Source organism: Canis lupus, chromosome 17 (assembly GCF_048164855.1).
Source record: "Canis lupus baileyi chromosome 17, mCanLup2.hap1, whole genome shotgun sequence".
NCBI classification, from domain to species: Eukaryota; Metazoa; Chordata; class Mammalia; order Carnivora; family Canidae; genus Canis; species Canis lupus.
The window spans coordinates 28,924,759-28,996,847 of NC_132854.1; the positions used below are offsets into that span (position 1 = coordinate 28,924,759).

The 72,089-nt window shown below is 36.7% G+C and overlaps 2 long non-coding RNA genes across 2 annotated transcripts; one reads left to right on the forward strand and one right to left on the reverse strand.

The window, feature by feature from the left end:
* Positions 1 to 2,135: 2,135 nt before the first annotated feature.
* On the forward strand, positions 2,136 to 4,040 carry LOC140607981 (uncharacterized). Its single transcript, XR_012009923.1, has 2 exons — positions 2,136 to 3,576; positions 3,885 to 4,040. It is a non-coding gene; the product is annotated as an uncharacterized lncRNA (long non-coding RNA).
* On the reverse strand, positions 3,892 to 27,033 carry LOC140607980 (uncharacterized). The gene is made up of 3 exons (XR_012009922.1): positions 26,908 to 27,033; positions 23,938 to 24,127; positions 3,892 to 4,038 (listed from the first exon to the last, which is right to left on the reverse strand). It is a non-coding gene; the product is annotated as an uncharacterized lncRNA (long non-coding RNA).
* Positions 27,034 to 72,089: the final 45,056 nt, after the last annotated feature.

Genomic DNA, 72,089 nt, shown 5'->3' on the forward strand with positions numbered 1-72,089 from the left:
TACTTTGGTTTGCTGGTGTTGAGAAAGGGGCTCAATAGGCTTTGTTGCAAGTTGAATTATGAGGTGACAAACTACTTCCAGTGATGTCTAGATACAAAGATATGCACTTGGTTTTCCAGAAAATGCGAAGAAGCCAGCAGTTAGGCAAGACCTGAAAAAGTCAGTTAATCAGCAGCTTCTAGCAAGGGCAGTTATTGAAAATCTAGCTGAACCAAGATGAAGAGATGTTTAGTTTATTAGAGAGGAATGAAAAATTCTTAGGTGTTGAACTATGTCAGAGGAGGTCAGATTATATGAGTTAATGTGAAACTAACCTACTCTGCAATGGCTATTTCATGCTGTGTCTACAATTTAAGGCTATTTCTTCCAGGTGGTATATGCTATATGTATAGCCACATACAATTTTAATTTTCTGGATAATATTCTAATTTTGGTTCTTTTCCTGCTTTTTTTTTTCATTGCCTAATCTATATAGTTGGTGGTAGCCCTTTGATTCCTGCTCCTTTACATTTTAGTTATTAACCTAGATGATATGAAACTACCTACACATGTGTGTACACACACACACACACACAGAGCAAACCTCTTGATTATTCTTCCTTTAAGGAGGGTTGATAATTCTGGAGGCATGGAATGTTAAGGGCTGGTTGGGCACTAAACTTTACTACTGACGTTACCTATTAAGTATCTCTAAAGGAAATAATAAAATGGCAGCTTTTAAGAGCTCATTTGTGACTCATAAAATATGGGTTAAAACCTCCCATTTTATTACACTTTTACTTCTGTAATTATTACTGTGATAGAACAGTGCAGGGTAATCAAGAAATCAACCCTCTCCACTCCTACAAAATTTCACAGGCTCCCTTAAAATGATACAGATCCTATATTTGAAGACAATCTATATAAGTCTAAAGAACACCCCAATGAAATAAAAAATAAACAAATCATGAAAGGAGACCAAAGAAAGGCTAAACTCCAAATAAAGTAAAGCAATCAAAATGATGCTAAAATCATAGATCTGTAGAACCCTTGAGCCCATACAAATCTGCTCATTCCCTTCTTTAACTCTTAGGATGACCCTAGGAAATTTGCTCAATGTCTCCATAGCTTAATTTGCTCATTCAGTAAATGAAGGATAATAGTTCTACATAATGACTTGTGGAGACTGAGGTGTGAAGTACATAAAAACATTAGTGCCAGTTCTGACATATAGCAAATGCCAATACTAATTAATATCATTATTATACATTATTATGTTTTCTTATCCATGACCAATTAGACTGTCCTGTGGCATGTTTGATGTGATCTTTATGAAGCTGTATGACTGGTAGCTTGTCTGTTTTCTCCCTACCCTGATATGTGCTTGACCTAGTAATTACAATTGACTTGTAGTAAAAGCCTACTCTCACTCACTTTAGTTAGGAGAGGGTGGAAAGACAGTAAATCTAACTATTAGTTTTTAATAATATTGTGTGAATGCCCACTGTCTTCAGAGCATTGCTCTTTTAGTTGTAAGAATAAGCTATGATGGGGGGATCCCTGGGTGGCTCAGTGGTTTAGTGCCTGCCTCTGGCCCAGGGCGCGATCCTGGAGTCCCGGGATAGAGTCCCACGTCAGGCTCCCAGCATGGATCCTGCTTCTCCCTCTCCCTGTGTCTCTGCCTCTCTCTCTCTCTCTCTCTCTCTCTACGTCTATCATAAATAAATCTTTAAAAAAAAAAGAATAAGCTATGATGCCTGATTTGAAGAATTTATGCTATAACATAGTACCCAGACACAGATACAAATTCTATCAGACAACAGAGCTAGAAAAAGGTTGCATAGGGGAGGGGAACTGTTGTGCATGGACAAGGTTCAGATTTAGATTAAACCAATATTTAACCAATAAGCTACTGGATTTCACACACTTGTTTCAGTATTGAACTGATCACCCATGGCTCTAAATTAGAACATTAGTTATTGTGATGTGTAATAATCTATTTCAAATCCTATTATAATTGCAATAGCATTACTTAAGGTTGTGCTTTTTGTGTTTGAAGCCAAGTGAAAAGATAAAAGTTTCTTTAAAAAGTTTGCATTGCGGGATCCCTGGGTGGCGCAGCGGTTTAGCGCCTGCCTTTGGCCCAGATCCCTGGGTGGCTCAGCTGCTTAAGCGTCTGGGACTGAGCCCCTTGTCAGGCTCTCAGCTCAGCGGAGAAGCCTGCTTCTCCATCTCCATGTCTCTCTGCCACTCCCCCTGCTTGTTCTGTCTCTCTCTCTCAAAAACATAAGTAAAATATTAAAAAACAAATCTGTAGGAAGGGAAATCCAGGGAAAGGGAACAGCCAGTTCCAAGATTGGTGTGTCTTACAATAAACAAAGACATCAGCTCTGCTGGAGAGGAATGACCTGGGGGTGTGACTCAGAGGGGAAGCAAGCAAGAAGCAGTAGGATATGAAGGCAGAGAAGGTGAGATGGTATATATCATTTGGGCCCTTATTGGTTATGACAAGGGTTTGGCTTTTCCTTTGAAGGAGACAGGAAGCTATTGGAGGTTTTTATGGGGGAAAAACAATATAATCTGAGTTACATTTTAAAAGAACCTTTCAAGAGGGATAGACAACACAGTAAAGCAAGTATAATCATGGTAGAACCAAAGCTGTGGATATATGGGTTCACTGTAAAAAAATTTCTCTTTGCTGTTTGAAAATGTTCATAATGAAATGTTGGGGGGAAAAGATTCATTCTGAGTGATGGTCTGAGAAGTTGTTGAAGGAGTCAAAGATAGAGCAGGGAGCCCAGGTAGAGTCCAGGACCATAAAGTAGGGCACAGGTAGTGGCTTGGAGAGGAGGGGTAGTTCCAGAGTTGAGAATAGGGTTTTGAGTCTGGATATAATTTGGTGGGAGAGACATGAGAATTTAGTAACAGATTGGCTGCAGAGGGTGAGAAAGAGAGAAATGAAGGATGACACCAAGTTCTCTGTCCTGAGCAACTGAACTGATGTGGTTACCTATACTGAACACCTGCTGGGCTGCTAAATTCCAATGCCTTAGTTTCAGAAGGGCCTTTCCCACTGTGACACAGGTGAACTTATCTTCGTGTCATCCTTTCCCAAGGACCTTCCTTCCCAGGCCCAATCACCCTATATGGCCTCTTCCAGCCTGACCCACTCCTGCTGCTCACTGCCTGCTGCCATCCCAAGTTCAGTGTTGGTACTGAACAGAAGAAATAGCACTGATTGAAGTCAGAAGACCATAATTCTCTCCTTAGCACATCACTTAACTTTTCTGAACTTCAGTTACCTTATGAGAATAAAAATGCACACATCAAGAATGTTGGGGAATTAAGAAAATGAGTAAGAAAACATTGAGCATGGAAGTCTCATACAGTGCAGGTTTGCTCGCTCTTGCTTTATTTTCGTCACATTGTATCCCCCACTGAAATGTGTCCATGTTGTTGCTCGCTACCCTGAAGGTCTTTGATTTATTGGAAAGTCCCATGGAATTTCTGGAGTTCTGTGGTGACGTTCTCAAGTGTGGAGCACTGGCCTAGGAGGCTACCTGAGTTCTAACCCTGCTGCTTTTCGTCGTGAGCCAGGTGACTTTCACAAGCTGCTTCAGTGTTTTTTTTTTTTTTTTTTTTTTCTATTCTATTTTATTGTCTTGATATTCTCTAAGGTTCTTGCCTCTAGATATTGCCTATTAGAGGTGCATACCTGCAGCAGTTTCATTTAATGCTTACAGTGACCCTGTGAAGTAGATATGCTCTGATGTAGGAGACAATATTTTCACCTGTTTGGTCCAAACCATTTTGGATTCTAAATATAAGATTTTCAGCATAGTTTGTTTACATCTGAGATGTACTTATTTATACATTGGTTTAATAGAAGTTTATTGAACACTTAGGCTCTGGGGTAAGCAGTGACGTGGACCTTTAGGAATGCCCTCAAAATCATACTCATCCAATTGGGACTTCCAATGAAGAATCATCCATGCAGCCAGACTGTGAAGACTGGGACAGTGCTCACGGGCAGGACTTGGAAAATCCTGACAATGGACTCTGAAACAAGAGAAAACTGTGAGGAAGGACTGAAAGTAATGAGCTCATTGATTCTTTTTTTTTCTTCAAGTTTTTATTTAAATTCCACCTTGTTAACATACAATGTAATATTAGTTTCAGATATAGAATTTAGTGATTCATCACTTACATACAATATTCAATGCTCATCACAAGTGCCCTCCTTAATATCCATCACCCATGTGGCCTATCCCCCCCACCTCCCCTTCAGCAATCCTCAGTTTGTTCTCTATGGTTAAGAGTCTGTTTTCTATTATATGGTCTCATTCATTTGGGGATTATGAAAATTAGTGAAAGGGAATAAAGGGAAAGGAGAGAAACTGAGTGAAAATATCAGTGAGGGTGACAAAACATGAGAGGCCCCTAACTCTGGGAAATGAACAGGGGTAGTGGAAGGAGAAATGGGCAGGGGGTTGGGGTGATTGGGTGAGGGGCAATGAGGGGGGCACTTGGTGGGATGAGCACTGGGTGTTATGCTATATGTTGGCAAATTGAATTCCAATAAAAAATTTTTTTTTAAAAAGAGTGTTTTCTGGTTTGCCTCTCTCTTTTTTCTGCCACATTCATTGTTTTGTTTCTTAAATTGTACATATGAGTGAAATAATATTGTATTGTCTTTTTTGACTGACATACTTTGTTTAGCATAATACTCTCTAGCTCGATCCATGTCATTGCAAATGGAAGATTTTATTCTTCTTTATGGCTGAGTAATATTCCATCATATATATATTCCATTTTGCATGCATACAGGTACACCACATCTTCTTTACCCATTCATCAGTTGATGGACATTTAGGCTCTTCCATCACTTGGGTATTTTTGATAAGGCTGCTATAAATAGAATGGCTAAATTTAACAGCACAGGAAACAACAGATGTTAGCAAGGACGTAGAGAAAGGGGAACCCTCTTGCACTGTTGTTGGGAATGAAAACTGGTATAGCAACTCTGGAAAATGAGTTCATTGACTCTTAAAGAGTGTCCCTCAGAGTTAGTTGAAACTTCAGCCACGGGACCCTCAGCTGAAAGGAAGTTTATGAAAGAACTTAAGGATATTTCTTCTGAAGATTTGAAGACTCTTGTAAATGATTACAATCTTTTGGGACTGTTTAAAGCATTCTTGTTGGTATAAAGGGAAATGGACCAAATGAGCTCTGTCTTATTAGGCATTTAACTAGCTATAATGCTATTTGCACTGTTGTTCTAGACCACTTTTAAACTCTTTAGCTGCAAGAGAGGAAACTTCTCTCTTCACCTCTCATGTCTACATGACTAAAGGAAAAATGCCTTACCGTCACTAACTTCATTGTCAATGAAGTGAAGCAAGAAATGCTAATAGAAAGGAAGCAAACTGGAGGAAGATTTGAAAGCTTTTCTTTGACTCTGTTAACATGGCTAATTCTAGGTAAAGGGAAAGTGGCTTTATTTTTACACTAACTTAATTGGCAATCATTTGAGGTTGAGCTGCAGTTTTGTGGTTGGTTGTATTTTAATGTACACAATCAGCTTGATCATTCAGAAGCATGGGAGATGCTGAATGTTACATTTTCACATCTATCAGCATAGATGGGTTTAATAATTGAATGGTCAAACTCAATTGTGGAGATAATCTGTGAACTCTTAATTAGTTTATAGAAATTATAGGTACAGCCATGTGATAAATTTTTTTGGGGGGGGAGTGGTGAGTCCAGCTTGTAGATGCAATCGCATTATTCTGTACCTCTGCCCTGTGCACAAGTACCAGAGTAAGAGGCCTATTATATTAATATTGTGCCAATACGTCACTGGCAATTAAAACACCAGAAACACTAAAACAAAAGTATATTTGTCAAAGTAAAGAATAAAACATTTAAAAAATATTATTTTATTTATTAGCTTTTTGCCACAATTGAGTTACATTATTTTTTTTTTAATTTTTTATTTATTTATGATAGTCACAGAGAGAGAGAGAGAGAGAGGCAGAGACACAGGCAGAGAGAGAAGCAGGCTCCATGCACCAGGAGCCTGACGTGGGATTCGATCCTGGGTCTCCAGGATCACGCCCTGGGCCAAAGGCAGGCACTAAACCGCTGCGCCACCCAGGGATCCCGAGTTACGTTATTTTTAAAGCTTTATTAAAGTATACTTGACATAAACATCATATATTTAAATGTAGACTTTGATACGTTTTGGCATATGTATACACTAGTAAAACCATCACCACAGTCAAGATCAATGAATATATATTCCTAAAAGTTTCTTTGTGCCTCTTTGTAATCTCTCCTTTATTTTCATCCCACCCTCCTTCTAGTCCTGGGAAACTACTGATCTGTTTTGGGTCACTAAAATTTATTTTCCATTTTATAGAATGTTACATAAATGGAATAAGATGCATACTTTTGTTTGTTTGGCTTCTTTCAGTTTAATTATTTTGAGTTAATCTGTGTTGTTGCATGTATATAGCAGGAGTGTGCTCTTTTTTATTTATGAGTAAATTAATTTCTTTTTATTGCTGAGTAATAATCCACTGTATGGATATAACTATTCATTTATCCATTCATTGGTTGATGGGCATTTGGGTTGTTTCCAGTTTTGGCTAATACAGATGAAGCTACTGTGAATGTTCCTTTACCAATATTTGTAAAGACATATGCTTTTATTTCTCTCTTTATTAAAAAAGAAAAGATTTATTTACTTGAGAGAGAAAGAAAGGGAAAGAGAGAGAGAACATGAGCAGGAGGGCCAGAGGAAGAAAGAGGGAATATCACAAATAGACTTTGTGCTGAGTGCAGAACCCCATGCAGGGCTGTCTCTTGTGACCCTGAGTTTACAACTGAAGCCAAAACCAAAGGTCAGATGCTCAACCACTGCACCACCCAGGCCCCCCTGCTTTTATTTCTCTTAGCTAAATGCCTAGGAATGGAATCACTGAGTTTTTTTTGGTAGATGTATGTTTAACTTAAAACTGTCATGCTGTTTTCAAAAGTGATTGTACAATTTATTATTCCTTCCATCAGTATATGAAAATCCTTGGAGCTCCACATCCTCACCAACATTTGCTATAAGAAGTCTTTTTAATTTTAGCCAGTGTACTGGCAATGTACTGAGATCTCATCATAGTTTTAATTTGCACTTCCCTAAGGACTAATATTGGGCATCTTTTGATGTGCTTGTCATCTATATATCTCCTTTGATCATATACCTATTCAAATCTTTTACCCATTTAAAAAAGTGATTTGTCTTCTAATTGAACTGTAAGAATTCTTCAAACATTCTAGACACGTTTTTTTTTCATACATGTGCTTTGCAAATGGCTTCCCCTAGTCTGAGGTTTACCCTTCATTTTTGTAGTGGTGTCTTTAAAAGAGCAAAATTTTAATTTTGATGGCATCGTTTATCTTATATTTTGTGATTTTTACTATTAAATCTTTGCTAAATATAAGGTGATTAGGAAATTTTCTGGTTTCTTCTAAAATTTCTATAATTTTAACCATTAAATGTAGGTATGTGATTAAATTTGAATTAACTTTATACTACAAATCATTGCTTAGCAAAATTTTTAAAAGACCTAAATAATGCAAAGATATATTCATGGAGCATATTGTTAGTTCTCAATTTGATCTATAAGTTCAACCCAATCCTAATGAGAATCTAAGCAGCTTTTTTTTTGTAAAAATTGATAGGCTGGTGGTAAAGTTTATATTGAAAGGACCTAAAGTAGCCAAAATAACCTTAAAAAAGAACAAATTTGGGGGCAGCCCTGGTGGCTTAGTGTTTTAGCGCCACCTTCAGCCCGAGGTGTGATCCTGGAGACCTGGGGTCGAGTCCCACATCAGGTTCCCTGCATGGAGCCTGCTTCTCCCTCTGCCTCTCTCTCTCTCTCTCTCTATCTCTCGTGAATAAATAAAATCTTTTTTTTTTTTTTAAAGAACAAATTTGGATGACTTATATTACCTGATATTAAGACATACTATAAAACTATGGTAACTAAGGGAATATGGAATTGGTGTATAAATGAACAGAGATTAATGAAACAGCATATAGAATCCAGAAATAAACCCGCATATGTATGGTCAGTTGATTTTCAACATGTGTGCCAAGACATTTTAATGGAAGAAAGGATAATTTTCACAAATGGTGCTGGAACAATTGTATATTTGTAGGCAATGAAATGAACCTTCACTTTGTAGACATTTTACCAAGTCATTATCAAGAACCTAATAAAACACCGGCTTGAATGTTTTAAAATAACAAATAAATGATTTGAATGTTTTGTTACGAAAAAAGTTTAAAAGTTTGACTTATCACTAGCTAACACAATTATATAATTGGTAATCTATATTGGCAAATACAATTCATCAGTCTCTGGCTTGCCTTCTGTAAAATTGTGCAAAAAAAAATCCAATGTAACTCCAATATACAGAAAATGGAAACAGCCAAGAGAGTCACATGCTCTGTCGTTCTGTCTACATAGGCAAACAAATTTATGAATACATATTTTAAATGGTTGAAAAAATATTAGGTTGTTTTGAAACAGTTTGCTAAGTCAATCAAACAGAACTTTTTCATGTCATTTATATATGTGTATATATATGTGTATATATATATATATATACCATTTTTTTTGTGTGTCCAGAGGAGCCTGTAGTAGTAAGTACAAAATTGAGATATGAAGGCAGGAGAAAGAATTTCTTAAATTCTAAGGAAGAATTTATTTATTTGTGATCAGTCCTCTTAATACTATTTATATGTGACTGTCCATTCTCTGGCGATCGCCATTTCATAACAAAATAATAAAAAACCTGTTTTCCTTCTTTATAAGACTTTTTCCCATTTAAACTAAATGCAGATTTGCCAGAGTCCTTGCTGCTTTCCATGCCAGTAGATGGCATTCTTATTCTTGTTTTTAATCGTCTTACATCTGTGATAAATGTAAAGCTGTGGGCTGGACTTCAATTTAGTTGTGGTACCCACAGTCCAAATTCAGGATGAACAACTTATGATGAACATAGAAAGGAGAGGCACACACTTAAGATAAAGGTAAAAATGCAGTCCTTGGAAAACTGAGATGTGTCCAGAAAATTGCCACTTCTTATTTTTTACTTAACTGGTTAGTGTCAGGTCTAGTGAGGATAGGAGTTTTTGGAAGAGGAAGGGTCTTGTGTTTGGATGTTTTGGATGTTCCCTGTTCATCTGGTTGCTTGGTCCTGATGACTCTCCTTTGATCTAGCCCCTGTGCACAGTTGGAGTTCCTTTTCCAATTCTTCAGATGCTGTTGACCACCCACCCCATAGCACAGACCCTCCTTCAGGGATATCTTATCCGCAGGAGGGCAACCTGTGCTAACCTTCTTGCTTGCTACTCTCACTGCCATCTGACTTCCTCACTGAGAGCACCTGTGAATGACAGGATTCCTTCCACATCCTCCACATGGAGCCACTGCAATCTCAGGGCCACCATTTCAGGCCTGCTGGCTATATGTGCTCCACTGCCCTTTTATTCTGCTGTAATTACCATATTCTGGGTGGGAGTATGGTGCAAAGTGGCATCTTCTCAGGGTTCCAAGTGGGAATTAGGCCTAGAAGGGCCCTGTCTTTAGCTTACCTTCTGTCTTTCTAGGATGGCTGCATAGTCACTACGTCTTCTGGGTCCAGTCATACATTTCCTTCTACTTTTTACCTTCAAATTTAGGTAGAAATTGTTTTAGGCAATACCTTCCGATAAAATTAGTTTATGATCTTTCTTAGGTCTGCAACTCACAGATTCAGCAATACTCTGCACAATGAGCCCTTTGTTCATTTACTTTTCAAATCATCCTGTCTACACTGTGGAACATCTTGATACAAGTGTCTCCATTATTGATTTATCTGGGGACTCCTAGGTAGCCCACATTTTGTTTGATAACCACATCACCATACTATACTACTGCCCTTTTATTCCTGTCTTTTGTTCATTTGTCTATTGAACTATTTTCTCATGGATTTGAATTAACTATTAATACGTCTCAGTTATGATTAGGAAAATTGAGAACCAGAGAGGCCATGTCTCATGAAGGATCTCAGAGGTGGAACTACATAGATAGATCTAAGACCAGAGCCCGAATCTTCTGACCAGAACTTTACTATTATGTTATATTATTATTACCTCATAAATTACCCCATTGTTTTTTTAACTGGAAGTCTGTGTACAGATAATCTTTTTAAAAAATTAAGTGTTGATGCAAATCAATTCAGTAGGGCCTGATTGTGATTGTGTCTTGCTGAAGTTATATACTGAATTTCTAAACTCGCAGACCTATGAGGAGGGGAGACCCCACTTAAGTTACAGTCACCTTATGATGCCCAGCCCAAGGAAGCCTTTCAAATATACCCATAGTTCTTCAGACACCATGATCCATGGCCTTCCTTGGTTTCTTAATACATATTTATCCATTCTTGTAGTTAGGCTTTGTTTACTGCATTGTCTGACTTTTCTTTCTTCTTTTTTTTTAACATATAAAAGTTTCCATTGCCTAGATCTTCCGATACTGTTTTGGAACAATCCATCTTGCCTGGAACCAGATAATAATGTAAATCAAATATGTAACACAAAAACAGAAACAGTTTTATTGTCTTCTCTTGATGTAGCAGGTTCTATATAATGGGGAGAAAATTCACATCTTCTATACAAAATTAGAAAAAAAAAGTTCTATATTAGGTATAAATTTTATGATCCAATCCCCTCAATTTGAGTCCTTCTGATCTATGTAACTTATTCTTTCTAAATCAAGAAAAGAGCATTAGGCGTAATGGTTGAGTTGTGAATGATAAACTCTGTGTGTATTAGGGAGAGAAGGCATATGTAGCAATTGACTTAACTAGGTGAGCAGCCCTGGGCACATTTATGTCTGAGATCCAAATCAAGCCCTTAACAGGCAAGATTCTTTAATATAAATGAGAAATAGGCTTTATCCTGCCATAATGACCTGCAGCCTCTCAGACATGACTCTCCACAGACCGATCACTCCACACAAAGGTTGGCTAGCTCACGGAAGCTATTATCTTTTATTTATGCAGATCAGATTGTGACAATCCTTGGAATTCTTTGTTTTATCTTCTTTTAAAAAAATACTTCTGGTATGGTCCTTTTTTCCTTTTTCTGTATAGGCAACTCCCCAAACAAACATTTTCATGACTTTCCAAGTCATTGAATGAAAATATTAGAGTATAATTTGGTTAGCTTGTATTATTCCACAAAGAAAAGAAAACTGTTTTAATTTTGGAGGCTACTAGATAAAGGAAGAGGGAAAAATTCCATAATTTTTAAAACCACACAGGAATCCATGTATTGTGCCAACATCCTAACCAGCACCAAATCCCAGTAGTTTATACTTCCATTATTTAATGTGCCCTCTGGAGTTTTGGATGTAGCTCAGAAAAAAATTTTTTAAACAAAATTTTTTACATATGACCCTAATTTCAATGGATGTGCTTTGAAAAAACTTAGCTTTCTTCCTTTAACATTTCCCATTAGTCAATATTAGCTACATATTCATGGGTAAGAATTTAAATAGCACACATCTTATAAAAAAAATACCAGGGTGACTTTTTTTTTTTTTTTAATGGGTGTGCTTCCGGAGATCTTTCCCTCTTGGGGAGTTGGGGAAAAATGTTCAACAGTAGGAGTTGAAAGAAAAAGAGAATATCACTTCTGAGTGTGGCAGTTTAGTTTCCATTGAATATTACCTCTTCTTCTTCTTCTTCTTTTTTTTTTCCTGTAGTGCTGTTCTTTCTAGCTTTTATCTAAGCCAAGTCGCAAGGCAAGAGGCCCACTGAGAAATCAGGAACAACCATTGTAGGAAGGATTTTCCCAGTTGATTTGGGGGATGCTGAATTCAGCTGACATCCTCAGGGTTCTTATTCCTGCATTTAATCCATAGCATTTTATTGAATGCTAATTATTATGTCTCAGTTATCCTGATAGATGTTATGGGGGATATAAGAAAGAATCAAAGATGATTTTTGCCTTTATTCATTTAGTTGATAAACACTGGTTATTCATTGGCAAAACAACAATGAACCAGCCCCACTGATCTTTTCAATCTGGTGTGGAAGACAACCTAAAAAGGTAGTGATGGATGTTTCAGAAGCAGGGTAAGTTGTATTGGCTGCCATACAAGTAGAAGTGCCACGTGCTATGGGAGTGTACAATTCAGGATACCAGCTTAGTGTGCAAGGGCTAGCAAAGGTCTACCTGAAGTAATAAAATGTACCTTGAGCTCAGAAGCATGAGACCAAGTTAGAGCTTGGGGTGGTATCCCTTAATAGTGTCCTAGGAAGATGGGACACAGGCTGAGTTGAATGGTGGCATTGGAGGAACTAAAGAAAAGCTCAGTACTAGGTAAAACTCAGTTTCTTTTTCTCATTCCAGTAGTGAGTTTTGAGGACTGCTCTTTAGTGGCCATGAGTGGCTTCCTTAAGTGACTGGAAGAGGTGATCTGCATTAGGGGCAACTTGCCACATGTAATTCACATCTCACTGTGAGGAGGGGAGGCTCCTGGAAGCAGAGGATGGAGGAGGGGAAAGACAATTCAGAAACTAAATTGTTTGGGATGGAGTTAATATAAAGAAACAGCAACCCATAAAATATTAATTGATGATAAGAGGAAAATGTCTCTCCACAACCAAGGACTAATTGAGCTCCTGAGAGTGGACATGGATTGTATTTCAGACTTCTTGTCAGTCATTATTAACAGCCAGCTAGGAATGAATTTTTATTGCTGGTTGAAGGCTGAGAATTAAGAACATGGGATTTGGGGCAGGGAAGTCTCTTTAGAGAATGGGGTAGAGAATGTGGACTAAATTACTGAGTCAGAGAGGGAGAATGTGTTAGAAGACCCTGGCCGCCAGAGGCTCTGGAGGACAGGGGGCTTTAGCTCCAGCACTCATTCATCTTGTGACTACCTGAGATCATTTAACACAACAATTTACATATCTGATTGCAACTGAGAGCAGAGGCCTCTTAATTTCCTAAGACCGAAGTTTACCATAGTTTCCTCTGCCCATGCAGAAGCCACTTCCTACCACAAGAAAGGAAATTGCAGTATTAGTAGGAAGAAATGTGGTTGAGATCAGGAGTGAGGTGTGATGGAGTAGTTCTGCAAGGGTATTACCTGAGGGTCCTCAGGAAGGACAACATTTTTCTTGCAACTGTCATAGGATATAACTAAACTGCATTGCATTCATGGTAAGTTATTGTAGTTAGAGCATTTTTTAAATTCCTTTAAAAAATACACTAAAAATCAAGAGTCCCTCTAGACAAACTGTTCTTAAAAAAAAACTTTCATAGTTTTCACTTACGATGGATCAAGAATTATTCAAAAATTTTCATGATAAGGAAACTACAGAACAGATCATATTTACTACATTCATGTAGTAAAGCTGTGGTGAAGTCCCTAACATGAAGTGGAGATGCTAGGAACTTGGAAATAAAACTAGTTAGATAAAAGCAGGAAGAGAGGGAAAATATACATGAAAATAATGATAATTAAAGAAACCCCAAACTTATCTAAGCACTCATGCTTGGATCTTCTTCAACAGGACTTGTCATCTTGGAGTGACTTTAATCCTTCCATGCTGGCTTTGACGAATTGATGCTAAATTTTAAGATGGATGATTTTCATGATTATACTAATCCCTGAAAATATCCATCAAATCAGAAATTTCTGCATTCCAGCTCTCTTTGCAGGGCACACATATGAGAATACAGTCCTTATTTATTGTGTTCTGGGTAAGGGAGCTATCTTGTTCACGTGTGAGAAACTCTAATGCATCCTGCACATTTAAAGTGCCCTCTGAAGCTTTCTGCTTCACAAACTCTCCCTCTTTCCCTGTTACCTCTAAATTTTTCATACTGTCTCGAGCATCTCTCAAAGAATTGCAAATTCTGGCTGGAACATGATTAATTTAGCATGTGGCCTCTTCCGATGGAGTGCTCTGCCGTCCATCCTCCTTATACAAGTCTACCTCTCTTCTTGGCTCTTAGCAGGAAAAGTGAATTAAGGCAAAGGCCCAGGCTGTTCAGCTGTGCTGCTTGAAAATGAATTTTTACTGGCAGTGCCACAAAGGCAAAACTGTGGTGTTGCAAAAGTGAAATTACAATATACAGTTGATATTATTTTAGTTGCAAAGCTCAGTCACCCCATTTCTGCCTCACAGTTTGCCAAGGGAACATCTATTATTCTTTATTTGGAGGTGAAAGGCAAAACAGACATTTCTCCTCCATAAAGTCTCTCTACCTTTATTTTGTTCATTTTTCTGGCAACTTCATTATTCATTTCATCAGCTAATATTTTCAGTGAGAAGGTCACCTCCTTTTACTATTGAGAGGAGAGGCACATTTATTTCCCTTGTTGGAATTCTTTTAATAGAACTCAACTTAGCTGAGCCATGAAGGCCACACTCACAAATGGCTTCCAGTGGTGCTTAACAAGGAAACTTGCTTCAGAATATCTTTGAGACTTGGACCCCATAATTTTTATGAAGAAGGACAGTAAAAATCATAAACCTCTCTTTTGGAAGAATTTTGGCAGTTCACTTGAATATACCTCCTATAATTTAATTACTTACTTGCTTAAAAATACTCTTTGTGTAAGGGATGAGATTATTAGGTATATAAACTAATCAGCAAGTGCCTGGCATGTCGTTAAGGACTCAATCCATGTTAGTGATGGTGATGATGATGATGATGATGATAAGTATAAGGATGAAGAGGAGGAAAAGGAGTATAGAATGCTAGATGTTTGAAAGTATCACCAAACAACTGGTTGGTAAGACAAAGCTGAGTTTACTTATACTGTGATAAGGTGGGAGGGGTGATGGTAGGGGGCAGGGAACCACCTCACAAGAACTCTAGTAATGAATGGAAGTCTGATTTAAGGCAAGGTCTTTCAAGTTTAGAAGGTAGTGGAGGTTGGAGTAGCTGGCAGACAGCAATATGGGGATGTGGGAGGAGGATGTTCACTGGGATTAAGAGGAGATCATGATGTGATAGTTTAGGATGGGTGGAGTTAAGAGTTTTGAAGGGTCTTGAAAAGTAAACAGTCATTGGATTGAACATTGAAAAGTTGAATATTTTGATGTTCACTTAAGCAGGATTTTCAGGAAGTTCCTGAAACTAACAATAAAGTTATTTGCAACATTTTTCTCTTTTAAAAATATAGATATTATTTATTTATTCATGAGAGACACACAGAGAGAGGCAGAGGCACAGGCAGAGGAAGAAGCAGGCTCCTTTTGAGGAGCCTGTTGCGGGACTTGATCCCAGGACCCTGGAATCACGACTTGAGCTGAAGACAGATGCTCAACCACTGAGCTACCCACATGACCCTACAACTTTTTTCTTCCTGGGCAAGTTTTCTGAAGTAGTAAAGTAACATCAAGGAAGGCAGTGAAATAATAAAGTTATGTTAGTGAAGATGGCCACTAGTAAAGCATGCTAACATCATGGTAAATTGTATGGGTATAGATTGCTTAGATTCTTCTTCTTCCTCATCTTCCTCCTCATTCTGGAGTTTTGAAGATGAAGTTATTTACTATTAGGGATTTAGTTATTTGAGGTATGTGTGTGTGTGATAATATGGTATATGTTCTGTGCCGAGTTAAAAAGAAAGCTATGCCAGGCTTTTTTTGGGGGAAAAAAACCAAAACAACTTTTTCCCAAGGCTCATTTCAAATCTTGACTTCCTGTAGAGTCTGACCAAAGTGCTGGAGAACTGGACATCCTCCAAAATGTAGCTCCTCTGTGGACACTCTCAGGTATCCCTGTGAAATATTAGGATTTGCTGCTTTCTTGTCTCCCTCTCCTCACACTGTGAAATCCTCAGAGTAGGATTTGCATCAGCTTACTGCCATTGAATACTTTTCTGCCTCATGCCAGGGACTGTACTATATGCTGAAGATACAATGAAGAATAAGAAGCAGTGCCTGCCCTCTTTGGGGTCTCATTTTAGTAGAGAAAGTAAACAAAATAATGATAATTTATTCACCTTTTAATGTTTCTATATTCTGAATAGAGCATTGCACCTCATAGGGTTCCAGTGAATCTGTGATGAATGAATAAATGGCTGCATACCCATGAGCTGGGTGTGAAATGATATTTTTTTGTAGTTTTATTTTCCTAGGAAATTTTTTATATATCTCATTTATTGCTCCTTTTCTAAAAAATTGCCTTTTATATCATATAAATAGTTTATTTTTTTTACTTTTTACTTTTTGCTGTTGTTACTAGGTTGTCTTTAAAAACATGGGTATATATAATTTTATTGTATATTCTGAGCAAAAATTTCCTACTGGTTTTATGGATTATAAATATCTTTGTGTATGGTTTGTGTATCACTTTAATATATTGCCTTTGTGCTCCAGAAAGTTTAATTTTAGTTAATTAATTAATCTTTATTTATGGCCAGTGCTTTTTTGGTGCCTTATGTAAGAAAAACTTCCTACCTTGATGTGATAGAGACACTCTTTATTTTTTTCAGAGTTTTGAATTTTTGCTTCTTGAATTTATTTTGCTTAATTTACTTGAAATTGATTTTTGTGTGTGGTATAAAATAAACATCTCTCTTTATTTTAGTTCCCTCTCATGCATATGCTGATTAGTATATGTGAATACCTAAGAGAGGGCCTTCTGCAAACCTCTGAAGTTTCTTTCTTTGCACTGTTTTCTCCTCTCTTATTTTGTCCCACTTAACTGTAACCTCCTTGGTGTCTCTGAATTGTCAACTCTCCATCTCCTTAACTCAAGTTGTTCACTGGGCTATGCCTGAGTTCCTTCTCTGTGTGCTGGAAATGCTCTGAATGCAGTAAGCTGGGCAATCTTCGGTCTCCCCTCATTTGTTTTACATTTCTCAGAGATTATTGTTTTCAGTTGTCTGATATTCAGTCTCCTGAACACCTTTGTTTCATATATTTTGTCCTTTTTTTTTTTTGGTTGTTTCAGACTGAAGGGTAAATCTGGTCTCTGTTATTCCATCTTGCCCAGAAGCAGAAGTCTGAAGTGAGGAATGAGAATTGAACTACTTAGGATGTGAAACTGGAGCAGATCAGTCTGGAAGAGATAATTTTATCGATTAACAATCTGAAAGGAGGCCCACAAAAATTCATACAAGTAGCTCAGGAAATGGAGGGCTGGCGAAGTGATTTTGTCACCATTATCTGTGTACCAAACAGTTATCACTGTCCAGGAAATCAGATGATAGGTTGGATTGCATTCTCCCAGAACTCTGGCATTACATTTGGAAAGACAAGATTAAAAGGATCTTTTTTTTCTCCTCTGAGTGTTCTTAGGACCTAGGAGGAAGGCTGTGGTTTCGGCTAGGATAGACTCAGAGTGGTTCTAGGCAAAGAAGCAGACTTTCTGAGAAAGGAGGCCTAAATTAGTTTGAGGTTTCTTAAGACTCCCTCTCTAAAGTCCCACAGCCTCACTTCCACCACAGTCCAGTGGTAAAAAGCATCACAGGGCCAACCCAGAGCCAAAAGAGGGGACACAGAGGAATGAATATCAGTGTAGAGAAATGAAAAAGAAAATGAGAAGGACAGGGGCACCTGAGTGGCTCCGTCAGTTGAGTGTCTGCCTTCAGCCCAGAGTCCTGGGATCAAGCCCCACATTGCTGATATGACCTTTAAAAAATGTAATTTGTACATCTCTGAGGTAGATATTAGCCTGTTGATAAAGAACAGTTTATTTGACTTATTTACTTGATAGTGATGGTGAACTTGGCTATGACCAGCACAAGGTGTAATAGATTCCACTTCACAAACTTTGCTGGGATATTTGTCTGAACTTAAGCAGGTTACAGTGTAATGGGAAAGACAAGTGAACCCAAGTGTCTGCAGTACAGGGTAGAAAGTGTAAGTATTGATGGGAAGGTCCAGACATATGAAAGCATGGGAGAGGGATACATTAATTTTAGTCACAGAAATCAGGAAAAGATCATGAAGGTTTCTTAGAGCTGTTTAGCCGTATGGGTAAGATTTCAAGAAGTCTTCATTTGTTTGGTGCTGGAGAGAGGTGGGGCAAAAAACATTCTAGAAAGAAGAATGCAGTGCAAACACTACAAAGTAGGAAGATATTTGAATAAATATTGAGCAGGGAGCCTGCTTCTTCCCCTCCCCCTGCCTCTCCACCCCACTTGTGCACTTGGTCTCTCTCTTTCTCTTTTTCCCCTTTTCCTCAAATAAATAAATCTTTAAAAATAAATAAAATAAAATGAGAAAGAATGTGGCCAGATTGTGAGAATCTTGAATGCTGGGTATCATCAAAGGGAAATTAAAGGCCCTGTGCCTAGGATTAATAAAGTGAAACCAGTGTTTTAGGAAGAATAGCCTGGTGGTGATATGTGTTCTGATTAGAAAAGGGAGTACAGGGATCCCTGGGTGGCACAGCAGTTTGGCGCCTGCCTTTGGCCCAGGGCGCGATCCTGGAGACCTGGGATCGAATCCCACGTCGGGCTCCCGGTGCATGGAGCCTGCTTCTCCCTCTGCCTGTGTCTCTGCCTCTCTCTCTCTCTCTCTGTGTGTGACTATCATAAATAAATAAAAATTTAAAAAAAAAAAGAAAGAAAAGGGAGTACAGATGCAGATGGAGATGTTAGGAGGCTATTGCAGTTATAATTTAGGTGTGAGGAGGTGGAACCAGAACAAAGTGGATGCAATGCAGATAGAAAGCGAAGGGAAACTTCTAGGATATTTTGATTATGATTGGACATGTCAGAATCTTGCCTAGTATAAAGATGTGTTTCCCTTGGCACATGATAGGTATGAAAACAAAATAAAGAATTATGCCATGTCAAGAAATATATTAAGCCAAGACATTTCAAGGATTCATAAGAACAAGAGAGACAGAACATGGGACCTATTAATCAAAGTGGGGAGCAGGAAGGAAGTAACAGAGAATAGAAACAGTAGAAATAAAAAATGAGAACAGGGACAATGATCATACCCAATGAGAAAGAACCTAAATTACATGGGGGTGGGGAGATATTCACAGAGGAGGAATTAAAAAAAAAAAGACACTTTATAGAATACATACCATTCTGTATAAACTAACAGAGAATCAGGTAGGACATAAATCTCCATGACACCACTTAAATATAATAGTATAATAATTGGTTTTCATTATTGATAACACATTCATTCATTTAATAAACATTTCTAAGTATTTACTGTGTACACAAAATGTACTCACCTCTGACACCATTTTGTGCAAGGAAATTTTAAAAGACCCTCAAACCCTGCCATTATGAAATTTAGTGACAGATGTGTACAGAAAGACTTGTAACATCCCAAGATAGGTACTAAAATGGTGTTAGGAGAAACGTACTTGAAACACAGAGGAGGGGTGAATAACTTTTCCTGAGAGTATCAGAGATGATTTCACTGGACTTGAGGTTATCAGTAGGAATAGAAGTTGGGCAATTGGAGAAGGTGGGTCATTCCATTCCAGGTAGTGGCAAAGATAAGGAGGCTTTTGAAAGTGTGGTGGAGGGACACCTGGGTGGCTCAGTCGGTGAAGTGTTGACTTCATCTCAGGGTCCTGGGATTGAGCCCTGTGTCAAGTTCTGTGCTTAGTGAGAAGTCTGCTTCTTCCTCTCCTTCTGTCCCTTCCCCTGGTTTTGCTCCCTCCATCTCTCAAATAAATAAATAAAATTTTAAAAGAAAAAGGAAATGTGGATTGGAAGACCAACAAAAAGGCTCATGTAGTCTGATCACCAAGGTGAGAAAGTTGGAAAATCATTTAAACTATTAAAATGTATTTGAAATCTTTGGTACCCAAAGGGTTAAACTTCCAGTTATCTTGGAAGCTTGTTGGCTCACATCACAGCGCCTTACACTACCCACACTACCCAAGCTCAAGTGTTTCTTAGTGTTATTTACTACCATTGTCTATTCCTAATTTCTTTCTTTCCTTCATTACAGTGCTGTGACCACTATAACACTCGTAGAATTTTTACAAGAGGCTTATGTATCCCCATGTGTTTTCAAATGTTAGCAAACTAGATTGGTACAGGCAGAATGAAGTCGCGTGTTGGGTATTCTTGGGATAGCCTAGGTAACTTTGGAAAAATTGGGAGAGGCAGATCAATCAATTTGTATCTGCAAATTGTGACAGGAAATGCCCTTGACTTTCATAAATCCCTGCGTTAAGAGTTACCAACCAGCATGGAATAAGAATGTAGAATGCAAAGTCATCCAGATAAGACCGCCATCTTTGAGTTACCCACCAGCTTCTTAAAACAGTAGTAATATTCTACTTCATTAGCTTTATCCAAAGCATGAAGACTGTTATTTGAAGTATGTTCTTTGGATAAGTCTTTTATTCAGATTAATACTAGTATATATTCTTTGTAGATAAACTTGCAGTTCTGAAAGTACTGCTGCATCTATTATTTGACTCCTTTTCTATAAGAGTTAGGTAGGCATTTTCTTCCCTATTTTACAGACTAGAAAACTGAGGTTCAAGTATAGGGCTTTGTCTAAGCCCAAGCAGTTCATAAGTGGAGGAGAGAAGATCTGAACTTAAATCTTTTGACTTCAAGCATTGTGTCTTGCTAGGGCGCATTAGCTTCTTCCTGCAATTTCCTATAATAAAGGATAATTAAAAAAAAGGATAATTCCTGGTAATTCTGACTTAACTTTAAATCTTTATTGTCAATGCTGATAGATATAATTTTAAAAGTTAGGGCATTTAAGCACATGATAATTATAGATACCAATAACTTTACTAAGGATATGACCTTTAAAAAATGTAATTTGTACATTTCTGAGGTAGACATTAGCCTGTTGATAAAGAACAGTTTATTTGACTTATTTACTTGATAGTGATGGTGAACTTGGCTATGACCAGCACAAGGTGTAATAGATTCCACTCCACAAACTTTGCTGGGATATTTATCTGAACTTAAGCAGGTTACAGTGTAATGGGAAAGACAAGTAAACCCAAGTGTCTGCAGTACAGGGTAGAAAGTGTAAGTATTGATGGGAAGGTCCAGACATATGAAAGCATGGGAGAGGGATACATTAATTTTAGTCACAGAAATCAGGAAAAGATCATGAAGGTTTCTTAGAGCTGTTTAGCCATATGGGTAAGATTTCAAGAAGTCTTCATTTGTTTGGGGCTGGAGAGAGGTGGGGCAAAAAACATTCTAGAAAGAAGAATGCAGTGCAAACACTACAAAGTAGGAAGATATTTGAATAAATACTTATAATCTGATGTCACTGTGGCAGAACATGATTGAAAAAGGTATAGGGCAAGAAACAATAGCACAGGGTATTGGGGGCAGGTCATGGAGGCCAGTAAGTGCTTCTGCAGTGTTTGTTGTTCAAACTCAGGAAGACATCAAGAATTGGGGCTGAAGAGAGACTTAACAGAGCTGTGTGTGAGGAAGGTGGTCCCAGGGGTGGTTTACAGAAAGGATGAGAATGGGAAGACTGACCTGAGTGTAGGCTAAGTTGTGAAGAGGAAGGTAGCTCACAAGAGGCAGACAGCCAGGTGAGATGCCAATGAGGTCCACTCAGGAAGTGACAATAGGAACAAAAGAAAGACTGTCAGGGAGAATAATAAGGTGGTGAGAGTCCGGGAGAGGTAGGAGCAAAAGACGGTGTTGAGATTTCCAGCTTAGATGAGAGTGAGGATGGTGAAGATAGAGATGAATTAAGGGAGTGTGGAACCAACAGCATATGGGTAAAAAGAATGTTTTTATGTTTCTGGTTTCTTTTAAAAATTTCATAGTATTTTAGTTTTGTGAAGAAAGCACAATAATACTGTTTCTTTTGGGGAAAAATAATGGGTAGGCAGGAACTATGTGTTTTGTAGACTATGATTTATGGCGCACAGTGGTTGGGTAAATTTTGCTCTCTTTGGCCTAAGCTCTCAAAGAGGGCTCTTGCTGGGACACACATTCCAATTTTGTGTTTCTGTATTTTACAAGGGAATTGAAACACACCACTTCAGAGTGAATTAGGAGTGAGTTTGTACATTTTTCTGCTTAGTGGAACTCAAATAGTTTCCCAGGGAATACGTTCTCTGTTTTTCCAACACCTTTCCCTTATTCCCCAAACAGATTACCACGTGTCTCTCATATTTCCCCCAGTGTCATCAGAGTGAGAGCGCCAGGGAGAGATCAAACAGAGGGCATGATAATTTTACACTTGAGACTGTGATATGTAGGATCTGAAGTTTCTAAACTCCTCAAGACTCTTGGGTGCAAGGTATCTTTTGTGTTCTAGCACAAAACTAACACAGCCCATGGAGTAATCCCTAAAGGTATCTGGGCCCCTACACTCTGCCTCTGAAAGCTCTTATTGTTCAGCATTTGGAAACATATATTGTTTCCTCAATGCCCAGTTTCCCATTTGTAACATGTTGTAATTGAAAAGAAAGCCTTTGTTAATATTCAACAGGACTAACACTAGGAAACATAGATGCAGTTTCTCTTACCTCTCCTTTTAACACTTTTTCCCATATTTAATCTCGTGGGAGTCCCTCCTCTCTCTCTTTCACCCTCTATCTAACTACTCACAGACTGAGAAATATAACTTTCCTGAGCAACAACTGGAAGAAATTCTCCAATCTAAAGACAATATCACCCAGAAGAGCTAGCTGATTAATCTCATTTGGAAGCAGCAACTTCAGAAGTTATATAGATTTGCAAAAGGCTGCTTGCCTAGTAGTGTTGAAAATTTACATGCATTACACCCAGAAATGCCCAGAAAAATAAGCAGTCTGATCTAGAAGGTAACTAAAGTTCTAAACTAGTTTACATCCTGTTTGATATAATTTAAATAGCTCATTTCTTTGTGTTTGCGCTCCCTCCTCCTCTACCCCAAGATGATATCTCTCTGTTCTGGGAACTTATTAGAATGTCTTCTGACAGGAGAGTGAGGAGTTCTTGAAATTTCCTGCAAAGGGCTTGGCCTGTCCCTTTGCTGCTCTGTCCTGTGGCAGGGTCCTCTGTTTTGCAGGTAGCTGCTGCCCCACTGGCCATCCAGGCTGCTGTCTGTATGATCTGATCTCTCTTCCATGGCTGGGACCTGAAACCCCTCTATGCCTGGGCTGGCCCCATCGTAGATCTCAGGGAGCTCCCAACCAAACACACAGCTGGTTGGAGGTATTTGGAGCATCCTGGGCCCTGTTCATACCTCTGGAACTCAAGATCAGCCAAGAAAGCACTACCTTCTGCCTGTGCACCCTGCAGGTTGTTTGCTGTGGCTGAGTGTTGTTCAAATGTGTTGCCTTTAAGGCCTATCAGTTCACTGTGCAATATCCTGGTGACAGTGGGAGAAAGATGGACACCACTCTGTCTTCTCATCATACATTATCTAGTAGGGCAACTATGTAATTCCATGTCCAAGCTGGGACACCTTTTTTTTTTTTTTTTTTTTTAGAAAATTAAATTTTTAAAAAGGTTTCATTTAAGTTCGAGGTAGTTAACATACAATATAATATTAGTTTGGGGTGTATACACTGACTCAACACTTTCATATATCACTTGTTGCTCATCATAGCAAGTGTACTCCTTAATCCTCATCACCTTTTTAAACCATCCCCCCATCCACCTCCTTTCTAGTAACTATCACAAACTGGGATACTTTTGAGACTGAAAGGGAGTGCTAAAATAACTTAAATATACAATATTTTGAAATATGCTTTACTGAATGACACATTGGTTTTATTATTTTTGATGTCATTATCAAATAGTTCTATTAAAATTATTTCAAAATAAAATTCTTTGGCTACATATTAATATAATATATATCCATAAAATTAAAATAATATATATCTATAACATATATATCCCATGAAAATGGGAAGAAATAGTCCCCCTACTGGTGAGCTGAATCTGGAAGAATGTTAGATCCACATACCTAAGAAAGTCTCCAGTGCAGGATCAGGCATTCAGAGGTGAGGGCTACAGAGCTAAAGGGTCTCTGTGTCAGGGCTGACTCATTTGCTGTGGGTTTCCAGGTCTTGATTACATCAAGAGACACCAGGTCACGCACTTGGCAGCTTTGATTGCCAGGGGCCAATCGCCACCTGCCACACAAGGTTACATCACTGTAAAGGCAAAGAGCCAATTAATCCCGTATTATTATATGATCAGCTCTAGACTGCATGTTTCACTGAGCACAGTCCAGAGATGATTGGGCTTTGGGTCTTTTGACATCTTTGTAGGAACATTCAGAGAGAGCTAGAAGGCACACATTAGAGAGGAAACTCCTAGAACAATAGAGATCAAGGTAGAAAGGAGGACAGATCTCACAGAGTTCTTTTACTCCTGAGGTCTGATGCCCTCAGATGATGAAAAGCACACCCTAGACTCTTCCAAGGGGTGGACCCCCTTAAAAGTAGTGAAATACCAGAGTTAGCATGATAATCGTGACCTAGGAAATGCTGCCTCATAGAAAACAGACTGAAAAAAAAAAGAAAGAAAAGAAAAGAGACTAGCAATGTTGGAATTAAGCAAACAATATGATATTAAAGTATGTCAGATTAAAGAAGTGAAACAGAGAAAGTAGGTGGCTCAGTGATTGAGCATCTGCCTTTGGCTCAGGGTATGATCCCGGAGTCCCAGGATCAAGTCCCACATCAGGCTTCCTGCATGGAGCCTGCTTGTCCCTCTGCCTGCATCTCTGCCCCTCTCTCTGTGTGTGTCTCATGAATAACTAAATTAAAAATCTTAAGTTTTTTCAAATGAGTTGGAATAACTTTCTGAGTACCGTCATTAGAGGTCTAGCTTCAACTCTGACCAAAGTTTTCAAGTAATTATAGTGGTCCCCACTCATCTGCAGTTTTGCTTTTGGCAGTTTTGTGGCCAGTGGCATCAAGCATGGTCTGATAGCTGATGATCCTTCTTCTGATGGATCATCAGAAGGTCAACGGTAGCCTTCTACCGTTTTCTACCAATGCTTTGTCACAGAGTGTACATCATTTTCTTCACTTTCTCTTACCATGTAGGCATTTTATTATCTCATTTTGTCATAAGAAGAAGGGTGAATACGGTACAATAATATTTTGAGAGAGAGAGAGGGTATGTGTGTATGAAGGAGAGAGAGAGAGAGAGAGAGAGAGAGAGACCACACTCATGTTACTATTATTATAGTATGTTGTAAGACTGGGGGGTCTTAGATCATATACCCCCATGGATAAGGAAAGACTACTGTAATATGCTAGAAATAGTGTGTGATTCCTATTTTTCTAAATAAAACTGAAAATGAAAATGCTAACTTTCAGTTTTCACTGGGGTAATGCAGAAGTTCTGGAAGTAGAAATTCAAATTACAAAACCCAGCCCAGTTCTATGTGACAGGGGTTCTTATGGAAATGGATCCATTAGCAGTTAGTGGGGACCTTATGTGAGCTCTTTTACCAGACTGGTTTTCAGTGGGTTCATTTGAAACTGGAAGCTGGGCAGCATCTAGATTATGAAGGTCCTCTCAGTCCTTTTATGGACATTGAGTATTTTTATGGGGGAGAAGATAGGGAATAACCACAGAGGTTTAAGCAGTAGAGGCATTGATGAAATTTGTGTTTTAAGAGATCACTCTGGCGCCATTCTGAGGAAAAACAGGGCAGTGGCAATAAGCTGATCAATATTTCTGGGATGATGGCCAGAAAAGGAGTAAAAGTCTCCAGAAAACAGCATTTATTTGAAACCAAAGGGCATCAGTCCATGTCAGAAGAGGCTGTGTGAGGTCAAGGCATAGCAAGGTGAGTCTAACACTCTAGAGGACATTAAAGAACAGAAGCCCAGAGGAGATACCTGTTAATTTTTTACTCATGCTGAATTTCTCTAGCTAAAGGGTTTTTCTTTTTTTCCTGCCCAAATATGCCCTTATTACTTTGAACCTCTGGTTAATTCTAAGATTTTTTTCAAACTGAAAGTCAGTTTTCTTTTTTTTATTTAGATGATATTGGTATCTTGAACCTCTCAGCAAACATCAAGATAGAAACCTTGAACTGAATTATTTAAAAAAGGAAGCATGCCATTGTTTTATAGAACTAAATATAAAAATCTACCAGAAGCAATAATAGAAAATGGATATAATTTTAAAACAAATGTCAATTGGGTTATAAAAAACGTAAACATTTACAAACATGTTTCAGCAAATTATGTTTTATCTCCTGGCAAACTCATATTTTGTAGAGTAGGGATGATGCCTCATTTGTGATTCTATATCCTGAGAAGTTCTGGTCTCTCCCCTGTCTCCTAATTGCACACATTTTCCCTAGCTTGCATCACTCTTGGTCATCTCCAGTATTTAGTACAATTTGAATTCCTATCCTTTGTTATTTTAAAAAACAAGACAGAAAAAATATTCATTTTAACTTTTTTTGCATGGATTTATTTTAAAACTTGCATGGTTCACATACTAGAACTCTGCCAGTGGAGATTTTGCAGTAAGGATGCTTTATTTAAGGGGCTGTATTCTATTACAGAGTATCTTGTGACTTGCCTTAAGGAAAATGTCTGTATCCCCCAGATTGTTTGATTGCAGCTCTTGTTTTTGACTCTTTATAGCTGGCTGTCTCTTTATGCTATCTGGTGTCGGCTACAGTGGGCAGCGGAGAGGTATCTGCTCTGCAGCTCGCTGATGTCAGGGTCTTGGCAAGCTCAGATTCCAGGTCTTATCTGCCCTGTCAGGAGTACTTATTTGTCCTGCTATGTCTCCCACATTTCCCACATCAGAATCCTAAGAGTCAGAATAACAGCTACAAAGCAGTCATTTTTTCAAAATCTGTCTTGTGCATTCTAAGGACCTAACACTCATGGCAAATTTCTTTCCAGCAATTCTAGGAGTCCTTAGGGAGTGCTTTGTGCCATGTAGTTTTACTTACAAATGTGTCCAGCATTTTCCTCCTCTCTTGATCTGATTTGCTTCAATAATGTGCCTACTTCCTGGGAAACTATACATGGCTACCCTGCCCCTATTGCTCCCAGCAATGCCATCTCTGAGACTCGTGCCACTGAAGGAGGCCTGGGCAAATAATGCCACCTGTGTCCTCATAATGCTGGTGTCCACTCAAGAAAAGTTCTCAACAGAGGACTCTTTTGTTACCACAAGTTTTGGTGCCAATACTGTGAATGCTATGCTCTGAGTGAGGAGAGGGTTAATCTTTTTCTAACTGTCCCCATGCTTAGGACTTAGATATCATTTATTGAGGCCTCCATGACAATCCTTGCTCCATCTCTGGGTGGTACAGGATTCTGGGTCTCCCAGGTGTTGTCTGAAGTGAACGTGGTATGTAGATGTATATGGTGTGTGCAAGTGTATGTGTGAGGATGTGTGTGGGTGTCCTTGTGTATAAGAGAACAAGCTCAAGGGACAGATGCCCAGGGGCCTGTTAGTTAGTCCTAGGCACATGGATGATGGAAACCAATGTGGTCTGTATTTTTCTTCCTATCCTTTTGAATGGTTTGAATTTTAAAAATAAGCACATCTTACTAGGTTAGATTAGGGTTAGGGCTAGGGGTAGGGTTAGGGGTTAGGGTTAGGGTTAGTATTAATAAGGGAAAGAGCTGTTAGAAAAAAAGACTGAATGTTTGTATTGTTCCCAAATTCATATGTTGAAACCTAACCCCCTTATATGATGAAATTTGGAGGTAAGGTCTTTGGGAAGTGATTAGGTCATGAAGGTAGAGCCCTGGCAAATAGAAGTAGCCCCTTTATCAGAGAGCTACTTCATCTCTTCCACCATGTAATGACACAGCAAAAAGATGGTGGTCTATGAGCCAGTAAGTGGGTCTCACCAGACACTAAATGTGCTACACCTTCATCTTGGACTTCCCAGTGACCAGGACTGTGAGAAATAAATGTCCATTGCTCATAAGCCACCCAGACCACAGTATTCTGCTAAAGGAGCCTAAATAGATGAAAGAGGTTAAGAGGAGGCATTCCTCAGCTTCCACAGGAAAGAGCCTGTTCCTGTGAGTGGTCAGTGAGAGAGAGAAACTCAGTGTAGGTGGTCTGAGTAAGTGGGGCTGCAACAGGGGGATCCTGAGGGTGGATGAGGGATGTAGGGGAGTGAATTGAAGGCTGACCCAGGATATCTTCAGAAGAAGGATACACCTCTATTAGCCATCCATTGTTTTGTCCAAGACTCTGAATGGTGCAGTGTACACTGTTAATTCTGTTACTGGGAAAGGCTGAAGGGTGCACTCAATCTATCATAATAGTGATGTTCTCATGTGCTACCTCCTTTCTTGGTACATATCCAGGACTCCTTTCACCACGACCTCTTTCAAGTTAATTAATTATTTTATTCTTTTGGTTTTTTTAAAAGATTTTATTTTTTTCCTAACAGAGAGCATGAGCACAAGCAGGTGGAGCGGCAGAGGGAGAGGGAGAAGCAGGCTCTCTGCTGAGCAGGTAGCCCGATGCGGGGCTAAATCCCAGGACCCTGGGATCATGACCTGAGCTGAAGGCAGATGCTTAACCAACTGAGCCAACCAGGTGCCAGGTACCAACTTAATTTAGTACTTTATAGTATTTCTGTATATGTCTGTGTGCTCTATTAAATTTTAAATTGCTTTTGAGCGTAGGAGCTGTATCTTATTTTTACTTCTCCAGAATTTAGTACTGTAATTTACACATAGTAGGTACTCAAAATGTGTTACATTAAAACATATATAAGGGGCACCTGAGTGGCTCAGTCAGTTGAGCGTCTCTTGGTTTCAGCTTAGGTCACGGTCTCAGGGTCCTGTGATCAAGCCCTGTATTGGGCTCCTCTCCCTGTGCCTACTCCTGTGCTTGTGCACTCTCTCTCTCTCATAAATAAATGAAATCTTTAAAAAAATAAATATAACATATATAAAGTGAGGAAATATTTCATTTATTTCACTAGTGTGTCAAGGGCTAGACCTGGCTAGAGATTCTTGGTTCTAATTCCTACTACATTTGCCACTTGTAAATTGGAAATAATCTTTCATCATGTTAATAGTTATCATGAGGCTTAAGAAAAATAATCCATGAGAATATGCCACATTGTCAGTGCATTAATAAATGTTAGATAATATGATTTATGCAAATTCAATTATTGCTGTTTTGCAAATCTGAGAATGAGGTCAAAATGCCTGTAAAACTTTGGGAGTTTGTTTATTTTGTCAGTTTGAACAGAACAGACTGTGAATTTACATGAATAAATGGCTTTTTCAATCTATTCTGCTTATATTAAAATATTTTCTAACAATTAGTTTATAGCTAGTTGAACTTATCCTAAGTTTGGCAGACCTCAATATAACCTGAAGATCAAGCAAGTCAGGTTAGCGGAGAGGAATGTCTTTGGGCAGAAAATACATGTGATTCTACTAGATTGCAAATCGTACGAAAGCTGGCTTAACTCAGTTTTTATTCGTTTCTGAGTCCTCAGCCTATAGAAAAGTACCTGCCCTAATAAGAGGCTGAGAATATTTATTAAAAGAAATGATGAATAACCTAGAGTTAAAGTTCATTGATAGTTCTAAATTTTATTAAAATATATCAAATATATATCTTACATTAGATAGAAAAAATTATGTGAATGTCCGAGATTTGGATATCCATATCAAGGATATTTTTTATTAAAAGTTGTAAAATCTGTAGTTCAGCTATTTGCTACTGGATTTCCAACTGGATTGAGCTAAGTAGAAATAACCTAAGAGAATCTAGTTTAAGTGGTATAACCTAAATATTTGGGTCAAAATGTTTTTTTTAATAGTTTATATTATAATTATTAATATTTATTCAATTTGCCTTTTTTGAATCCCATACAGTAAGAAAACTAAGAAGCTTCAGCTTTAACATGCTTTAATATGTAAGTTAATCATTTGGGAAGGAATAGTTAAATAGACCCAGCTTTTAAAGAATATGTGTAGAATGGCCCATTTGAAGTTTCTCTTTTTCAAGGAGGTGAGAAGGGCAGTAAATCTTTTGCTCTTGCTGCCTTGCATAGAGGAGATGTCCCCTTGTTCTATTTGCTTTGCCACCTTGCACAGACAAATTAGATACCAACCCAAAGGCAGGAAAAGGTCCAACAGACTTCTCCACTTTAAATGTAAACCAGCAAAGAATTGCTCCCTTCCTCCACAAAGTACCAGGATTTACCAGGCCCGGAGGAGGCAACCTCAATGAGAATGTTTCTGCCAATTCTAAAGTGATTTCACATATTTGACCTCCTTAGTCTTCACAATAGTTCTCAATGGTGGGAACCACCATTAATCCCATTTTATAGATAAAATAAGGCTTAGAGTTTAAATACTTATCTAATCCAGGTCCTGTGCTCTTTTCCCCACCTGATAGTCATATTTGGTGCTTTGAGTGTTTAATAACTGTTGAACAAAGATAGGGATGGATGCAGAGCAAGGAAAGGATAGGAGTATTGTTTCATGTGAGCAACATGAAGGCTGGGAACCGGGCTTTCCACTTTGATTAACCTCTGTGTGCAGTAACACTCACACAGCCAGTTGAGGACTCCATAAATACTGCCTTGAAAGTGGAAGTAGCTTAGGCTCCAGGACACTACCTCAAAAAGAAAGATCTAGAGAGGGAGGATTAAACTGCTATTTAATTGTTGGGGACACGTCCACAATGTAACAAATGCCCTTAGAGAAGCAATTTGGAAAAGAGTGAGTTGGAAACCTTGGGGGAAAGTCAGAATCTTTAGTCATAAAACACCTGAACAAGACATAATTATTAGCCTCGAGCTTTATTTTAATGATGTACTATGTCTTAAATATAATACCGACAGTTCACTGAAAGATGCCAGCTGCTCAGAACAAACGAAACAAAAGGAAAAGGAGGGCCATTTGTAATGAGTCTGGATCTTTGTACAACCTGTCATTTTGGTCGTCTGATGCTCTGGTGCCCCGAAGGGGCTGACAGAATGTGCCGGCATATGCCACGGGACATCTGCTGACAATCCTGTGGGCTGTGAGTGGTCCCCACTTTTATCCTTCATCCTGTGTGTGGCTCAATGCATTTGCAGCAGGTCATGAGAGAGAATGGGTGATTTATTGCTGGAGTGAAGTGGTACTTCAGGTACTTTCCTCGGAATTTGGAGACTTGGGTTCAAATGCTGCCTCTAAGTTTGTTAAAAAGCTTAGCTTTTCGACTTCTCAGTTCCTTATTTGCAAAATGGGATTGAATCCAGGTACTTTAAAGAAATAGGGTAAGGATTAGGTAATATTCTCTATGTGAAAATAACCAGAAAACAGCAGAAGCGTTTCTGAAGGAAAGGCAATTCTCTTAACTCTTTGTAGGGAAGATTGAATCCCATATTATCAACTTAATGTTTATCTGGACAACCAATCTTTTTCTTTCTATTAATTAGCTTGTTCTTTATGTTACATAAATGCATTCTTCAATCTAAATCCCTTGAGACAAGTACCTTTGTGACCTGGCTGAGTGGACAGGTGATTTAGAGAGTGGAATGGCTTAGTGATCTTCTTTGTCACTTTTCACTTGAAATTTTTGGAATGTTTTAGTTTTTTGGCTTACAATGTTTTAGTCTTTGGATTACTGTTATGTTCATAACAGTACCTACTATATGAGCCAGGTGTAAATAAATGTTTGATGTATAATAAGGAAGAGAGAAAGATCTCAAATACAGAGATCACTATCAGATTATTAAGATTTTCCTGTTTTCTATTTTTTAGTTTGTTTGCTTATTTATTTATTTATTTATTTATTTATTTATTTATTTATTTATTTGAGAGAGCATGAGTGGGTGAAAAGGGTAGAGGGAGAAGTAGGGGCAGAGGGAGAGGGAGAAGCAGGCTTCCTGCTGAGCATGAGCATGGAACCTGATGCAGGGCTCGATAATAGGACTCCGGGATCATGACCTGAGCAGAAGGCAGATGGTTAACTGCTTGAACCACCCCTCCCGGGATGGTTCCCCTCCCGTTGTCTATTTCTTTATATTTAATAAGAAGTGATATTAAATTAGTATATTTAGATTCAAGGATAAATTTGAATTGATGTAACCTAAAACCAGATAGATCACCTCTATTTGTAAGTCAGAACTATAACACCTAGCACTAAAAATCTTGAGAATATTTTTGTGAATATATAATCACTAATGTTCTGCCTCTAATGTGGTATTTGATATTACTCTTAGATCATTAAGGTCAATGATTACTATAAAAGTTTATTTAGGAACAGTTCTGTGGAATATCTTCACCAAAAAGAGGGTGTTCTCTAGTTGTTATAAATAAGCCTAAAACATTTTTGCAAATGTTCATGTAGTCTCTTTCCTGCTGTGAGGAATAAAAACATTAACATTTTTAGTTAAATAGAATTCATATGGCACATCACAATTTATAAAGTGCTCTCTCATATATTACAATTTTTGAAAGCTCACAAGAACACTCTATAGAAGAATGAGTATTATTATTGTTATTGTTGCTATTGTTAGTTTTATGATCACTTTGTAGGAGAAGATCAGATCCAAAGACAAATTACAGACAGGGAGAAGGTATTTGCAATGGAACTCCACTTAAAGGTGACAAATATAACCTAGGTGTTTACCTATACTCCCTCCTACAAGTTTCATAGGGACAAGGCAAGGTAATGGCTGAAGACAAGAGGTATTTTCACAATTTTGAAAATGGAAAACCAGGTGAATGAGAGGGAGTTGATTTAGGAGAGTAGAGAAAACTGAATCCCAAGTGCCTGGAGAGGAGGCTGACACAAAGTAAGAGGATAGAACCCCAGAAAGGCTCAGGAAGGAGAGGCACTTGAGTCTGGGAGGGGTGAGGGAATGGCGCTAAGAACACAAAACTTGGTTCAGAGCCTATACAAGGAATCTGTATACCTCTGGTCCCCAGTCTCATCCCACATTGCCTGATGTCCATTCCCGATACCTGGAAGAGACATGAAATTTATTCTCCAGAGAAATTGTTCCAGACGGGATTCAGTCTTTGGCACAACAAAGGGTCATGTTGAGGGTTTTTTTGAAAGCAGGGCAGTTAAATTAAATTCTGCTAGTTGAATTGAGAGACATCCCATCCCAACCTTCCTGGTTTGTATCTAGCCAATTGGAAGCCAGGCTTCTATACCTCCTGACAAACTAAACAATAACGAAGGCAACACTTACAGACAATAATGTGTGTTGTCCTCCTAAATAAAATTACTCTACACTGTAAACTTATAGTCAATGACTCCTGTCCTCTTACACAAAGCTTACAATGAGCTAAAAATTAATTCTAAATTGACTAAATTATTAGAAAGTAATTCACTCTTAAATATGACTATACAATCAACCTTCATCACAAAATTGAGAAAAACCTCTACCATTAAGGAGATAGACATAAACAATGAAACGATGAAAACACAATAATTTGCAGATATAATAGTGCAGGGTGCATAATAAAGTCTATCATCAGAAAGCAGTCTATCCTCAGAAAGAGGAGAAGATGTTGAATTCATGAAGCATGAACAGAAAGCTACAAAGGGAATAAGGAACAAGAAAGAGATCTTAGGAATTTTATTGCACTTTATTTTTAATTTTAATTCCACCACGAGTATTGTACAGTGTTATATTTGTTTCAAATGAACGATATAGTGATTCAGCAACTCTATGCATTACTCAGTGCTCGTCGCAATAAGTGTACTCTTAATCCCCTTCACCTATTTCACTCATCTCTCCACTTCCCCTCTGGTAAACATTAGTTTATTCTCTGTAGTTAAGAGTCTATTTTATTTTGTTTGTTTTTGTTTGACTCATTTATTTCTTTGTTCCTCTGTTTTCTTTCTTAAATTCCACATATGATGAAATCACGTGGTATTTGTTTTTCTCTAACTAAATTATTTCACTTAGCGTTATACCCTCTAGATCCATCAACCATGTTGTTGAAAATGGGAAGATTTCATTCTTTTTTATAGCTGCATAGTATTAAAAACACACACACACACATACACCCTTCTTCTTTATCCTTTCTCTATTGATGGATACTTGGGTTGCTTCTATAATTTGGCTATTATAAATAATGCTGCAATAAACATGGAGGTGCATATATCTTTTCAGATCAATGTTTTCATATTCTTTGCATAAATATCCAGTAGTGGAATTACTGTTTTTAATTTATTGATGAACCTCCATGCTGTTTTGCACAGTGGCTGCACCAGCTTGCCTTCCCACCAGTACACAAAGATTTCTTTTTCTCACACCCTTGCCAACACTTGTTACTTCTTGTTTTTTTTTTTTTTTTTTATTTCAGCCATTTTGACAGGTGTGGGATGATACCAAATTATAATTTTGATTTGCATTTCCCTGATTATTAGTGATGTTGATCATGTTTTCATGCATCTGTTGGCCATTTATATATTTGGAGAAATGTCTATCTTCTACCCATTTTTAAAATGAATTATTTGTTTTTTTGGTGTTGAATGATATAAGTTCTTTATGTATTCTGGTTATGTCATTTGCAAATATCTTCTTCCATTATATTATCTTTTAGTTTAGTTGACTGTTTCTTTTGCTATGCAGAAGCTTTTTATTTTGGCATAGTTTCAGTAGTTTACTTTTGCTTTTGTTTCCCTTGCCTCAGGAGATATATCTCAAAAAATGTTCCTATGGCCAATGTCAGAGAAATTACTGCCTGTGCTCTCTTCCAGGATTTTTATGGTTTCAGGTCCCACAATTAGGTCTTTAATCCATTTTAAATTTATTTTATATTTGGTGTGAGAAAGTGGTCCATTTTATTCTTTTGCATGTAGCTGTCCAGTTTTCCAACACCATTCGTTGAAGAGATTTTTTTCCCATTGTATACTTGTGTGTCCTTTGTCAAAGATTAATTGACCATATAATCATGGTTTTATTTCTGAGCTCTCTATTCTGTTCTGCTTATATATGTGTCTATGTTTGTGCCAGTACTGTACTGTTTTGATTACTGCAGCTTTGTGGTATAACAGCTTTGTTCTTCGTTTTCAAGATTGCTTTTGCTATCTGAGGTCTTTTGTGGTTCCGTACAAATTTGAGGACGATTTGTTTTTGTTCTGTGAAAAATATTGTTGGCATTTTGATAGGGATTGCATTAAATCTATAGATTTATTTGGGTAGTATGGACATTTTAGCAATATTTGTTTTTCTAATCCATGACCATGGAATATCTTTCCATTTGTTTGTGTCATCTCCAATTTCTTTAATCAATGTATTACAGTTTTCAAGATGCAAGTCTTTCACCTCTTTGGTTTAGTTTATTCCTATGTATTTTATTATTTTTGGTGAAATTGTAAATGGGATTGTTTTCTTAATTCTCTTTCTGCTACTTCATATTGGTGTATAGAAATGCAATAGAGTTAATATATTGATTTTGTATCCTTCAACCCTAATGAATTAATTTATCAGTTCAGTAGTTTTTTTGGTGGGGTCTTTAAGGTTTTCAAACATTGTATCCTGTTACCTGCAAATAGTGAAAATTTTACTTCTTACTTACCAATTTGAATGCCTTTTTTTTTTTTTTCTGATTGCTGTGACTCGGACTTCTAATACTATGTTTAATAAAAGTGGTGAGAGTGGACATCCACGTCTTATTCCTGACCTTAGGAGAAAAGCTCTGTCTTTCACCATTGGATATGATGTTAGATGTGGGGTTTTTATGTATGGTTTGTATTAAGTTGAGGTATGTTCCCCTAAACCTACTTTGTTGTTGTTTTTTTCATGAATGGATGTTGTATTTTGTCAAATGCTTTTTCTGCATCTATTACAATAATCATATGGCTTTTATTCTTTCTCTTGTTGATGTGTTACATTAAATTGACTGATTTGAAAATATTGAGCCACCTTTGCATCCCAGGAATAAATCTCGCTTGATTGTGGTTTTTTCAATGTATTGCTTGATTAGTTTTATTAGCATTTCATTGAGGAATTTTGTTTCTATGTTCTTCAGAGATATTGACTTGTAGTTCTCTTTTTTTGTAGTGTCTTTATCTGGTTTTGCTGTTAAAACACCAGAGTAATGCTGGCCTCATAAAATTAATTTTGAAGCTTTCCTTCCTATTCCCTTTTTTGAAATTGTTTGAGAAGAATAGGTATTGATTCTTCTTTAAATATTTGGTAGAGGGATCCCTGGGTGGCGCAGCGGTTTGGCGCCTGCCTTTGGCCCGGGGCGCGATCCTGGAGACCTGGGATCGAATCCCACATCGGGCTCCCTGCGTGGAGCCTGCTTCTCCCTCTGCCTGTGTCTCTGCCTCTCTGTGTCTCTCTGTGTGACTATCATGAATAAATAAATAAATAAATCTTAAAAAAAAATATTTGGTAGAATTTGTCTGTGAAGGTATCTGGTCCTGGACATTTGTTTGTAAGGAGTTTTGTTTATTGCTGATTCAATTTCATTACTGGTAATCAATTTATTAAAATTTTCTAATTCCTGGTTTAGTTTTGGGAGGTTATATCTCTCTAGGAATTCATTCATTTCTTCTAGGTTGTCCAGTTTTTTGGCATTTAATTTTTCATAATATTCTCTTATAATCTTCTATATGTCTCTGGAATTGGTTGTTATTTCTCCTCATTCACTTCTGATTTTGTTTATTTGAGTTCTTTTTTTAAAAAATATGATTCTGGCTAAAGGTTTCTCAATGTGTTAGTATTTTCAAAAAAAAAATCAGCTCCTGGTTTCATTGTTTTGTTCCATTGTTTGTTTGGTTTTTTAAAGTTTCTGTTTCATTTATTTCTGCTCTAATCTTTATTATTTCCTTCCTTCTGACAGTTTTGGAGTCTTTTGCTCTTTTTCTAGCTCTTTTAAGTGTAGGTTAGGTTGTTTATTTGAAATTTTTCTTGCTGCTTGAGGTAGGCCTGTATTGCTACAAACTTCCTTCTTAGAATAGCTTTTGCTGCATCCTGATTTTGTTGTGTTTTCATTTTCATTTGTCTCATGTATTTTTAAATTACCTCTTTGATTTCTTGTTTGACCCATTCATTATTTAGTAGCATGTTATTTGACCTCCATGTATTTGTGTTCTTTCCAGTTTTTTTTTGTCACTGATTTCTAGTTTTATAATGTTGTTATCATAGAGATGCATGGTATGATTTCAATTTTTTGAATTTGTTGAGACTTGTTTTGTGGCCTAATATGTGATCTCTTCTGGAAAATGTTCCATGTGCACTTGAAAAGAATTTGAATTTTGTAGTTGTAAGATCAAATGTTCTGGATATTTCTATTAGATCTATTTGGTCCAATGTATTATCAAAAGTCCCTCTTTCTTATCTATCTATTGATGTAAGTGGAGTGTTAAGGTCTCCTACTATTATTATATCACTAGTAGTTACTTCCTTTATGTTTGTTCTTATTAGCTCCCTTGTGTATTTGGGTGCTCCCATATTGGATATACTTACAGTTATTGTATCTTCTTGTTGGATTGTTCTCCTTATGATAATGTTTTCTTTGTCTCTTGCCACAGTCTTTATTTAAAAAAAATTTTTTTTTTTCCTGGGGCACATGGGTCACTCAGTCAGTTAGGTGTCTGCCTTTGGCTCAGATCATGATCCCAGGGTCCTGGGATTGAGCCCTGCATCAGGCTCCCTGGCTCTTTCTTTCTCTCTGCCACTACCCCTGCTTATGCTTTCTCTCTCTCTCTTTCTCTCGCTCCCCTCTCTCAAATAAATAAGAAAATAAAATCTTTAAAAAATAAAATCAAATCTATTTTTCTGATATAAGTATTGCTACCTGAGCTTTCCTTTCATTTCTATTTACATGATAAACATACTTTTCCATCCCTTCACTTTCGATCTGCATATGTCTTTAGATCTGAAATATATCTCTTGTAGGCAGTGTATAGATAGGTCTTGCTCTTATATCCATTCCATCACCCTATGTCTTTTGATTGGAGCATTTAGTCCATTTACATTCAAGGTGATGATGATGATGACGATGATGATGATGATGATATTATTTTTAATGTAGGTTGATGTGGTGCCAATGCAGAGCCCAAATTCACAACCCTGAGATTAAGGACTGAGCTGAGATCAAGAGTTGGATGCTTAACCAACTGAGCCACCCAGGCATCCCCCAAATAAATTACTAATAGGTATGTACTTCCTGACATTGTTACTTGTTTTATGCTTTTTATATCCTTCTCTGTTCCCTTCTTCTCTTGCTCTCTTCTGTCATGGTTTGCTGCCTTTCTTTAATCATATACTTGAGTTCCTTTCTCTTTATTTTTTGTGTATCTATTGCTGGTTTTTGATTTGTGGTTACCATTAGGTTTGTATATAACATTTTCTGCATATAGCAATTTATAGTAAGTTGATGGTTGCTTAAGTTTGTACTCATTCTTCATTCCTCTCACCTGCATAGTTTATGTATATGGTATCATATTTTGCATCCTTTTATTTTATGAATTCCTTGGCTGATTTTTGTAGATATACATAGTTTTGCTGCTTTGCCATCAAAAATCAGTTGATAGTCTTATGGAGTTTCCTTTATTTGCAATCTTTTTCTCTTGCGCTTTTCAGATCTCTCTTTATCACTACTTTTTTGCCATTTTAATTATCGTATCTTGGTGGGGACTTCCTTGAGTTGGTTTTGTTGGGAGTTCTCTATGTCTCCTTGATCTGGATTTCTGTTTTTATCCCAGATTTAGGAAGTTTTCAGCTATTATTTCTTCAAATAAATTTTCTGCCCCTTTTCTCTTTTTCTTCTTCTGGGATCCCTATAATGTAAATGTTATTGTGCGTAGTGTTGGTGTTGTGTTGCCTCATTCTTTTTTCATCTTTTCTTAGTTATTCTCACTCCTGCTCAGATTTCTGTTACTCTGTCCTCCAGGTCCCTGATCTGTTCTTCTGCTTCCTCTAGTCTATTATTTATTCCATCTAGTGTGTTTTTAATTTCAGTTATTGAGTTCTTTATCTCTGATTGGTTCTTTTTTTATGTTTTCTATCTCTTTGTTGAGGGTTTCATTCTTTTCTCAAATCTAGTGCTCATGTTTCTGACCATTATTTTAAATTCTCTATCAGGTATATTATTTATCTCTGTTTCTTTTAGTTCTGTTGCTGTGATTTTGTCCTGTTCTTTCATTTGTCTCCTCATTTTATTTAACTCTTTGTGTCTTTCCCATGAATTTGGAAAGTTAGCAACATATTCTGTTTTTGAAATTAGTGGACTCATGAAAAAGGGTCCTGTAGGACCCTGAAGTGCAATGTCCTTTATTTACCAGAACCTGACTATTTAGGGATGTTTCCTATGTGTGTTGTGTGCTTTCCACTCTCATGGCTGAGCCACATTTGCCTTCAGTCCTGTCAGTGATGGCTGTCACTTTTTTGGGTTTTCCTGTTTTGGGTAGGGTTTGGTCCCTGTGATGTGAGTGGGCTAGTCTGAGGCTACCTATGGTTGAGTCAAACCAAGTGTTTACCATAGCTGCAATAGCACTGAACTGTAGGGTGCTTTCCCTGTGTTGTCCCCTGAGAAGCTTTTTTTTGGTGAGTGGGGCCTATGGTCAGACCAGATGTTCACCCCCATCCATTGCTGGGGCCACAATTGGATAGGTGTATGTGGTTATCTTTCCCTGTCTCTGGGGCAGGAGTCACTTTGGAGTGGTGCTGACCCCTATCAGGGCTATTTGCCCCATGTGAGGTTTATGGTATAGTTTTGGATGGGCTCCAGCCAAGCTGTATTTGAGGGGGCAGATCCACAGGAGAATGCAAGGGCAGACTGCAAGATGCCTGCAAAGTTTGCACTGGTCCCCTGTGGGAAGGGACCTATAGCTGCCCAGGCAAATTTCTGCCAGGCCAGCTAGGTGGAGGGAGTGTATCCACAGGAGAATGTGGAATGCATCTCTTAGCAAGCTAGATGGAGAATGTTTGCACTACACTCACTCCCCAGGTGTCCATGTATCCAGGATAGAGGGCAGGAAAGGGAAATAGTACCTACCAGTTCTTTGTTTTTAGAGAAGTCTCTCAATGATCCTTGCCCCTCCAGCACTTGCTCTGAGATTAGCAAATAAATCTCCTTCCCGTATACCCCAGAAATTTTTCAAACTGCTGCTTCTATGCTGTATCTCAGGGGGTCTCTTTGTTGTGCTGTCTTTTTAAGGGCTCTTCTGGCTCTCCCAGAGCCAGCCCACTGCTTTTTAAAGTTCCCAGTGTTAAGCCCCACTGATTGTTAGGCCTCTCTAATTTTCAAAGCCACATGTTATGGGGATTTGTCTTCCCCATGCCTGGGTTGCCATGTGTAGGGATCTGATTCTCTCCCCTATCTATACCCATGGTGTCCATCCTTCCTTTCAATGAACAGTCCACAGGTCCCTCTCACTGCTAACCATGTCTCTGCCTTTACTCCCCTCTTCAATGTGGCCTCTTCTCTACATTTAGCTATGGAGAGTCTGTTATGCCAGTCGTTGGGTCATTTTCTGTGTTATTTACATTGATGAAGGTATTATCCAGATATATCCATGGGGCAAGTTAAATTTAGGATCCTCCTACTTTGCCATCTTCCCAGGAAATAATAAATGAATAAAGATGTAGCTATAGATAAATATTTAAATGTTTATAAAATATTATTTAAAAAATATCCCAGGAAGTAAAACTAAAACATAGAAATAAAAATAGAAATAAAAAGAATTAAAAAATTAGGAGGTAATTACAAAAGTTCCAATATAAAATGCACTGAAATTTCACAGAGTGAGAAACACTGAAAAAATGGAGAAGGAAATTATTGAACAATGCAAAATTATTTTCCAAAATTAAAAAAATTTGAATTTCCAGGCTTAGTGATCAGCATCATGAACAAACAAAAGATCAAACAAGAGCACAAATATTACTATGAAATTTCAGAACACTGGGGTAAAGAAAATAATCTCTAAGCTCATAGAGGAGAATAAAATTGGTCAAATATGGAGGCCTGTGAATGAGAATTATATTACACTCTGACAACATTGGAAGCTAGGTGACAAGACAAACTCTCAAAATTATGAAGGAAAATAATTTTTACTTTGGAATTGTATACTAGCTTATGGTTTGGTATATAGTATATACTAATTTTAGTAACGGAACAAACATATTTTAAGACTTGTAAGGTGTAAAAAACTGTCTCAGGAAGTTATGGGAGTTATGAATAAATCTGAAATAATGGAATAAACCAAAAAAGAAGATGAAATCTAGAAATGGGATCTCACACAGGGGAGAGGTGAAGGCAAGAGGTAAAGGTAAAGGTAAAATGTGTCAGACTAAAAGTTAAGCATCCAGTTCAGGGAATAACCAGTCCAAATTGGAGCAGGTAGACAGAGGACTTTAGAAGAAAAAGGAAGAGAATTTGACATATTTATTTAGAAAATAGTACTGAGAGAGGTTGGAGAATTAATGAAAGGAAAGCATATGAAGAGAATTAATGAAAGGAAAAGCATATGAAGAAGTAAGGCAATTAATTACTCCAGAAAAAACAATAGTAATACAAAGAAAGGAAATATAATAATAGTAGTAATGATCTCAACAATAACCAATATTTATATAGTCATTACATTCTAAGTTATAGTATTTTAACAAAAAACTGAGTTATGATTTATTGGGAGGATGATGTAGAAAGAATGCTTAACCTTTACCTTCCATATAGGAAGTCAATAAAAATAGTATCTATAACTAATACATCAAAAATATATAATGTTATTCAGAAAAATGGATATATTTGGAAAAACTACTAAAAGCATATAAAATGATTTATTCTCAGGAGAAAAATTCATCCGTTGGTTGAGTGGGCAAAGATTTTAAATTTTATTTCATTAAGCTTTGTAATCAACTTTGTATCCAGAATGTATGCATTCTTACAAATCAATAAAATAAAAACAACTCACTAAAACAAACAATTCACAAGAAGGAAATTCAAAAGCCCAGTTATTTCTGGGTATAAGGCTTCTCCATTTACAAGGTAACCAGAAAGTAAACTGCAAATTAAAACAACAGTATAATACTATTTTACATCCACCAGAGTGGCAAAGACCTAAACTGCGACAATGCCAAATATTGACAAGGCTGTGGGGAAATTAGAATCATATCCAGTTTGTGGGCATGTAAATTACAACTTCTACTTTCGAGTGTAATTTTACAATATCTTGTAAAGTGGAAAATGAGCATTACTATGACTCAGTATTTTTACTTCAACATGTCTAGAGTGTTTTCTTCCAAACTTCCCTAAAGGATAAGAATCAGAGTGGGTGAGTGAGGGAATTTATTAAACATACATCTTCCCAGTCTTCTCCCTAGAGATTGTGATTGAGAAAGACTAAGATGAAGCTTGGGATTCTGTATTAAACAAATATTTGAATGTATGTGCAAGGCTGTTCATTTCAGCATTGTTTTTAATAGCTAAAATTTGAAAATTACTTGAATATCTGTTAACAGATGTATGGACAAACTGTGATGCAATAGAGTGTTCTTGAAATAAGTGATATACATTAATATATAGTATATATTAACATGAATAAATCTTGAAAATATCATATTTAAGGGACGGCTTATATAAGGGACTGGGTGGCTCAGTGGTTGAGCGTCTGCCTTTGGCTTAGTGCGTGATCCCAGAATTCTGGGATTGAGTCCCGCATTGGGCTTCCAGCATGGAGCCTAATTCTCCCTCTGCCTGTGTCTCTGCCTCTCTCTCTCTCTTTCATGAATAAATAAATAAAATCTTTAAAAAAATCATATTGAATAAGAACATCACAAAGTGATAAAAACATCACGATATCATGTATGCAAAGTTTAAAACACAAAATAGTACTATCTATAGTGCTGTTAGATTATATAAAATAACATTATATATAAAATATAAAATAATGGAGGTGGTACATTTCAACTTCAAGAAAGTGGTTACCTTTAGAGAGAGATGAGGACTTCTTCAACTCTGTAATGTTTATTTACTGAATTAAAAAGATCTGAGGTAAATACAAGAAAATTGTAGACCTGGTTTGGACCTATAGACCTAGACTACAGGTCTAAAAGATATACTTGTCTCTGTAGTAATGAGGTGTGTTTTTCCTCATAAACTTTGGTTCCTAAACAAATTTTTGCATTTTAAAGGAAGCGATCTTTCAGTCATGTGCCTTAATGCATCTTACAAGGAAGGTTAACTTTTTGACTGGATTATTTTCTACCAAGGTTCAGTTTTTCCTTTATCCTCTATGTAGTTCAATAGCCTTACCTTAAAATAAATTCCACGGGGTCCTCAGGTGGCTCAGTCAGTTAAGTGTCTGCCTTTAGCTCAGGTCATGATCTCAGGGTTCTGAGATTCAGCCCTCAGCAGGCTCCCTGCTTAGCTGAGAGTCTACTTCTGTTCCCTCTGTTCCTCCTGCCTCCCACTTGTGCATGTATGCACTTTCTCTCTCTCTCTCTCAAATAAATAAATAAAATCTTTTAAAAAAATGCTATGAATACATTTCTTTATTTTGACTTGTTTTCTTTTTTTTATACAAGTATTTAAAAAGTCCTGTGACTTCCCATTTTGTCTGTTCCTATCAGCAGGAGCACTTGATATGGTAGAAATTTTTGATGGGGATGTGATTGGGACTGATCATCTGTCAGTTAATTAAAATCACTTAAAGTAAAAAAATTATTAAAAATTGACTAAATCTCCATACATGTATCTGTATACATGTGAATTTATTGGCCATTGCAACAAAGACCAGGGTCTGTGTTTGGTGTATGGATCTGATGGGAAGTCCTGGAATTTTTTGTGTATACCATCTTCATTTTGGATCCTTGATGATTTCCGGTTCAGGATTCTTTAAAGTGGAGCAAAAAAAGATCAAGATTCCTGTAAATAATTAGAGAGAATACAAAATCTCTTAATTTTACTACTTTTCTATTTGTTTTATAGTTTTCTGTAATTTGAGAGCAATTTTTAAAACAAGTTTATATTATCAAATATCTGCAAAGTGTTCATCTTATTTTTTGAAGAAATGTTTAGTTGTTTTAGAACTTGTATTTCATAGATATATGAAATCTTTAGCACAATTAAATAATATAATAAGATGAATCAAGGACAAGTTTGTGGATAAGCACAACTGACTCTTGGACTGTACTGTCCACCTGGAGTAGAGGAAATGGGTGGGTACAGTGGAGAGTAGCCTAACATTTGAGACTATTCTGCATTCTGTTGGCAACTGCCGGTATATTTTACAGAGAAAATTGAAATTGTGGAAATGTGACAGATTAGTTAATTAGAGGTTGGTTAAAGCAGTTATTATTTCCATCTGTCTGAGTATTCTTACAAATAACTATGAGTTTTTAACAATTGAGGTGATCAAAAATATACTTTCTCTGAAGTACAAGGAGGCGTGTGTAACTTACATGACATAAATGATTTTAAACAAATCTCCACTTTATGCCATATGACAGAATAGAAATGTTCATAATCGCTTAGTGAAGGAGATAATGTTTTATGTGTCACTGGAGGAAAGAGTAAAACAAATATATAATTTTTCTCTACCCCATTTATCGTTTTGATTTGACTCAAATAACCTTTTCTTGTTATTGTAATCGACTTCCTAATGCATCTTCTCAACCTCATGGCATGGGCAGATACACAGAACTTTATATGCATGAATAATATAAGTTGATGTAGCAATATATTTTCTTTGTTTTTACATTACACATACAGCACAAATCCTAATAAAACTAGACTGGAATATATTACAAATTCATTTGGTTAGTATTCAGTTACTGAGTGAGGGAATAAATATATATGATTTAAATTAAGAATATGCAGTCCATTACTTACATGCCACCTCTTCTACTTTATTTTGACTTTTGCACTTATCATGTTTTATTAACATTTTGAAGTTGTAAACATGAGTGGAGTGAAAAACCATATCACAAAGTTGAGGTTAAAGGTTTGTTATATTGAAATATCAAAGCCTTAAGAGTAACTATAAAGAAACTTGTTCTCAGGTGCATTGATTGAGAATATTGCTGTGCCATTGGTGGTTCTGGCCTCCTTTGTGGATAGTACATGCTAATGGACTAGTCTAGTGCATCTCAGAGTGGTCGGTAGGCTCACCATACACCTATTAAATTTATTTTTCAGAGATAGTACCAAAGAACATGCATTCAAAACAAACTCTCCCATGGCTTCTTTTTTTTTTTTTTAAGATTTTATTTATTTATTTGAGAAAGAGAGAAAGAATGAGCATGAGTGGGACAGGGAAAGGCAGAAGGAGAGAGGGAGAAGCAGACTTCCCTTTAAGTGGGGAGCCTGATGCAAGGCTTGATCCCAGGACCCCAGGATCATGAACTGAGCCAAAGGCAGACACTTAACTGACTGAAACACCCAGGTGCCTCTCTCTTATTGATTCTTATAAATGATAAAGTTTGAGATTTTTTTTAGGTCTGGTTCCTTAGGAGCAAAGCTTTTTATAATCATGGCACATGATTTATTGAGGAAGTGTTTTTCAAAAAAAAAAAAAAATCCATGCAGTGAAGAGTAAAGTGAGATAAGGGAATAATGACCTGAGCAATGGTGTGGTCTCAAGTCAAAGTCCAGCCTTAGTTTGATCCACATAGGGTGGGCTAGTGAGCTGTTTCCCTCTGAAGCAAGGGTGGCAGTATTTAGTACCCTGCCTTCAGCCAGTCATAGGTTGTTGGCCGTATATGGGTGGTAGATATGTAGAGTGCATACCTTCCCTGATGAAGCGGTTCCTTTTAGCAGAAGGTACTTTTTGCATAGCTATGAACTGCTTGGCAACCAACACTCACAGCAGCTCAAGAGGAGTGCCTTGCTCTGGTTTAGAGGATCTGAGTAGGGCATCAAAACAACATTAATCATAGTCTACCCCTTGCACTGCTTGGGTCCACTTTGTTTCTCACATTAAATTTATTCCAACCCTACAGATCTTGCAGTCACTATTCCTGGAGAAACAAGAGAGGAGGGTTGGTGAGATAAACTACAGCCCTTGCTACTGCAATTGGTATCAATGTCCTAATTGGTACTCATCATCTCCCTCCTCTACCATACTTTTATGATTCTCTTCACCCTTAGCTAGCACTACTGGCTGGTCTAGGTGACTTGCCTTCTGGGTTGATGCATACTTCATCTCTGAGGAGCCTAGGTCTCTGGTTACCATGCCTTTTTGTTACTCTACTTGCTCATTTACAGTCACAAATGGGCGTGGATATGCCAAGATGCCCCGGCAGATATGTCAAACATGATTATATATGTCCTCATTATTTGGTAATATTTCTTTCTCATGATGATCAGGGTTGATTTTCCTGGTAGCTCTTTTTTGTACTTCTAGACTACTGACATAAGGACCCCAATGTGATTAGTGGCAGCCTTTGATTTAAGACTAGTTGAAGTTTTACTGTGTTCTTGTGTCCTTTGGTTCTTCCTACTATGGATAGGAATGCTCTCCATCTTGCATTCAAGACCTCTAGACTCAGAGACCATATCCCATAGGGATGGGAAGCACAAATTCTTCCAGTGAGTCACTGGAAGTGATGGTGAGTGGGGCTACTCCTACCTTTCTACTACTTGATACGTGGACTTATGTATTTTATTTTATTTTATTTTTTTAAAGATTTTATTTATTAATGAGAGACACAGGTAGAGGGAGAAGCAGGCTCCATGCAGGAAGCCCAATGTGGGACTCGATCCCAGGACTCCAGGATCATGCCCTGGGCTGAAGGCAGGCGCTAAGCCACTGAGCCACCCAGGGATTCCCCACTTATGTATTTTATTTAGTGGGGACACAACATCGTGTGATGCCCTGGCTTTAAAGAATTTACCAAATCTTTCAAGATAGCATCTATCCTTAAAGTATCATCTTTGACCTGGTGTCCCAGTTGCATCATTAAGAGGCTGTTTCATCACTCTATTTAGACGATAGCTTCTTGATGGTACAGAAAGTGGTAGGACTGTGTACTCCATACAAACATGCTCATGCCATACCTTCTTGGCCATAAAGTGTGTTTCTCAATCAGTAATGGTATTATGCAGAATTCTATGACTTTAGATCATACACTCTGTGAACACTTGCATAGTAGTGCTGAGAACCTGTGGCAAGAGAGGTATATACTGTCTGTTAATCCTGGTCAGAAAGCATCTCTTCCCTTTCCAAGTTGAAGAAGTCTGATGCAAGCAATTTGCCATTAATATTCTGGTAAAGGGGATCTAGGTAGTGCACCAAAATTGATTCCACCACAGAGACCTACTGGCCTTTCTTTCAAGGTATAGTTCAAGCCAGATTAGACTATTGACTGTACGCTATTTGATTAAACCTAAAATATGTCCAAATTAGTTGAATTCATACAGTTATTTTCAGTTCAGTTTCTTTGAATAAACCCAAATCAGATTAGTTATTAGGCCAAGTTAAATTAATGAACACACACAGGAGACATTAGATTTAGCCAGTTAATAGGGGTAGAATGGCCAAACCATTTTGGCCATGTAAAATTAAAATTTTGAAAAATCTAGTTACTATTGACAATAAAAAAGCTCAAAGCAGAAACTGTAGAGAAATGTCATGGCTAAGTGAAGATTTTCTTTTGATTGTTAAAATTTAAAATATTTTTAAATAAATATTTTTCTTTGGGAGACCTGGGTTGCTCAGCGGTTGAGCATCTGCTTTTGGCCTAGGGCATGATCCTGGAGTCCCAGGATCGAGTCCATATTTTTCTTTAAAAAGTTATTGATTTATGATCTTAAAATAGAGGGAAATGATTTCTCACTATTTTTTCAACTAGGAAATTACTAAAAATTTTAAGATATACAATCATAAAGTTATTATTTTTGGGATATAAGTAAATTTGGTAAATTAAACTACTACTAACTTTATTAATGGCTTGTGGATTAATATATCACATGTTCTCACATAATAGCTTAATTTTTACTCACTTAACATCAAGAATGAGTTAATTATTTTGGTGTCCAATTTTGAACCTGCATATTTCCTAGTCTTTTTTTATTGCAGAATTAAAATCATTGGCATGAATAGAAAACATGAAAAGCATTTACATTGTCCATATACATGATTTATTATATTCATATTCGCCACTTCTTTATTTTTCTTTTGATGGTTTCTATGTGAACTGAGAAGTTACACTTTCTCCTTTCCACTTTTACTTTGTTTTTCTTGTCCAAAATGCATGTATCTGGTCTGTTATACTTAGTTCAAGTGTAAGTATTTTTCAGTTCAAGGTGACAATTTATTTTATTATGAACTGAATCATATTTCCCAGGAATTGTATTTTTCGGGGATTTAAGGTGCTCCATTGACTGCCAGTGTAAGATTCAATGGTTAATTTCTTTCTTTTGTGGAGTAGCATGTTCAAAGCCTTTGGGGTTTGCACTGAAACATTCCTTTAAGAAGAGGTAATATGGGATGACTTTTTTTTTATGATTTACTTATTTATATGAAAGAGAGAGAGTGGGGGGAGGAGCAGAGGGAGAAAATCTTCAAGTAGACTCCCTTCTGAATGTAGAGCCCAATACTCCATCTCATGACCCATGAGATCATGACCCAAGTCAAAACCAAGAGTTGGCTGGACCTTGGAGTTACAATTAGTATGCATATTCACTTATATGAACCAATACAACCATTTCTGTATTCGGAATGGCCTTGTATCTCTCTTTGCTTGGCACACCCCTCTTTGATAAGGGTCCCAGTCCTATTTCCACTTAATGACATGGCTCATTCTATTCAATGATATAATTGTATCCTAAGTATCTCCAGCATTTCTTGGGCACACAGAGAAAAGAACTCACTAGTTATACTAATTAGTGTACTAATTAGGGCTAATTGTACTCTTTATAGCATGCCTACTGTGGCAAATAAAAACTCAGTGTGGGGAATCCCAAATTTACATTTAGGGTCCAATGACCTTGAATTAAATACAAAATTGAGTTAATTTAGCTGAATATGAAACATAAATCCACATCAAACCATACACTCTTACGAAAGCTTCACAAAGGAGATGATGAGGCCCATTTTGTTTCTCTCTGACCCTTGCTTGATTTCCTTTCATCCTGCTGATCCTGTAGGCAGCCATGGGAGAGAGAAATCCCTGGAGTGAGAGACCTAGGTTCGGGTCCAGTTCTGAAACTTATTACTTATGTAACTTTTGCTATATTTCCCAAACTTTCAGTCTCACTTTCCTAGACTGTCATGTAGCAGCCAAAACTGTTTTAGCATTGGATAGATGGGAAGATTAAATAATTAAAAAGATTAAATGAGATATTCTAAATGTACACATTTTTGTAAACTATCATGTGTACTAGTCATGTGAAGATTAATAAATATATATTGACATTAATTTATATCTTGTAAAATACTTTGATACAATTTGGGAAATATTCTGATCTAGGAATATTCTGATAAAATTTGGGAAAGCAACCAACCAGATTTATTTCTTTCAAAGGTGTCCTGTGTGCCTATAGTGGTAAATAAGTAATGATGATAATAAATAAATCTAGGAATTAAGTATTTATGTATAATACTTTACAACTTCATTTGGTGGAGCATCTTTCATGCCAACTATATCCCCAAACAGATTACATTCAATAAAGACTTACGGTGATAAGCAATAAATACTAGCAGTGAGAGACAGACATTGAGATAAACAGGCAGGGAAAAGTGCTTTTTTGCTAAATTCTGAAAAGAAATGAAGAATTTAGGGGTGAAGAGACCCAGGAGAGATGTCACAATAGGCAGAAACTATTGGAGATAAAGTTCTTATACTCCGTTTTCTTAGTGAAAGCCTGAGGCACAAAGTATCAAGGACTTGAGCCTCTGCATGGGTCTGATGGGTAGCATGTCTTCATTGTGCGAAAAAGAAAGATATTAAGTCTGAGAGAGGTGAATTCCAATTTAAGGGAATTATGAGACAGGGGAAGTTTTGCTTTGATCTATATGAAATGGAAGGGAACTAGGTATTGGTATTTTATTCCCTGTATTCCACCTAAGCAGTGCATATGTGAAGTTCATCACTAAAGATCAGCTTGAAATCTGATTTGGAGAGAAAGATTTTCAAATTAGTTCAGACTATGCTGATTTCTATGCTTTCCGAGCTTGTCTTTGGCTCAGCTGGTTTTGACACAACAGAGTGATTTCCTTATACATTATTTTGACTTTTTAGTTGGCATGTGAATAATATAAGCTCTGTGAATAACACTGTATGTTGGGGTGAATGTGTTTGTGTATGTGTTGGAGGAGGGAGTAGTGGCATATAGAGAAGAAAAGGAGGAGAGGAAAATATTACTAATTAAGATCTAACTTAAGACTAATTTTATTTTACTCTGATTTTGTTTTAGCCTTCAGTCTCCTCATCTATATATGTACTCACTAGGGTTTGTGTGAAGATAAATAAGACAACCAAGGTAAACTTTGGAAGTGCATGCTGCAGTGAACCTATAAAGCTCTCAATAAACATGAATCCCATCTCCATTAGCCTGAATGTGCTATTGGCATCAAACCCAAAACAGCTGAGAAGGTTCTCAGCTCTTTTTAAAGTTATTCTTTAGAAATTCTAATTTTTGTAAAATATTTTGTGTTAGAGACAGAACTACATCACAGAGAATCCTTAGAGCAGGCAATTAAAAACAATCTCATATTTGATTTAAAAATGCATTGTCTGCATTTTTCAGAATCTGTACCTTTGATAGGCTCTCTAGGTTAGTACTAAAATGAGTATATTTCTGTAGCTCACACTGACTGAGCTTGGGGGTAGGTAAGAGTATAGAAAGTTAAACAGGCTCAAATGCTAAGGAAAGGTTGCTTATATGAGGGATTTGATCAGATAATCTGAAGAGTGGCACAAGAGTTACTATATTTTCTATTCATAAAATGTTTTTGTTGTGGTGGTGGTGATTTATTTGGTTTGGTTTGATTTGGCTTCAAGGCCAAAACTAACGCCCTCCAATGGAAGATGACCTTACAAATCTATTTGAAACCCCATTACATCGTTTTACATCAGAGTTGTAGATGTGGTTCAGTATCAACACACTATCTTTGGCTAGGTGAGTACTTATTGACAAATTTAAGAAGGGCCACTAAAGTATATTTTATGATGCTAAAACTGCCTCAAAGTGAACAATTTATTTTGGAAAAGCATATTAAAAATAAAACAAAAAAGCTTAGTCTAGAAGTTTTGATATGATGAGAGACCATATATATAAATGAATAAAGACTAAATAAATAAATACCATATATATAAATGAATAAAGAGATGAGTAACTAAAAGCACAAACTAGTTTCATAGCTGCTCCTGATAGGGTCAATAAAGAAGATAAAGAATAAAAAGAACTAGTCAAATCAGTCACCCTTAAGAAGATCTGCACCTTGAGGGCAGGGCTCCTGTCTAGTTGCTTGTGATGCATCCCCAGTGCCTAGAATGTGGTAGGCACATAGAGGGTTCTCACTATTTGACAGTCAAAAAAATGAATATATATGAATAAATAATATATATTAAGAACTTTTTTCTTTCTTTTTTTTTAAGGTAGACTCTAGATTATTTGACCCTCATGAGAAAGGCTGAAAAATTTTTTTATAAAATTTCCTCTATTTTCCAGTCGTCTTTTAGGTAGATATTTCTATTGAAGGTGTTCTTTATAGGCTAATAGGTACAGGAAAGATGCCTCAGGGGACAGAGTGATCTGAAGTTGTTACATTAAAAGTCTTCCCAGGCAAGCAAGAAATGGCCTGGAGTCTGCTCCTGGTTACAACTTTAATCATTTCACACCAGCTGACTGCAGAAATTCATCTGAATGATGAAGAAAATACTTTAATCTGGACTTTATCATGTTACTTTTGCAAATTTGGAGTTCTGACTTGAAATTAAGATCATGGAAGACTTATCTGCAACTTCTCTCCCCACTCCTAATTCCAGTAAATTCAAGAGAACATGTTTTGCAACATAGAATGGATGAGAGAGGGAAAAGGCTGAGTTAGGCAGAGATGCAGGAATAGGAGAGTTTTTAGTGTGTGTTGGGAGGGGGGGTTCAAGTTTCAAAAAATTAAGTTTTATTTTATTTATTTTTTTAATTTATTTTTTATTGGTGTTCAATTTGCCAACATATAGAATAACACCCAGTGCTCATCCCATCCTCAAAAAAATTAAGTTTTAATAGCTTTCAAGAGTTTAGACTAAGGTTTGGAAAATAATAAGGCATATCAGGGGTCATAAGATGCCAATCAAGGAGTAGAATCATACCAGGTATTTGGAGGCCAGGAAATCAAGCTAACTCTGGAAGTCTGTGATCTAGTGTACAAAAAAAGCTAAAAAACAATAGTCATGAAGTCAATCAAGGTGAGAAAGAACTTTCAAAAAAGGTGATTAAGCTAGGTGAGGGACTGGATTCCAGGAGTTAGATAGGTCAAGGGAATGACAGCACCTCTCAGTAAATAGTACTATCTGAATATTCTTATATAGGGATTATTGGATTTGAAGGCTATTTTCTTCTTGCGAGGGACAGAAGCTGATTCCCCAGCACTATGTGTGTGCATGTATGGTGGGGAGGAGTTCTTCCTGTAGAGGCCTGTATTCAGCTGGGTTGTGGGTAGGACTAAAGCAGAAGTCCAGGAATGTTCTTGTGTGTTTTCCTGTGAACAGAGATCATCATGTTTCTCAGCCCAGAAGTGGCACTGAATCAGGGGTACTGGGCAAGGCTTTACTGTTGAAAGGGAAGAAAAGCAAGAAATGAGAAACATGTCATGGAATGATCTATTCTAGGGGCAAGTCTGAGATATATTGTAGGAATACTCTTTTGTTTAAAAAAGATTTTATTTATTTATTCATGAGAGACATAGGCAGAGGGAGAGCAGGCTCCCTGTGGGGAGCCTGATATGGGACTCAATCCTAGGACCCTGGGATCATGACCTGAACCAAAGGCAGATGCTCAACCACTGAGCCATTCAGGTGCCCTGGAGGATTCTTGCAAATAAACACAAAAACCCTCTACTCTAAAAGAAGACAAACAAAATTAATTCTTCTAATCTAGACACCAAAGACACACAGGACAGGTGTCCTGAGAAAATACCTGTGAGGAGTCAAATAAAGTCACTTGAAAATGACTTTAGTGATCCTAGGAGTCTAAGCAAGTGTGGCATCTTTCTTAGCTCCCTGAACAGCACTGCAGATGTTCCTCTGTCGTTAGGCTGACCAACTCAAATGACCCAGAGGTGAAACTGCTTTTTTGGTCATGTCTATAATGTCTCATCCATAAATTGCCTTAGTTCTTTTTTTTTTTTTTTTTGAAGATCTTATGATAACACAGCACATTTGAGTATGCTTAAAGTATTCAAGTGGTGCTACTGGCTATAATTAAGTTCTTTCAGCCTTTCCATTACAAATTCTTCTTTCCAAGGTTTAATATCTCAGAGACTTCTAATCCCACTGGGCCAAACTTAGTATAGAAATTGTCAGCAGGAATGCAAATTTTTCTGCTCACCCCTAAATATTTCTAATCAAACAGATGTATTTCCCCCCCTCCCAGCATAGGTATAAAAAATTAGGTTTGAGGCACTTCTGAATGGCCCAAAGAAAAAAAGTAATCCAAGCACAAAATCTGAGAAATGTAGAAGAATGCAAGACTTATCTAGTTTGGGGGTGGGTGGGAAAATAGTGAATACTTCCGTTATCAGAGAGTTTTTACCTTGTGTTTTTTAAACCAAATTCAAGATTTAGCTGTAGAATAAACTGAAAGCATATTGATTATTGGCTTGGACTTTTGACATTTCTTTTTAAAGAGAAATGTTTGTTACACCTGTGAAAACTTAAAAGTCAGTTGATTCCAATACATTAATCTGATTTGGATTATAATTGAAATGTTTCTTAAAGCCAATTGAATAACAATCATTTGTGATATCATTGATTTATAACAAAGTTATTAATGTGAAAATTACTTTTTGATTGTGGTAAAGAATGCATAGCATAAGATTTATCATCTTAACCATTGCTAAGTGTTCAGTGGTATTAAGTATATTCACATTATTGTGCAACCAATCTCCAGAATGTTTTATTTATTTATTTTTATTTATTTATTTATTTATTTATTTATTTATTTATTTATTTATTTATTTTTCAGAATGCTTTTTATCTTATAAAACTCTGTACCCATGGGACGCCTGGGTGGCTCAGTGGTTTAGTGCCTGCCTTTGGCTCAGGATGTGATCCTGGAGTCCCATATCAGGATTCCTACATGGAGCCTGCTTCTCCCTCTGCCTCTCTCTCTTTCTGTCTCTTATAAATAAATAAATAAATAAATAAATAAATAAATAAATAAATAAATAAAATCTTTAAACAAAACAAAACTCTGTACCCATTAAACAATAATTCCCCCTTACCTCAGCCTCTTGCCACCACTATTTTATTTTTTTGTTTCTATGAAATTTGACTACTTTAGATATGTGAGTGGAATCATACTGTATTTGTCTTCTTGTGACTGGCTTATTTCACTTAGCATAGTGATCTCAAGGTTCATGCATATTGTAGTATGTGTCAGAATTTCTTTCCTTTTTAAGGCTGAATAATAATATAAAAGTTATTAACATTTGACTTTTTGGGTGTTTATTCAATTTTGATTTTGTTCTTTATCAATCAAAAGATCCAGTTCCTTAAATGGAAGACCCTTAATGTCTTCAAATTCTTTCATACTTATTAAAATTCTTCTTTGGGGTTTTAGCTCTTTAGCTTAAAGCAACGGGTCTTTGACCTTGGCTATGCCGCTTAAAAGAGTTAACAGTTTTTACAGCCAAGTTCCGTAGATAGAAGATAGACCTCTTAAGGTCCCTGGCTACAGCTGTTTGCTCTCAGGTCAGAGTAGTCTTAATCATCTGCCTGTTGTTCTGGTGCCTGCCACTCTCTATTCTTTTTAATTTTTTTAAAGATTATTTATTTATTTATTTATTTATTTATTTATTTATTTATTTATTTGAGAGAGAGCATGAGCTCTCTCTTTGAGGAAAGAAGCAGAGGGGGAGCAAGAAACAGACTCCTCGCTGAGCAGGGAGCCTAATGTGGGGCTCCATCCCAGGAGCCTAGGATCATGACCTGAGCCAAAGGCAGATACTTAACTGACTGAGCCACCCAGGTGCCTCCCCCACCTTTTTAAAAAGATTTTTATACCATTCTCCATTCTGTCCCTATGGGGAGCTGTCTTTTCTGCTGTTAAGTTCTGAGTATTTCAACCCCTCTGACATTTGCAAATGTGTCAACCATGATCTTTTCTGCTTCTCAATTTATTTTCATTGTGTTCTTTTTTTTTTAAAAGCAGATTCTAGTTTTTATTTTATTTTTTTTAGGTTTATTTATTTAGTTAAGAAATCTCTATATCCAATGTGGGCCTCAAACTTATGAGCCAGAGGTTAAGAGTCATGTGCTCTACTGGCTGAGCCAGAAGCCAAGGCTGGCTCAGCCATATACCCTTCTGTTGTCTTAAGTTTTTCTTCTCTTTCCATTCTTCTGTTTGTTTGTTTGTTTTCTGAGTGCTAGAGTTTCTTTGATACTTATTGTTTTCCCAAGAAGAGATTAATTTTTTCAAGACATTTGAGCCTCCTTTTCTTTCTCATTGAGCTCTGACCATTTGCTAAAATTCCATTCAACAACTCAAACATTTATTTTTTTAAAATATGTTTTTATTTAAGCTCTATTTGCCAACATATAGTATAACACCCAGGGATCATCCCATCAAGTGCCCTCTTCAGTGCCCATAACCCAGTTACCCCAACCCCCTGCCCACCTCCCCTTCCACAACCCTTTGTTTCCCAGAGTTAGGAGACTCCAGAGTTAGGAGTCTCATGGTTTATCTCCCTCTCTAATTTTTCCCACTCAGAACAACACAAATATTTATGGCAAACTTCTGGGTATCAGGCTGAAAATGTACAAACAAGATACTACCTGCATCCTCGAGGAGATCATAAGTTAATGGGGCAGATAGATATGCAGACAAACCAAAACAAGGCAGAAAATGGGAGGAGAAGAGCTCTGTGACCTTTGTGAGAGGCATGGATGAGGAAGAACCTTGCCACATGTGGGAAAATCTTAACAGATTCAGATCATAACAATGGAGCAGCATTTAAAATCAGTCCTAAAGAATGACTAAGTTAGCTTAGAAAATGATATTTTTGACATAGTCTTTGTCCATCTCAATTATTTTCTTCTTTGGTAAAAATACACTTTGAAATTCATAGTCCCAGATTTCTTCCCACCACAAAGACCACTGAGTGAAATCAGTAACTTTTCTCAAGTAAATTTGTTATTTCTGGTTGCCCCATTGCTATGCATTTCCTACAAGGACATTAGGTTTATTTTGAGGTCTTCTGGGTCTGGTATGTTAAAGAATCTTGAGTGATCTTAAAGGATGAATTCTGATGAGCCAACTCACTATAAACTATTATCAGCAATTTACATGTAGGTGTGAATGAAGCAAATGGAAGTAGTTTTTTTTTTTTTTTAAGATTTTATTTATTTATTTATGAGAGACACAGAGAGGCAGAGACATAGGCAGAGGGAGAAGCAGGCTCCATGCAGGAAGCCCAGACAGGACTTCCTGTCCTAGGACTCCAGGACCACGCCCTGAGCCAAAGGCAGTTGCTCAACCGCTGAGCCACCCAGGCATCCTTAACTTTTTTTTTTTTTTTTTAAGATTTTATGAAAGTAGTTTTTGATAGGGGCAAGAAGACAGAGGCAAGAGTGTAGGAGGAGCTTGGGAAAGAGATGGCTGGACAATTACACTATTGGGGATTTACCCCAAAGATACAGATGCAATGAAACGCCGGGACACCTGCACCCCGATGTTTATAGCAGCAATGTCCACAATAGCCAAACTGTGGAAGGAGCCTCGGTGTCCATAAAAAGTTGAATGGATAAAGAAGATGTGGTTTATGTATACAATGGAATATTACTCAGCCATTAGAAATGACAAATACCCACCATTTGCGTCCACATGGATGGAACTGGAGGGTATTATGCTGAGTGAAATGAGTCAATCGGAGAAGGACAAACATTATATGTTCTCATTCATTTGGGGAATATAAATAATAGTGAAAGGGAATAGAGGGAAGGGAGAAGAAATGGGTGGGAAATATCAGAAAGGGAGACAGAACATGGAAGACTCTTAACTCTGGGAAATGAACTACGGGTGGTGGAAGGGGAGGAGGGCGGGAGGTAGGGGTGACTGGGTGGCGGGCACTGAGGGGGGCACTTGACAGGATGAGCACTGGGTGTTATTCTGTATGTTGGCAAATTGAACACCAATAAAAATAAGTTTATTATAAAACAAAAACAAAAACAAAACAAAACAAAAAAGAGATGGCTGGAGATTTATTGGTGAAAAAGCAGTGAATAAATATCAGATAACAGAATAAATATCAGATACAAAATGCTCCCTTTGCATCTGGTAGACTTAAGGATGAATGAAGGAGTTTTAGATCTCTTATTCTAGTGAGTGATTTGATCTTGAACCCAGAACTGGGCAGACTCTCCCCACACCTCTTTTGGCAGTGCTACCCTGAAGCAGGCCATTCTACAATGATAAGTCCCCAAACTTTTGTCTGCATTTATGAAGCACATACACCACTCCTCCCACAGACCCTGGTGAGGAAGGTAAAGCAAGAGGCTTGGAATATACTAATATCTTGCTTCATAGGAAAGAAGCCTAATAAAGAATGGCAAGCATTCCCCTCTAAGAAGTTACTTTCACTTAATTTTTATTTCTTTTTTTTCAAATGGAACTCTAAATATCAGTATGATGTTGATTTTTCAGTTCTTTTTATTTTCAACGTTTCTTTTGTCCTTTGTTTCTGACATTGAACTTTCTCAGCTTTTTAGTAGGGAGTTTACATGTGACCAGCCTCTATCCCTCTTTGCTTGTAGATGTCTCATTTTCACCTTCTCAGTTTTAAGTTTCTGCTTTTTTTCCCTTATAGATGTACCTCATTTCTTGAAGCAGAATGCAGAAGTGTAGGAACTAGATGGGTCTGTGTCCTTGATGCTATTGCTATCTCCACACTGACACCTTTCTACTCTCTTTGGTTTTCAGGGTAGGTAGATTCTAATAGGTGCAAAGTTGATATGCTTGCATCTTAACATAGTGAGTGTGAAAGCGATGGCCTATTTACCTGATCTCCCTACTGCAGTGTGAAAGTTATTATGAAACATTTAAATTACCTTTGTATTTATTTTAGGGAGCTACCTCCATTGCCTTTCGATCCCCTCTGTATAGCATTGCCTCTGTGAGGCTTATGGGAGCTCCTAGATCTTAAATGTGGAGCAAATGTCTCTCCAGGGAAATCTTTCTAGGAGGTGTGAACCACTTGGAGTTTGTGAATGCTTAGTGTTTGATTCTCATCATGAAACAAGATCAATGTAAGATAGGAATTTAATGAAGCAACACAGTTTCTGTGGGTAAAGTCAGATTGGTGACAACTAGGTATTGTGATAATCAACTTTCCTAATCTGGATTGATTTCTAGAGAAATTTAAAAATCATCAATTGTTACAATGCTATGAATATGTAAGCATACCAAGAGAGGGGATTCTTATATAAATGAGAGCCAGTGCCATCAATGCTAATTTGCTTTCTTTTGTTCATGATGCAACAAAGTTGCTGAAGAGAGCTTTTGCTGTTATTGTCACTCATCTTTCAAATGAAAGTATATTTGTAGTTTTAATGTCATGTTTTAAAAGAGTAACTTTGGCATAGAGGGTACATATTTGTGAATTACACAGAGCAATGCCAGGCACACAGTGAGCCCTGAGTAGGATTTTGTTAAATAAATAAAGTATTATAAGTAAATCAAGCCACATTTGCCAAAATTCACAGATGAAGATGAAAACTCTTGGCATTGTTGATCTTTATAGTTCAGGTAATCTTCTGTGTTTCACATCATTTAGGATCGTCAGAATCACTTCTGATACTGCTAGCTTAAGGGTTCCTCTGCAACATCAGTTGAACACTATCCACAAACAACCTTCTTAGAGTTATCCAAACTTAGAAATCATTATAAATGTAAAGAAGTTGTAGAGAAGACTAATAAGAGTTTAATATATTGATTAATGAAAGCTTATGGTAAATTAACTGAATGCAAAGTAATTTAACTATGGACAAGAGATGATATTGCTAATATGAAGTAGACTCAGCCATAATAATGCTCAAGATATTTGTCAGTTCAGGAATGGAGGAAAAAGAAAAGATTGGGCATTCGCACCCTATAATGTAAATCTCTATGGAGATTTATCCCACCACATTAGGTGCTTAGACTATCCAAAGGCCCTAGAACCTTGAGATTTGGCTAATTTGTCTATAATTATGCCATATATATGTGTGTGTGTGTGTGTATACATATATATAATTATATATACATTAAGTATACATTATATAATTATATATTTATAATATATAATATATATTATATATGTGTGTATACATATATAATTATATATATATATATAGTTTCTAATCTGTATGAGGTTCCATATTAATAATCTCATGAAAAAAATATGAGAGAGGAGATGGTTTCTAATCATTGTGTTTCATGAAGTTTTTAAATTTAATTGATTTGTATACTGATTAAAATTTCCTTTTGAGAAATTTTCAATTAGCACGTCTACTTAACTCTTTTTAATCTCATCTTGAGCATCCTGAAATTTAAGGAAAGGGGAATATTTTTGTCTTCCATAAACAAAAAGTGGTAGTTCTGTAATACTAGGAACCAGTTTAGGGTACATTTAGATACATTAAAGATACATTTAGAAGATGATCTGATGATAGAAAAGATGAAAAAAGAAAGAAGCAGAAAACATGAGTTTGAGAGTGTCCTGCTACTAAGGACAAATTTGACCTAGTAAGGGCACATTTTAGAGGTTTAAATTGATTTGGGGAATATCTGGGGTATGTATTATAGATGTTTAGAGCCCTTGCTCAGAATGACCTATAAAGTCCTCTTTTTGTGTGCTTTAACCAAAACAACTTTTGACTTTTGGATCTAAGATTGGGTGTGTCTTTTTTGTAGACAAGTTTGAAGTTGGTTTTTAGGTCCTTAAGTTGCTAGAATTTAAATCACCCAAATTTATTCCTCCCCATGTTCATGGTACTTAGAGTCTTCTGGTAGCCCTCTGTTTCACACTTGTGTCCGTCACAAAAAAAGAAGGGAAAAGTAATTACATTATTTTGAGTATATTGTCTATGCCTCTACTTCCACACATATTATCACATTAGTCCTTTGAGCAATATTTTACTATTTACATTATGACTGTGAAGAAACAGAAATTCAGTGAAATGAAATGCATTACTCATTGCCATACAGTCAGTGTTGGTGATGCTGGGAGTCAACACATGTGCTTGACACTAGACTCTAGATGCATGTTCTCTCTACCATTCCACACCATTCACCATGCCATTCATCATTAGCTTAGATTTTGTCCAGTCATGTTTCTGATTAAGTTATGAGTCTTCCCATTCCTCAGTGCCTCTCTTCTGTTGGTTCTTCTGATAATCAAAATCATGCTATAGTATTAATGGCCATCCATGTCTTTTAACAAAGGAATATCTTAACCCTAAACCCTAAAGAGAGCTAGTGGTTCTTGTCATCACTCTTTATATTGCTTGTACAATGCCTGAAGGTGGGAAAACTCAGGCTATATTTTAAGAGTCTAAGGATATAGCACACCACAGAGCTTTGTGTATATAGCAGACTTGCAAAGTTGTTTTATGTGGATGAATGAATGAGTTGATGGACAGCATTCAGTCTCAACAGAAAGGCAGTTTAAGTGGATTTCCACTTGTGACATCCTTCTTTTTACTCTTTATGAATAGCAATGCTATCTGTACAAATGTAGGCATTGAGCCAAATAGAACATGGTGGTGTCTAAGAAATCCAATAAGATGAGTAGGTTCAGAGATTTTTAAACTTTGTACAATTTATAAAGTCATATTTTCCAATTGCAAATAAATTCTTTTGTCCCTGAAAGTGCATTTTGATATTTGAATGAAGCTCATAGTGTTAGGTGGTTGCTGAACTCAAGCTGTGTTAAACTGCCTGACTGCCCTGCTTTATTGTTTGTGACTAGAGGTAAGGCTGGGTGATAGTGAAATGAAATATTGATGAAAATGCACTGAAAATGTGTTAAAGCAACATATTTTGAAATGTATGTAGAGCTCTTTGAAGTGAAATAATGGTTTTAAGTGAATTCATAAAGATGTTAGTGCATCTTTTTAGTGATAAAATTGCAGTGACAATGGGAAATTCCTACTCTCGTCCAAGAACATAGATTACCTATGGGATTTATTAATTTTCCAATTTAGGAATAATTTAATAATAACAATATAGGAAATGTATGCTACAAAGACTGATTTTTTTTGGTAAATCTCTTTAATATTGGCATGACCTAATAAAGATGCATGTTGCTACCACAAGATTTACACAATGCTAAATATTTTTAGATTGATTTCAACAAGAGAGATTGGAGAACATTCCTTTAAAAGTCTCAGGAGAAAAGCTTTAGCATATTTTTTATATAGATTCATATGCACACAATAAACAACCTCAAATGTAATATCATTTGAACATTTAATCTAGTTATCCTTTAACCTTCATGAGATGTTAGACCTAGATTTCAAACTTAATAAAGGAAGCAGGGTGTGTGCATTTGTGTGTGTGTGTGTGTGTTTTAATATAATGCTGATCTTAGAGCCTTTCCTTAGAATAACCAACTCCATATATTCTCAATGAAGGCAAAAAGGAGAAAAATATGATAGAAGTAAATGGATATGTATTGATATATTTAAAAGTATGTATGTATTTATTTATTTATAAAGATTTTATTTATTCATTCATGAGAAACACGAGGGAGAGAGAGGAAGGCAGAGACACAGGCAGAGGGAGAAGCAGGCCCCATGCAGGGAGTCTGATGTGGGACTCCATCCAGGGTCTCCAGGATCACACCCTTGGCCGAAGGTGGCACTAAACCACTGAGCCACTGGGCTGCCCAATATGTTTAAAAGTATTTATACATGAGGTCACTGATCTGTCCATTTGGCAAGGACCTATTTTAGTAGAAACTACATTTTGATGATCTCATACACAGTACTTTATAAATTTATGGAACGTGGAAAGAAGAATGATATTGTATGGACAGCTAGATGGAGCTGGCTTTCCATAAGTCACAAGCTTTTTCATTGCTAGAAAAACAAATTCTGATGGTTTAGTACAGATTCTGTTCTGAAGAGAAAAATAAAGAGAACACTGGAGTGTTCTCTCTTGTGGACCAGTAATGACAGTAAATGACGGGTCCCATTAAAAACAAAAACAGAATAAATTGTCACTTAATTGCACACAACAATGTAAAGATTGCCAAGGGGCTTGCTTTCCCACAAGAAATATTTTGTTATAAGCCTCCAACATCACAACTGAACCCTAAATTTATATCAACCCTAAATCTTCATTGTGTAATTGCCTTACTACTAGGTAACTAGATTAAGTTGGTCGGGCAGTATAACTGGAATATCTAGGGATATATACAGCATTCTCAATTTCCTTTATTAAACAAATTTATTTCTGGTTGCTTTCTGTTTCATTATAAGAGCTATAAATTTATTTTTATGCATATTAACAGATTTTTTTTTTCTGAAGTAAGACCACAAACTACCACACTTAGATTTAGAGAACAAAGACTTAGTACTGCTTTGCCAAAGACCAAATACCTGGTAAAGCTCTACCTTCTCCTCCTATCCCTGAAAAAAAATTAACTATGCTGGATCTCAGGTTCTAAGAATTTTTGTAGGTCTGATAACTTAGCACAAATGACAACATTTTCATAATTTTTTGCTGAGACCACGCGGCCCTGGACATTGTCTTATGCATTTTAGAAGAGAGTCTCAAAGCCACCTTAGAGTTTTCTAGGGAAAAACTCCTGAAAGCATCTCCTACTTGAGAGAGGTTAAAAAATGTTTTATCCTGGACACTTATTCACATAATTTAAACATATTTTTTCAGATATATTATGGGGTAGGGAAAAAAATCCAGAATCAAGACCATAGAAATTTAGAGGACTTAATTTAGGTATCTAGTTTATTATAGTGACTTTTTGAGCCTTGTTGTATTGGGTCTTGGATATTTTTTTCTAAGTTCTTGTCAGTGCATGTCTGTCTGTGAACCATTAATGGATTTACCTAGATCCTCTCAGGAATTCACATGTCAAAGATCGTTTACATGAGTAAAATATGGAAAACAATGTCATGATTATCACTAATTATTTTTAGATACAGGGTTTTATTTTCAGTAGGTAGTACATTTATGTTGCTATTTTAAAATAGGTTAATAAATATTTTAACATTTTCTGTTTTAATTTCTGTTAAGGTAAAAATCCAAATAAATATTTTTTGGTCTGTAATAGTTTCTAAGAGTGGAGAGGGATCTTGAGATCAATAAGTAGGAGTATTGCAGTTCTACTTGCTGAATGGAGAGATCCTAATCTCAAGCCTAGATCACTCATGTGTGAGAACAATGTGATGTGCTGCCCAGATCCCCCATTCAAGGGAAGACTTACTGCCTCAGTTGCTGGGAGTGCAACTCCCACCAATGCCCTTCAGTTATCAACACCTTCATAGGCTGGCTCAACTCCTCATCCAACATCATATCCCCTCCCAAGTTGGCCCACACCTAATGATTGGTAGATGTAAGTATATAAGGGCATGGCCCCCTTTGTCCAACTCAGACAATTTTGAAGGTACATTCTAGCTTCAGAGCATTCAGGTGTCACTTGATCTACATCAGTGCTTGACTTCTTCCTTTAACCACTGTTATTTCCTTTCCCTCCCTTCCTTAAATGTTAATTCTGATGTCCTTTCTTAATGCATAGCCTGCACAAACTCTGTCTCAGAGCCTGCTTCCCAAGAAGTACACCCTACAATAGTTTGGGAGCTTGATGTTAGGTTAAAAGTCAATTCTCTGATAGCATTGAGTAAGTCGAGCTTACATAGGTGTCCCAAATTCCTTATCAACAAGCCACACAAATTCATTGGCCTATGAAGGGCTTTATGTAGCCTGGAATGCTATTAGTCTGGAATGCTCCTAGAATGCTATCCATTAGGCCTGGGGCAGGCTAGTTCTGTGTTCTCTAGGGCTGGTTCAGGAATGTGTATAAAGGAAAACAGGCATTGGCTTCTGGGAAGCATAGGTGAAAAAACTTGCTCCTTCCACTTCTCTGCTCTTAGGATAACCTATCTTCCAAACTTTAGGTGTGTAATGAGGAGGCAAGAGATGAAGAGGGAAGAGAGTCCACAAGCTATTTGAGTGTGGGGAGAATCCAGATCTATTCAGCCCATCTTCACACGTAATATATATTGACAGCCAAAGCTAAGTCAAGTGAGTGGTGATCTGGATCAATTGTTAGTATTGTCTAAAGTGAACGGATGTCCCTGATCTTTCTTTTCTCAGTACCTGACGTAGAAAAAAAAAAATCTATATCAGGAGCATTTTAGGCTTAAACATTCTAAAGAATGAGGTAGCTTAGTTGGCCTTTCTGTAGCCCCATCTACATGTTGAAGTGATTTATCCACAGAACATTTATTTCCAATTTGATAAGGTTAGCATTCTTTCTCTGGATATCAAAAACTGTTTCAAGATCCTGGATATATAAAGGGCCCTTGGGATGAAAATGAAATCAAGTTTTACACTGTGACATTTGACAATGACTCATGAAAATACTGGTGGGCTAAATATTCATTCAGTCATTCCATGAACATTCATTCAGCACATACTATGTGCCAGGAGGTACTCTAATTTCTGGAGGATACATTGATAAATAAGACAATATTGCTGACTTCAGAAGCCTCTTAAGACATGTTAAAAGAGAAACTGAGGTGTATTAATATTTTTAAGAGTTTATTCGAACAAAAATCTATTTCAATCAGGCAGCACCAAAAAAAGTAGATAGGAATGATTCACCGAAGGAGCTAGGGGCAAGACTTTTTATAGAGAAGATGCAGAAGCACAGCAAGGAAAATATTTGATTGGTTATAGCTTAAGTGGCTGCCTTATTTGGTAGAACCTGGTTGGCTTCTGGTGACTGGTTGTCCTTGGGATTTGATTTCTCAACCTTCAGGCATTTACAAACTTGGTTTTTGATTTGCTTATGGAGGCTGCTAGGGCACTGGAACCACCTCAGTCCAAAGGCCTCCTTGTTTAGTTAATTTAATAGACATGATATTGTATGGATCTTATTCAGTCTATTTGCCTGTGCAGTCATAACACATACATGGTGGAATAAGAAAGAACTTAAGGATTTCAAAGTGTTGAAAAGAGCTTTGAAATGTAAGTCACATATTTTGCATACTGAGGGCATTGTTCTAGGTGCCAGGGATTCAATATTGAACAAGCTATTTTGTCTCTCACTTTATATTTTATGGAAGAAATTGAAAAATTGGGCAGCCCGGGTGGCTCAGTGGTTTAGCGCCGCCTTCAGCCCAGGGTCTGATCCTGGAGACCTGGGATCGAGTCCCACATCAGGCTCCCTGCGTGGAGCCTGCTTCTCCCTCTGCCTGTGTCTCTGCATCTCTCTCTCTACTCTCTGTGTATTCTCATGAATAAATAAATAAAATCTTTAAAAAAAAAAAAGAAAAATTAGGATAGGAAAAAATAGATATGTCTAAAAAATAAATAGATCAAGAAAACAAAAAATAATAAGAAAATAGAATATTTTAATTACAATCATCATGCTTGATGTGTTATATATCCAAGTTGTAAGTGCATATGCATTTTTTTCAAAATACATAAACATTACAAAAATTGATCATATATTAAGCAACATAGAAAAACACAAAAATTCCCTAAAGCTAAAATGACACTGGTCACACTATTTGTCTATAATGCAAATAATACTAGAAATAAGCAAGAAAAAGATATTTTTTAAAACTCCTAAAAATGTCCAAAGAGGGAAGCAAAACTGTAGTTATAAACCACTTAGAAACAAATAACAGCAAGTGGATTATATATCAAAACTGTGGGATACAGCCAAAACTGTACTTAGGAAAATTTATAGACATAAATGCATTGATTAGGAGATAAAAATTTGAAAATAAATAAACGAGGCATTCAACTCAAGATGCTGGAAAAAGGAAAACAAAGTCTATGAAAGAGAAGAGAAAGAATAAAAATCATACATTTGCTATAAAAAATTAAATCAAATGTAATACAAATGATAAATAACAAATATAAATTCTTTTTCTTTGACATAATCAGTAAACTATTTAAAAGTATTTGATGAGTTTTATTAAGATATAAAAGGGAGAGGAGCCTGGATAGCACAGTCAGTTAAGTATCTGACTCTTGGTTTTGGCTCAGGTCATCATCTCAGGGTCATAATCTCAGGATCTTGAAATCAAGCCCTGTGATGGGCTCCATGTAGGCCTCCATGCTCAGTATGGAGTCAGCTTGAGATTCTCTCTCCTTCCCCCGCTCCCCACCCAGTCAGGTATGCACTCTCTCTCTCTCTCCCTCTCTAAAATAAATAAATAAATCTTTTAAAAAAAAAAGAAAGAAAAGGAGAGAAGACACAACATCAGAGATTAGGAAATATGACAAATTAGAAAGTTTGACATAAAATATATGTGAAGATTTTAAAGTTTTGAAAGAATTCATTGTTCAATGTTACACAGAGAAATATGGAAATCTTATAAAATTAATAGTTTGCATGACCTATATATTAAGAATGACTCAGGGAGAGATAAGAAAACATAAATGAACCAACAAGGATAGCATAACCTTGGTGTCAAAATTAGAGAAAACACAGCTCCTAAAGAAAACTGTACAACAATTAAACTAATGAACATAGATATCAAAACTTTAAATGAAAAGGTGCCAAATTAAATCCAGCAATGTATTAAAAGAATAACATAGCCAATTAAGATTTATTCCAGAAATACAAGCATGAGTCACCATCAGAGCTCTATCAATGTAATTAATGGCAATAATACTTTTATTTATTAATACTTCAAGAAATATTTCTAAAGTTCATACGAGAGGAAGACACTGTTCTAGGTGTTGAGGTGAAAGTGTGAACAAAATAGACAAGATCTCAGGATGCCTGGGTGGCAAAGTTTGTTGGGCATCTGACTCTTGGTGTTGGCTCAGGTGGTAATCTTAGGGTCTTGAGGTCAACTTCAGCTCCAACAGGAAGCTTTTCCCCAAGATTTAATTCTGATGTTGGGGTCAGCATAGAGTCTGCTTGAGATTCTCCCTGCCTCCCCTGCTTGTGCTCTCTCTCTAAGAAATAAATACATCTTAAAAAAAAAAAAAAAGATCTCATGGAACTGCATAAGATGATTATTTAAAAATCCATATAATTATCTTGATAAACACCCCAAATATACCTTAAATATGTGATTCAGTTCAGTGTTCATTTCTGATAAAAGATTTTAGCAAGGGAAGAAGAGACTCAGTGTAAAGACAGGCATGGTTATTTGAACATTATCAAGGAAATGTGAGAAATATTAGCAATGTTCCCTTTAAATCAGAAACTAGGAAAGGACATCAGTTCTCACTTTTAATATTCAGAATTGCATTTGATGTCTGATCAGTGCAAGAAAATAGACAAGACACATACAAATAGGAAAGTTGAAGATGAAGAGTGTCCATTTATAGAAGAAAAGGCTAAACTTAAAAACTCAAGAGAATTAACTGATAAGCTATCATAACTAATAAGAAAATTTATTATTTTGGCCACATATAAGACCAAAAACACAAATATTAAAAAATTTTCTCTATAGCAGGAGTAGCCAATTAGAAAATGCAATAATATTAGAGCCCATTCACTATAACAAGGCCCTTAATATACCAAGGGGTAAAAAAAGAATAAATATGTAAGACTTTTATTGAGAAACTTATAATACCTTATTAAAGAATATAAAAAGACATTAAAAACGTAAAGGGTACTTGGATGAAATGATTTACTGGTGTGAAGACATAAAATTGCCTTGTAATTTATCTATTTATCAATGTAAATTCCAATAAAATGCCAATGGTATTTTTTTATGAAAGCTGATCCACTGATTTATGTTGAAGAGAAAAATAGAATCAAAGCCAGATTGGAAATAAAATAAAATAAAAAATTAATGAAAAATAAACCCTGAAGAGAAGGACATACCCTGTCAGGTATCAAATATACTGCTGAGATACAGTAATGAGAAAGGTGTGGTATTGGTGCACATATGTAAAATATAGAATAGAGCCTTCATAAACAATCACAGGTTAAAGTTTAATAAAAAGTGACATCTCAAGTCATTGGGAAAATGTATACATGGAACATTGTAATATTGACACACAAATATATAAAAAGATCAATGAAAAAAATAGAAATCTCAGAAACAGATTCATGTTTTTTTTTATTATTATTATCTTTATGAAATCTCCTAGCATCTTATCTGCCTTTCTTTGTTGTTTTCTGTTCCCTGGGAGGCATCATCTGGACTCTCTTCTCAATTAGATTGGACAATGGACAGTGAGAGGAACTTGCAGGAGATGGGAAAGCAGGAGGAGAAAAGGTCAGGTAATTTCTTCCCCACTTCTCTGCTGGCTTTAATTCTCTCACAGCAGCTATATTCCTATTCAACTTCAGCTCCAACGGAAGCTTCTCCCCCAAGATTTCAACTCTCACTGGGTTCCAATAAGGGTATTTCCTCCTCTGGTAATAGTTTCCTGATTTAGCTAATTCCTCAGTGCCTCAACATCCCTTGTTTGTTCCTATCTCTGTAAAAATCTTCTCTTAAACCTTTGATGTGAACCCTTGTTTTTACCCCCTGCTGGAATCCTGTCTGATAATGTAGTTGGTACCAGGAATGGGGTAGTCTTATTTCATACCTAGTTGCTCACTTAGATAAGTTTTGCTTTTTGTTTCTGCAACTTGGTGCTCAACAGTTTAGATTTGTCATGGGGCGGGGGGCGGGGGGCGGCCCGGTTCGCTCAGTGGTTTAGCGCTGCCTTCAGCCCAGGATCTGATCCTGGAGACGTGGGATCGAGTCCCACGTCGGGCTTCCTGCACGGGGCCTGCTTCTACCTCGGCCTGTGTCTCTGCCTCTCTCTCTGTGTCTCTAATGAATAAATAAATAAAATCTAAAAAAATTTTTTTTTTTTTGTCATGGAAGAAACTATTTTACCAGCAAATAGCGGTGACTTCAATAACATAGAAGCTGAGACTTATTTCTTATGGCACTAAATCCTCAGGTAGAGAAAGCAGGACCTGTGTTCTTGCCAGAGTGATTCATCCTTATTACCAAGAGAATTTGATATATAATTGTTTATAGTAGCCTCTTATGATTCTTTGTATTTGCATATAAGTTGTGACTTTTCTCTCATTTATAACTTTATTTGAGTATACTTTTTTTCTTGGTCAATATGCTAAAGGTTTGTCAATCTGTAGTCTTTTCAAGCAACCAACTCTTTGTTTCATTGATTTTTAAAATTATTTCTAGTCTTTATTTCATTTATTTCTGCCTAATCTTTGTTATTTCCTTCCTTCTAATAATTTTGGGCTTCTATTTTTCCTCTTTTTGTATTTTTTTGAGATGTAAAATTAGGTTGTTTGAAATATTTTTCTTAATGAAATCATTTATAGCTATAAATATCCCTCTTAGAACTACTTTTGCTGCATTTCATAAGTTTTTATATGTTGTATATTCATTTTCTTTTGTCTCAAGATACTTTCTTATTTCCCTTTTTATTTCATCTTTGATCCATTGATTGTTCTGCAGTGTGTTGTTTAATTTCTATGTATTTATGATTTTTTTTCATTTTCCTGCTGTCGTTAACTTCTAGTTTCATGCTATTGTAGCTGGAAAAGATACTTGGTATAATTTCAGTCTTCTTACAATTATTGAGACTTGATTTGTGATCAACATATGATTTATCCTGGAGAATGTTCTGTGTGTGCTTAAGAAGAATGTGTATTCTCGTGCTATTGGGTGGAATGTTCTGTGCAAGTCTTTTAGGGTCATTAGGTCTACAGTATTATTCAGGTTTGCTGCTTACTGAATAACCTATCTGGATGATCTATCTAATGTTAAAAATGGGGCATTTAGAGCCTCTACTATTATTATGTTAGTGTCTCTCTGCAGTTCTGTTAATATTTACTTTAAATATTTAAGTGCCCCAATATTTGATGCATATATATTTACGATTGTTATATCCTCTTGAAGTTATCACTTTATCATTATAGACTATACTTTGTTCCTTATGACCACTCTTGACTGAAAATCTGTGTTATCCAATGCTAGTATAGCATTCTTGCTTTTTCATTATTTTCATCTCTTCAGGTTCAGCCTATATGTGCCTTCAGAGCTAGTTCTCTTTTAGGCAGCATATTGTTAGATATTGTTATTTATCCTGTCCAGCCACTCTGTGTTTTTTGATTGGAAAAATCAATCCATTTATGTTTAAAGTCACTATTGATAGGTGAGAACTTACTATTGATGTTTTGTTAATGGGTTCATATCTATATTGGTACCAGTAATATGGTCTAGAAGGAGTACATGGGCTCTGGGTGATAACAAAGGGCAAAGCTCCAAAGCTCTTCTTGCTTGGAAATAACTATAGTACTGATGAGGATAGCTTACCAGCTTGCACCTGTTTTCATCACTTCTCACTCCTTTAGGCCTTTGGTGCTACCTTAATATTATCTCAATACCTTGGGAGAGCTGGGATTTGGCTACTAATTTATTCCCCAAAGTGGCAGTAGGGCAATCCATTATCTTCCTAAAACAAATGCAAGAGGGAAAAGCAGATCTGAAAGCTTTTCCAATCCCACTCCCCTACTAATCAGCCTTATGTCATTGTCCTCTCTCTTTTATTGCTACAGACTATAGGTATGCCTGACACAAGTTTCTGACAACCTTCCTCTCCTCAGGAGTTTCTTGCTATTTTTATCTTAGTTTCCCAGATCCATGCTGCCTACCTTTCTCTTCTATAATTGTTCCATGATAGTTTTCAGAAATAAATGTTTGCAGCCAGTACTGATTCACCATCTTAACAGAAACCAAAAGTTTATTTCTTCTCTTTTAGACTGTGAACTTCTTGACAGCAGGGATAGTGAGTTAGTTATTCATCTCTGCATCTTAGCAAGTAAGATAGCAACTGGATCTCAATAAAATTTTGTGAAATTGCCAAAGCATATTGGAGAGCTATAATAGGCCAAGGTCTGGCTGAACCATGAGGCCACTCTAATCAGTATGATGTCTTGTCATTGTGACCAAAAGAGTCAATGAGACCAGAGGTATTAGACCAGTGATATCAATGTGCTTATAGCCATGCAGCTAGGGTGGGATTCTTTATGTAACTAAGAACTTATAGTCATAAGTTCAATGATGATAGGGATCCTTGAGTTATTGTAGATCCTAACAGCTGCTCAAAAAGGGAACAGAGTTAACAGAGCATATTATTTATGTTGCTTATGTAAAAAAAGAAGACAGTCCAATTAAACCATGTGAAACATATAAACTTCAATAGATAAAAAATGAGTGCATTCAAAAATCAGTAAGATTCAGGTAAGGTCTGTTGATTGTATTTTGTCAATATCAGTTTCCTGGATTTGATAATGTACTATGGTTATGTAAATTGTTACCATTGGGGGAAGCTAGGTAATGGGTACATGGAACTTCTCTTTGCTATTTTTACAACTTTGTAAGAGTCTTTAATTATTCCAAAATAAGTTTAAAAAAGTCAAGCCTTCATAACTAAAATAAAAATAAAAGATTTGCAGAATAGTGAAATCGGGTGGCAATATGCTTTAAATTTATGAAAAGAGGAAAGAGTACTTAACGTGAATTGTATGTTTACAAAACTCTTTAAAACTAGGAGATAGTATGGGTTGAAAATATAAATAGGCCTAAGAAAGACAGATAAATTCACAGGTGATTAACTCATAATTTACATATAAAGGCAAAAATACTCTTTGGACTATGACTTATAATTTCCTTGACAACATTCAAAGATAAAAAATGCCACTGGAAGAAAATACTGGGATCAGGTGTCCAGTATGGCAATATTATCCAGAATGGAGAAACCACATCTTGTATAGAATGGGCTCTAAAACCAAGAGCCTGAGTTTGAATCTAGACTCTGATAGCTGCTAAATTACTTCACA